General features: G+C 38.8%; 1 protein-coding gene and 2 long non-coding RNA genes across 5 annotated transcripts; 1 reads left to right on the forward strand and 2 right to left on the reverse strand.

The window, feature by feature from the left end:
• Positions 1 to 16,002: 16,002 nt before the first annotated feature.
• On the forward strand, positions 16,003 to 20,899 carry LOC138872482 (uncharacterized). 2 transcript variants are annotated; one of them, XR_011400869.1, is made up of 3 exons: positions 16,055 to 16,975; positions 19,513 to 19,610; positions 20,279 to 20,899. It is a non-coding gene; the product is annotated as an uncharacterized lncRNA (long non-coding RNA). The 2 variants fall into 2 exon arrangements; XR_011400870.1 differs by lacking the exon at positions 19,513 to 19,610 and having other exon boundaries at positions 16,003 to 16,975.
• Positions 20,900 to 24,170: 3,271 nt separating this feature from the next.
• On the reverse strand, positions 24,171 to 26,972 carry LOC104219735 (uncharacterized). The gene is made up of 2 exons (XR_011400923.1): positions 26,866 to 26,972; positions 24,171 to 25,439 (listed from the first exon to the last, which is right to left on the reverse strand). It is a non-coding gene; the product is annotated as an uncharacterized lncRNA (long non-coding RNA).
• Positions 26,973 to 37,086: 10,114 nt separating this feature from the next.
• LOC104219734 (DNA polymerase I B, chloroplastic/mitochondrial-like) lies at positions 37,087 to 46,210 on the reverse strand. 2 transcript variants are annotated; one of them, XM_009770455.2, is made up of 12 exons: positions 45,770 to 46,210; positions 43,736 to 44,786; positions 43,407 to 43,598; positions 42,551 to 43,242; positions 41,265 to 41,721; positions 39,917 to 40,012; positions 39,404 to 39,496; positions 39,128 to 39,322; positions 38,822 to 38,914; positions 38,508 to 38,720; positions 38,298 to 38,387; positions 37,087 to 37,721 (listed from the first exon to the last, which is right to left on the reverse strand). In XM_009770455.2, the coding sequence occupies exons 1-12, from the start codon at positions 45,892 to 45,894 to the stop codon at positions 37,560 to 37,562; spliced, it is 3,459 nt and encodes a 1,152-aa protein (XP_009768757.1). In that variant the 5' UTR covers positions 45,895 to 46,210; the 3' UTR covers positions 37,087 to 37,559. The 2 variants fall into 2 exon arrangements, with proteins under 2 accessions (XP_009768757.1, XP_070006728.1); XM_070150627.1 differs by having other exon boundaries at positions 43,407 to 43,594; positions 43,732 to 44,786.
• Positions 46,211 to 72,089: the final 25,879 nt, after the last annotated feature.

Below are 72,089 nucleotides of genomic sequence, written 5' to 3' on the forward strand. Positions count from 1 at the left end.
CTACAAAGTCTTGGACGTGATCTCTCTTAGTCGGTCTCTGGTGCTCAAGCTCTCTTCTGTACCATGTGAGGTATTTTGGCGATACTTCGCTTTTGGCCCGGTCTTGTACACGAGTATCTACTTTCAGGGTTTGACATTCATTCCAGATTCTCCGAACGACTGCTTCAGGGAACTGCCCACCAGGCCCGATTTCGATTACCTGGCCACTGAGATCCTCTTCCTTTGGGACTATTTGGTATCGCCCCAACTATCTCAACACTCTGTATGGTGCGTAAGGATGGATACTTTGGAGGCCCATCAACAACAAATGAGATTCGGTGGCTGACATGTGTACGACTTCATCTATGGGTAGCCACCCAAATGCCCATTCTATCTGGTTTGCTGAGAGTGAACGCAACAAAGTGACACATTCGGCGACCCCTTCTGGCAGGCTAAACCCATTGACCCTTGTGAAAAACTCTTCTATACAAGTCTTTTGTGACGACTCATATTTCAGGAACTGAGGGCGATGACATAGGTGTTCTATCATCCACATTTGCAGTAGTACATTGCAACCCTCAAAGAAACCTCCTCCGGTTTTGCAAACAGTGAGAGCGCGAAAGATGTCTGCTATAATCATTGGCGCAAGAGTGCTGTTGTTTTGCTTGAGCAAAGTGCTGACGACCCCAGCGACTTGTATGTTAATTTTCGCGTCTTTTCTAGGGAATACCAGAAGGCCCAGAAAGGCTACCATGAAAGCAATACACCTATGTCCTTCCCATTACAGCTGGTTTTCCCCGCTGCAGATCTTTCCCTCGGGATTGTTGAACCCTCCAAAATGACCATATCTGTCGTACAAGAATGCAAAACTACAAAAACCTTTAGATAATTCTGGGTTGTGTATAACTTTGCGGATCATCATGGTGTCTAAAAATTTGTGTATGGTCACGGTCCTTGGTGCGATAAGATACTGCTCTCTCATAGGGACTTTGGGACTCCCGATGTACCCTGCCAGCTCTTCCTCTTCCAGTGTCGGTGTGAGCTCAAAGTCTAAGAAATGAAATACATTGTGTGCTGGGTCCCAGAATGAGATTAGCGCCCTTATAATGTCCCCTCTTGGAACAATGTCCAGTAACCCAACTAAGTTTCCTAAGTACATCTTGACTGTATCTCGCCCTGATTCTTCTAAGTCGTTCCACCACATGCGTAAGCCTAAAGGGATCCCATTTACAATGGCCTCAAATGAATTCCTACTCGTGCTCATTCTGCACATTTATTAAGGTATTTAGACAAACGCAAAAATCTTTATTTGACTCATAAACTAATTTTCCTATTTTTTCCTAATTTTGAGGAAAAGAAAAATTGATTCTTTAAATACGGCCTTCTGACTCTTCAGGGATGAAGATTTTAAGGCTGTAGGGATTTAACCAGCCGAAAGGTAAAAACAAAGGTGGCTGCTTATGCAGAGTCAGCCTTTCAGCGCCCCTTTAGGGAATGTTCGGCTATTTTTGCAACATGGCATAGCCTGACTCTTTATTTATTTTTTGGCATTTTTGTAGATAAATAAAAAAAACATTTAAAAACAAGACCTTTTTTTATTTATTTTTCATGGTAATACAAACTATTGTTTTTTTTCTAAAATAGGCAATTAATTCTCTACACTGTTACTTCGTCCCTTTTTTCACAATTTTCAATATTCCTGATTTTCCAAAGCCGGTCAGCATGCAAGTCTAAAGCAAATAAATGCATAAAGTAAACAGGATGCAGCAGGATGGTCTTTACATTTCAGGTTGCTAGTCCTAGACGGATCCAACCCCTGTGTTGAGTCCCCTAAGTCAGATGCAACGTGATGCAAATAAGTGTTTTCCTACTAGGGATCCGGCATGAAGTCATGTTTTACTAAGTTTCAAACTGGGCTTTGTTCTAGACCTAGCTTACCCGAGCGGACAACTCGAGTCGAGGAGGGGGCTACATACCGGGGACCCGCGGGGTCGTCCAGCTTTGTAACTTATCCGAGCTTCTTTCTTATTTCAGGTATTGACACTAACAGAATAGGGAGTCTCGACCAGCGAGCTTCTCCCCGGAGGCAAGAAGAGAAGGGTTTCGGCATAGTTTATATACAGTTCACATAATATTAAAGCGGTAAGGGTAATCGATTAGCACATTTAAGCCAAAACATGTAATAAAATCAAATAATAGATAAAGCCAAATAATAACAATTATTCTAAGCTCGAATTCTTGAACCATGAACCAGAGATTCTGGGTTCGATTCCCCAGCAGAGTCGCCAGAGCTGTCACACCTCCTTTTCCGCCCCCGCGAGGGGTGAAGGAGTTTTTTCCAATTAAAGGACAATCGAAACGGGATTTGTTTATTTATTTCAGAGTCGCCACTTGGGAGATTTAGGGTGTCCCAAGTCACCAATTTAATCCCGAATCGAGGAAAAGAATGACTCTGTTTAACAGTCTGCGCACCAGAAATCCGGATAAGGAATTCTGTTAACCCGGGAGAAGGTGTTAGGCATTCCCGAGTTCCGTGGTTCTAGCACGGTCGCTCAACTGTCATATTCGGCTTGATTATCTGATTTTATACAAATATGAACTTATGTGCAAATTTTAACTCTTTACCGCTTTTATTATTATATTTTTAAAAGAATGTGAACATCGTTTAAAACATATCCTTGGATTACGTCACATGAAATGCACCCGCAATTCGGAACACATTTTATTCAATGTTTTGGGATTTAGATTTGGGTCGCATGAAATGCGCACCCGAATTTGAGAAGGTAATTTTATTAGAATCGCGTCTAAAGTGTCTAATGTGTCATTATCTTTTGGGAAGGCCGCGAAATTCGCTAAACGGCCCGTCCCAAATTTCTAAGTATTTCGATAACCAATTATTGAGGGCCCCGCATTTTGTGTTTTCCTGAGCGAGGCTCGTCTCATTTTTATTTTAAAGGAATCATTCTGTAGTAACTATTTTTTCTATTTCCGTCTGTCTCTAAAAATAAAAGAATATAATCCTAATTAATTACATACTTGAAAAGGTTACCACTTAATAGTTATTAGCTTGAGACAAATGTTAGTGAGAAAAAATATTTACTAAGATTAAAACCACAAATCAAATACGGAATTGACAACTATTATCAAAAAGGAAACCAATTAATTCACATGGTTAGATGAATTGAACCATTGGAATTATTTGTTTACAAATAACTAAAAAAATCATCCTTGATTACTAATGCTTGCTATAGTTTACTAAATTTAATCATTAACTCAACTTGTTTGAACTCAATTCCTGCCTGTTGGATTAATGATTTTAATGGTTATTATCATGATCTTAACTTCAAATGTAGTGTATCTACAAATTCTATGGAATTACTAACTGTTTTTTTTTAGGTTAGGTAGACCTAATCCAAATAAACCCCTTCTAAACAAATAAACAACCTAAACCAAACCATAATGCCTAATTCGCAAAAAAACTCATGTCTTGGCTAAATATTCAAAAATAATCTATTATTTCATGTTAATACCAGCTCCAACTATGACTACTTAAACTTGTTTAATTCCAACAACTCAATGGAAACTATTAATAGTTTACAACTTATAGTTTATAATCAAAAGAAAACAGTTCTAGTCAAAAATGTAAATTCCATCATCCATGTTCTTAATTTGAATTACAAAGATAGATTATACATCTGCCTATCATTTGACTATTAAACATGCAAATACAAAGTAAACACTTGACTACTTGAGTTTTTGTTTTCACTACCACAGCCACATCACAATGATTCGAAAGTGTACCTGATAGTAGAAACATAAGAAGAAAGTGAAGATCAGTAGATCAGTAGCAGACAACAGCAACAACCAGCACCAAGCAGTACAACAACAACCAGTAAACCCAGCTCAAACGAAACGGAAAAACCCCAGCAATACCAAAATGAAACACAGACGGATGCAAGGAAACAATAGTTTCTGATTTTCAAAATAAGAAAAACAGCCTGCCAACTCTTATTGCAAAAGTTCAAACTCAACACTCTAACTCTTACTGTAAGTTATGATTTTTACTTTCTAAACTTTTTCTTCTCTTTTCCAGTATATCTTTTTCCAGGTCTCTTCTTTCTTTTAGTCCAGTTTTTTTCTCTTTTCTCAAATCTGTTTTTCTGATTTTTCTAAAATCTGTTCTCTCTTTTCTTTTTCTGTTTTCCAGATAATCTCCCTTTTTTTTCCCTCTCTGTAGGTATATATCATAACCAAACAGATTCTCCCCCCTTTGAAAAACTTCACTTACCCGACCAAAATCCCAAAAAATCTGCCCATTTTCACCAAAATCCCACTAAGGAATGGTTTTCCTTATTTTATTCCTTAAATTAAGGCATGATATAAGGGCTTGTCCTCCACTAATATTAAACTAATATATAAGCTCTTGTTTTATTAGTGTTTGACTAACGGACCATTAATTTAGTCAATTCTGCCAATTTTCCATTCCCAAAATACCCCTGTAATTCTACTGTTATTACTGTCCTTAATTCAAAACTTCAGTAACCTGTTATTGAACCTCTATATTTTCAAACCTATCAGCTGATGACTGAATGACTAAGACTGAATGACTAAGGCTGAATTCTTATTGAAACAACTGAACTGAAATTAAATCAAAACCAAACTAACACAACACAAAACTCAACAGAATCATTAAAGCTGATATTGAAACTAGAATCAATATGCACATGAATGAAGGTAATGTGAATGCAGGTTCATTGCCAGCTTAATGACAATGTCCTGAAACTGAAATATGCACATGAATACAAACATCAGGAATGCAAGTTCATTCCTGAAATCAAATGGCCCTGGATCAAATATACACAACAAACGTTTGACAAACTTTCTGTTTTAACAAACGAGAGTGAATTAACTGACAAAACTAATTAATGGACATGCTTATAACAACTGATACCAAACAATCAAACCCCAGACAATTTAGGTAATTCACAGGCAATTTCAGGGGTATTGACAGAAATATAGATTAACTGGAAATTAATCGGCGTAACTCATTAATCGATTATACAAGTTATAGCACATAACAATCATATTGAACTTAACCAAATGACAGAATTGATCCTATTGAATATGAACAAGGTCAATTAACCAAAAATAAATTTAAAAATCAATACAACAGATAAACAGATATGTAGAGAAGCAAATACGAAGGAAAGAAAAAGGAAATACCTCATAATAACAGAATTATACGGACCCAGTCTTCGAAACTCTGATTCGGACACTTTGAAATCGAACAGACCTTAGTCAAAGTATTCTCAACTGAAAATACTTCGATTAAGGTCGATTAGACCCCAACCTTCTATTCAATTTGGGCAGATTCCAAGATTTGGGATTTTAGGGTTCTTGAGGGTCTGATTTAGGGCTCAACCATTTCTGGTCAGATTCGAACCAAACCAAGTTTGGTTTGGTTACGAGTGAGGTTAGGAGAGTGACTGGTGTGAGTTTGGGACTCATTGGGTGATTTAGGGTTTTGGCTCGAATCTTTGATCGAAGATTTGAGAACCCTAGAGATTATTCGAAGTTAAGTGACCAGGGATTCGTGCTCAGGTTGGTTTGTAGGTTCAGTGGTGTAGCTATGGTGACCGGTGGCGTTGTTGTCGCCGGGTTTACGTAGAAGGGGGGCTATGGCAGCTGCTAGGGTTTTGGGGGGGTGTTTGGGATCGTCTCTGAGATAGACGATGAAACAGGAGGGGGTTTGGATAGAGGCGGGGTAACAGGGTTAGGCTTATATACGACTTAGGGGGGTTAGATCCTGGCCATTGGATCAGGTGAGATCGATGGCCAGGATCTATTCACTAAAGGGGGACGACGTCATTTGGGCGTAGTGGTGGGTGAGACCGGGTATAGGAATGGATCGGGTCAGGTCAACGGGTCTAGGGGAGAGCCTGGAGCCGTTGGATCAATGGAGATGGACGGCTCAGATCAACATGCCTGAAACGGCGTCGTTTGAGTAAGTGAATGGCCTGATCTGGGCCGTTCATTTGAATCGATTAATGGCTCAGATTGGAGGCGCCAATACGACGTCGTTTGGAGGCGTCTCTGTAAGACTGGCTTGGGCTGGGTCAGTGCAATGGGTTTGGGCCTGGTTTGTTTAATTCTTGCCTGGCCCAACCGAATTTCCTGGTATTTCATCCCTTTTTCCCTTTTTTTTGATTACCAAAATTAAAAGAAAATCCTAAATAAATTGTAAAAATCATAAATAAAATTACACACACATTTCTGGCACCCATAACAATTAACCCACAAATTAAAAATAAAATCATACAATGAAAGACGCCTATGCCTATTTTTGTGATTTTTTTTTCTTTTAAAATAAAACATGGTTTAATTGACTCCAAAATGCACAATTAAATCTTGAATATGCATGCAACATGTATTTATACATATATATATATATATATATATATATATATATATATATATATATATATATATATATATATATATATATATATATTTATATCAATCACAACAACGGCAAGCATTTACGGACCAAATAATTACCAAAATGTTACGTAAATTCTAAAAATCGTACACAAATGGATTTTGTTTTATTTTTTGATTTCTTTTGGAGTAATTTCCGTGAGGCAAAAATCACGTGCTCACAACAGTTTGTGGGGCTGAAAGCAAAAATCAACAATTGAATGGCTACTCCTCTTCCTATCCGAGGGGAGTCTTGGTAGTGGGCTCTGATTTTCTTTCTTGTTGTCTGGATTATTCCATGGTTGTAATCCAAATTTCTTTTTGTGCTCGCCAAAATGTGAAACCTTGCTATCCCGTATTTTAATAAAGTGAAAGTTTTTTTTCTTCGTTCCTTATTTTGTTTTAATTTTTCTTCTTCTTTTTCTCTTCTGAACAGTTCTCTTTATACTGGTTCTAATGACATGACATGCACGACGGATCTTCAACCTAGTCTAAAAAAATCAATCTGATTTCGAGATTGTGATGATGAGTCAGAATACGATGAGGATGAAGCCTTCGAAGAAATTAACAGAGAGTTGAGCCAAAAAAAAACAAGCCCTACTCAAATGACACGAAAACCGTCAATTTAGGGGATGCGGATGATATCAGGGAAGCTAAGATAAGCGTCCACATTGAACCAAACACCAGGGAAGAACTAATCAAAGCACTTATTGAATTCAAAGACGTTTTGCATGGTCATACGACGATATATCGGGTTTAAGCACCAATCTAGTGGTTCACAAATTGCCCACTGACCCGACATTTCCTCCCGTCAAGCAAAATTGAGGAAGTTCAAAACCGACACGAGTGTGAAGATTAAGGAAAAAGTAACCAAATAGCTGAATGCTAAGGTTATTCGGGTCACTCCATATCCTGATTGGTTGGCTAATGTGGTACCAGTACCAAAAAAGATGGAAAAATCAGGGTGTGTGTTGATTAACGCAATCTGAACAAAGCAAGCCCAATGGCGCTTTATGTTTAACAGATATCGAAGGGAAATGCATCGACATGGCTATCAATTCTGGTGCAGTTAAGAGATATTATGTATGATTTCTTGTAATTGTTGTTTGTTTGTACTTGGTATTTATCGGAGAATGAAATGACAGAGGCAATTCTTTCTTATATCCAAACATTTTATCCTTTGCTTCCCCTTTTGAGCCTTATTTATTCTTTCATATCCTTCTTTTGGAATCAGTAATTGAAATAAAAGAAAAAGAAAAAGAGAAAAATAATGATAATAAAGACAAAAGAAAAGTCACAAGAAAAACAAAGGAATTGGGAACTACGTTTGACCTGATTCCTCAAAGAAGGATACGTAGGCGCCTCACGGCTCGGTCATGGTGTAACAAAAAAAAATCTCCAAGCAAGAAAATTGGGGCAGAAGTTGTGTTTATAATTTTGGGAAGAAAGTTCGATTCCAAGAGTTGTAATGTTTTACCCATCAAAATGATTTTGAACCCTCTTGATACCCCTTTTCTTTTAGCCATACACAAAAACCCATATTGATGTCCAAAAAAGACCTCCCGATCAGTGTCCGAGAAGTGCCAAGTCATGCAAACGGAAGTCGGGAATAACACTCTGATCCCCAGCAGAGAAGAGGATCATAAACTAGAAATGAATTGATAACCGAAAAGAATCCCCAATAGAGAGAGTCATATCGGCAGCACTCCAATCCCCAACTGAAAAATAAAATAAAATGAGAGAGTCTTATCGGTGAAAACCTTCACAGGCACCATAAGGCAACGAAAGATGAGAGAAATAAAATGAGAGAGTCTTATTGGTGAAAACCTTCACAGGCACCATAAGACGACGGGAGTTGAGAGAAACGAGAGAGTCTTATTAGTGAAAACCCCTCGAAGGGCACTATGAGGCGACAAGACAAGATTGGCGGAAAGGATCCGCATTTGGCAAAGAGTTGAGTGCTTGTTTATCCCCAGCAACATGAGGCCGTCCGAAAGGTTGATTGATACAAATAAACTGGGTTGATTAATCCGGAATGCGCGACATGATCGTTGGGATCGGTTATATCATTCAAATAAGTTCTTTCTTTCCTTTTCCCCAGCATTTGTTCAGAAAGACTTCTTCTTTTTCTATTCTTTGAAATCATCACTTTTTCATTTCTTGGTTTAAAGACTTTACCTTCCCAGCAGTTTGTTTTTGAAAAGGATTTTCAGAGCTTACTACCAGTTGCCAAAATGATGCAAAGCAAAATGCGAATAGGACATGCCAAAGATAAGGCGATAAAGCGAAAAGAAGTTGGTCACAAGACCAAATGATGAATGGGTCTAGATCCCAAGAGGACCAAATTTCCAAGGGAAGTTGGAGAAAAACAGGAAAACAACAGTTGAGAAAATTGTGGACCTAATTCCAAGAGGGTCCCCAGCAGATCATCGAGATGTAGGAGCATCCTCGACAGATTTTCAGCCAAGTTCCAAGAGGGTCGGACATCACAGAGTGGAGAAGGAAGAAAAGGAAAATTCATCCCCAACAAAATAATCCCCAGCAAGTTTTGATAGAGTAATGAAACACAGAGCGGGGAAGGGAGAAAGGAAAAAACCATTCCCGGCAGGAGTGGCACGACCACTCACCATGTTTTAAAACTAACAAATTTTCTTTAGTTTGAAGCAGGAAATGAAATCTTATTAATGGCGAAAAAACATGCCACAAGGAAAAGTACCAAAACTGGGGAAGAAAATTATCTGCCATTGTCGAAAATTTTCTCGGAGGAACGAGGAAATCAATTCAAGTTTTAAGAGATAGCAAGACAACACAATTTTAAGAAAAACAGTCGGAGGTAAGACAATTTCAAGTTTTGAAGATGGGTTCATCCGCCCTCGAATAGGATATTTTGGGTTCATCCGCCCTCGAATAGGATATTTTGGGTTCATCCGCCCTCGAATAGGATATTTTTGGGTCCGTCCGCCCTCGAATAGGATATTTTTGGGTCCGTCCGCCCTCGAATAGGATTTTTTGGGTTCGTCCGCCCTCGAATAGGATATTTTGGGTTCGTCCGCCCTCGAATAGGATATTTTGGGTTCGTCCGCCCTCGAATAGGATATTTTGGGTTCGTCCGCCCTCGAATAGGATATTTTGGGTTCGTCCGCCCTCGAATAGGATATTTTGGGTTCGTCCGCCCTCGAATAGGATATTTTGGGTTCGTCCGCCCTCGAATAGGATATTTTGGGTTCGTCCGCCCTCGAATAGGATATTTTGGGTTCCTGCGCCCTCGAATAGGATATTTTTGGGTTCGTCCGCCCTCGAATAGGATATTTTGGGTTCGTCCGCCCTCGAATAGGATATTTTGGGTTCGTCCGCCCTCGAATAGGATATTTTGGGTTCGTCCGCCCTCGAATAGGATATTTTGGGTTCGTCCGCCCTCGAATAGGATATTTTGGGTTCGTCCGCCCTCGAATAGGATATTTTGGGTTCGTCCGCCCTCGAATAGGATATTTTGGGTTCCTCCGCCCTCGAATAGGATATTTTGGGTTCGTCCGCCCTCGAATAGGATATTTTGGGTTCATCCGCCCTCGAATAGGATATTTTTGGGTTCATCCGCCCTCGAATAGGATATTTTGGGTTCATCCGCCCTCGAATAGGATATTTTGGGTTCATCCGCCCTCGAATAGGATATTTTTGGGTTCATCCGCCCTCGAATAGGATATTTTGGGTTCATCCGCCCTCGAATAGGATATTTTGGGTTCATCCGCCCTCGAATAGGATATTTTTGGGTTCATCCGCCCTCGAATAGGATATTTTGGGTTCATCCGCCCTCGAATAGGATATTTTGGGTTCATCCGCCCTCGAATAGGATATTTTTGGGTTCATCCGCCCTCGAATAGGATATTTTGGGTTCATCCGCCCTCGAATAGGATATTTTGGGTTCATCCGCCCTCGAATAGGATATTTTTGGGTTCATCCGCCCTCGAATAGGATATTTTGGGTTCATCCGCCCTCGAATAGGATATTTTGGGTTCATCCGCCCTCGAATAGGATATTTTTGGGTTCATCCGCCCTCGAATAGGATATTTTGGGTTCATCCGCCCTCGAATAGGATATTTTGGGTTCATCCGCCCTCGAATAGGATATTTTTGGGTTCATCCGCCCTCGAATAGGATATTTTGGGTTCATCCGCCCTCGAATAGGATATTTTGGGTTCATCCGCCCTCGAATAGGATATTTTTGGGTTCATCCGCCCTCGAATAGGATATTTTGGGTTCATCCGCCCTCGAATAGGATATTTTGGGTTCATCCGCCCTCGAATAGGATATTTTTGGGTTCATCCGCCCTCGAATAGGATATTTTGGGTTCATCCGCCCTCGAATAGGATATTTTGGGTTCATCCGCCCTCGAATAGGATATTTTTGGGTTCATCCGCCCTCGAATAGGATATTTTGGGTTCATCCGCCCTCGAATAGGATATTTTGGGTTCATCCGCCCTCGAATAGGATATTTTTGGGTTCATCCGCCCTCGAATAGGATATTTTGGGTTCATCCGCCCTCGAATAGGATATTTTGGGTTCATCCGCCCTCGAATAGGATATTTTTGGGTTCATCCGCCCTCGAATAGGATATTTTGGGTTCATCCGCCCTCGAATAGGATATTTTGGGTTCATCCGCCCTCGAATAGGATATTTTTGGGTTCATCCGCCCTCGAATAGGATATTTTGGGTTCATCCGCCCTCGAATAGGATATTTTGGGTTCATCCGCCCTCGAATAGGATATTTTTGGGTTCATCCGCCCTCGAATAGGATATTTTGGGTTCATCCGCCCTCGAATAGGATATTTTGGGTTCATCCGCCCTCGAATAGGATATTTTTGGGTTCATCCGCCCTCGAATAGGATATTTTGGGTTCATCCGCCCTCGAATAGGATATTTTGGGTTCATCCGCCCTCGAATAGGATATTTTTGGGTTCATCCGCCCTCGAATAGGATATTTTGGGTTCATCCGCCCTCGAATAGGATATTTTGGGTTCATCCGCCCTCGAATAGGATATTTTTGGGTTCATCCGCCCTCGAATAGGATATTTTGGGTTCATCCGCCCTCGAATAGGATATTTTGGGTTCATCCGCCCTCGAATAGGATATTTTTGGGTTCATCCGCCCTCGAATAGGATATTTTGGGTTCATCCGCCCTCGAATAGGATATTTTGGGTTCATCCGCCCTCGAATAGGATATTTTTGGGTTCATCCGCCCTCGAATAGGATATTTTGGGTTCATCCGCCCTCGAATAGGATATTTTGGGTTCATCCGCCCTCGAATAGGATATTTTTGGGTTCTATCCGCCCTCGAATAGGATATGATGGGTCTATCCGCCCTCGAATAGGATATTGAATTTAATCCTTCCTCAAAATGACATTTAATTTATATCGACCCGAGTGGTCCTGCTTGTATAAACATTGCCAAAATATATATTTTCATAAATCATTGCCAAATGCATTTTGTTTTCAAAGTTGCTGATGAAAGTGAGGAGCCCGCCTGGAGAATGGAGGGCGTTAAATTCTAAGATTGTTGAAGAAGTCAGGAGCCCGCCTGGAGAATGGAGGTTGTGTCATCTTTCAAAAATCAAGGTGGAGTCAGGAGCCCACTTGCAGAATAGGGGAATACATTGAAGTTTAGAGTCAGTAAAGCAGAGGGTTACAACAAAAATCCCCAGCAAAAATCAGAAGGAAGACCACAAGTCGAGCTAGAAGTAAAGAAATACCAGAGGAAACACAAAGCAACAAAGCAGCAACAATCATATGACCAAGCTCGAGAATAAATCTTTGTAATTCATAGATCATAGCTTAGTATAACTTCTTGTTTTCTTTCTAGCAATTGTGTAATAAGGAGATCGAAAAGCAGTGGTAACAACATGCAACAACAGTAACAGTAACATCGCAATCCCATGATAGTCCCAGCTACCAAAACTTTCTGAACTACACGCGACCTGATTCCCTTATAACCAGGGATATGTATGATGTTCAAAACCAGGACTCGATTGTGCCTTTCCTTTTTTATTTTCTTCCTCTTTTGAATAACGATATGATCAAAAATTAGTCACATTGTTCACTTTATTTTTGCCCGAAAGCTCTTCGTGTTTTCGAGCAAAGAGGGTAGTTGTGAACACCTAATTTTTGGCAACATTTAATTTTTTATCACTTCTTTTATGTAAAAATTTAAGGGGGTTTTAACCTACTATTATTTTAGCTTTATTACACTTTTTATTATAGGATAAAAATACCAAAAAAAAATTAAAAGGTGAATTATCACTATTAATATTTTTTTATTATTTTTTTTTATATAAAAAATCCGAAAATATTTATTTATTAATTTTTTTTAAAAAAAAATAATTTCGGGATTGATTTAAAAAATAAGAAAAAGGGAAGTATTGAATAAAAAAAATATAAAAGTAAAAATAGGTGGAATTCTCTTTTAAAAAAAGTAAAAGAATGTAGAAAATTTAAAAAAATAAAAAGTTTTGTGGAAATTTTAAAAAAATTAAAAAGTAAAAGAAGGTTGGAATTAAAAAATAAATATAAAGGTATCTGAAAATTTAAAAAATTTAAAGTAATTGAAAGTAGCATTTTTAAAAGAAAAGGAAAAGATAGTGGTTTGTTTTTTTAAAGAAAAGTTAAATAAAGTGAGATTCACTTTTAAAAAAATAAAAAGTGGGATTTTAAATAAGATAAAAGTAATTAAAGTTGAAATTTTAAAAATTAAAGTAAATAAAGGTGGGATTTCTTTTTTCTAAAAAAATAAAAGCAATTTGTAAGTGAGATTTCTTTTAATTAAAAAAAAACAAATCTGAAAATTTCAAAAATTTTGCTATAAATAGAAGAGAAAATTTAGGAAGAAGGGGGTTCAAAAAAGAGGAAAAACTAGATAGAGAGAAGAAGAAAAAAGGGGGCGGAGAGAGCGGTATACACTCGATATACACTCTGGATACACTGGATATACAGGGACTGAATTCATTTTGGAGAGAGTAAAAAAGATAGAACCAAATTTTCTGAAATATTGAGTGCGGAATAACACCATAGAGAGTTCAAAGCTATAAAAAAAAAAATAAAGAGAGATTTTCGGACTATTTTTCTTCTCCATTTTTACTAGTTTTCTCCGTGTTGCTGGGATTTCTAGATTGAGGTGTTGAAGCTACTGTGTTGGGCTTTCTGCTGCTGTATTTTGCTGTGTTACTACTGTTGCTGACTGCTCCTTCATCTTCTTGTATTTCTATTATCCAGGTACATGTTCTAAAGCTCTCAAATTTAATGGAAAGGCAGTAAAGAGTTGTTGGAATGGATTTCTGAATGTCTTCTGTTTCTTTGTGTTTAATTTAATGTATAAGCAGTAGTTCACTTGATATCCCATAGCATGTATTAGAATGACTTTGGAATGCATAAACTGGACTGTTGAATCTATTTCTACAAACATGTGAATATCAATTGTAATTAATCTTTGTTTGTGATTACTAGTTATGAAATATAGTGTAGATAATTCTTTTTTTTAGTAGTCGTGTAATAGTTTCAAATAGGTTATGCCACGAAACAGGTTCCAATAGTTCAATTCATCTAATAATGTTAGTTTAAATTAATCAAAAAATAGTTAGTTTGTTTTGATATTACTGGGTGTCAATCTCGTGTTCTATTCATAATCTCAACTTTAGTGTTATTAACTAATAGAATAAGGAACAATACAATCTCCCTTGAGTAAGCTCTGTTGCAATTTTCTGTTTGCATTTGTTTTAATCTAATAAACAATAAGAGGCACGAGCTTATAAACATGTAACTAATTAGGACCTCTTCTCTTTTATTTTAGAGACGAACTTAATAGAAAATGTAGTTACTTTAGGATTGTCCTTTCAAAATAAATGAGATGAGCCTCGCCTAGCGAAACGCACAGATTGCGGGGCCCTCACAAATGTACGTATTAATTACTTAGAACTCGAGATCGGCCGCTTAGCGAACTTCGCGGCCTTTTCCCAAAACAACCGCGCGTTAGTCTCTTTAGGCGCGTACTTTAATAATTTACCTCCTTAAATTCGGGTGCACATTTATGTGATCCAAATCCAAATCTTAACGGAGTCGAAATGTGTCGCTAATCACGGGTACATTGATTGTGACGTGGTTCGAGATGCATGTCCATGACCTTGCAAATTCCTTTTAAAAATAATGAATAAGACGAGCCTCGACAAACAATAATACACAAACTGCGGGGCCTTCAAAGGACAGTTATTTAAAATGCTTAGATTTCGAGACAGGCCGCATAGCGAACTTTACGGCTTTTCTCAAAATAACAACGCGTTAGTATCTTTAGGCGCGTATTTAATAATGTTATCTTCCTAAATTCGGGTGCACATTTATGTGACCCAAATCCAAATCTCAACGAAGTTGGAAAGTAACGAAAATTGCGGGTACATTTATGTGGCGCAATTCGAGATACATTCTCACGATGTTGCAATTCTTTGAATAAATAATAACAAAAGTGGTAAACAGTTAAAATTTGCACATAGGTTATAATTGTATAAAATCAGATAATCAAGCCGAATATGACAGTTGGGCGACCATGCTAGAACCACGGAACTCGGGAATGCCTAACACCTTCTCCCGGGTTAACAAAATTCCTTATCCGGATTTCTGGTGCGCAGACTTTTAAACAGAGTCATTCTTTTCCTCGATTCGGGATTCAACCGGTGACTTGTGACACCACAAATCTCCCAAGTGGCGACTCTGAATATTTAAATAAAATCCCGTTTCGATTGTCCTTTAATTGGAAAAACTCCCTTTACGCCCCTTAGCGGGGGCGCGGGCGAAAAAGGAGGTGTGACAACACCGATTCGGCTCTATGGATAATTTCTTGTGATGATCGAGCTCGATCCTGCTTGGTGCATGGTTCTGATTTTGGAGTTGCAGTATTGCAACTTGTTGAGTCTGCAACATTTCGAATATCATTTGAAGGCTAATCTCTCCTTCTTCACCGCCCTGTACATTCTGATCGGCTATTCGAACATCTCTGCGGACGTTATTTTCAGGATTGATGGCCAAATTCCCATTAATGGCAATATGGGAGCTGACATCGATTGGGTCCACGGGTGGGACTCCATCAGGGTTGACCGGAGGTACTCCATTTCCTGAGGCGACTACGTTGTCGTTCTCGCCATGAAGACCAAGGCCATTGTCTCTGTGTTTGGGTGCTACCTGAGAGTTTAACATGTTGATCCTGGAATCGAAGAAGAAAGCAACGTATGAAAATTTTCTTTCTGTGTATTGAATGATCTGATGTACAGTGTTTGATGTATATATACAAAAAATTGGAATCTAAGGTAAAACAAAAAAGCCAAGTGGCATTATACTATTGACTATGCTATAACTAATTATATTCTTTACAGTAGAATAGTACAATACAGGTGTATCCTAATTATCTAGAAAGGCAGGCCTTCAACTGCTTCAATATTTGAAACCAATGAATATAGGCCTAATATGAAAATAGAGCCCAATTCTTCTTTACAGCACAAGACCCAAGTCTAGTCTTGTTTTCAACAAACCAAATGCCTTAATAGAACATTTCGAACATAACACTTCAAAGTCTCAAACTTAGTCACTTCATCTCTATCTCTTCTCTGAAATTAGGTTATCACCAACACCACCCCCCCCCCAAGTTGGAGGGGGAGGTACGAACCCCCAACTTGCCCAAAAGATTCCAATGAGTAGGACCTGTGAGAGGTTTGGTGAATAGATCGGCAAGCTGAGCATCAGATCGGATAAAGGAAAGAGAGATAAGACCAGCAAGAAATTGTTGTCGCACAAAGTGACAATCGATTTCCACATGCTTGGTTTGCTCATGGAACACGGGGTTTTTGGCGATATGAAGTGCGGCTTGACTATCGGAATGAAGAGGAACAGGTAAAGAGATTGGGATGGACAAATTTTCAAAGAGGCGAACCAACCAAGTAAGTTCAGCCACAACGCGATGCATGGAACGGTATTCTGCCTCTGCTGAACTAAGAGATATAGAGGTTTGCTTCTTTGATTTCCAAGAAATTGGAGAAGAACCCAAGGAGATATAAAAACCACTGACTGAGCGACGGGATTTAGGGCAGGTCCCCCAATCGGAGTCACAAAAGGCAAGAAGCTGAAATGAAGGTGAGGCAGACATAAAAAGACCAAGACTAGGATCTTTTAAAAGATAACGGAGGACTCTATGAGCAGCATCAAGATGTGGTTGGCGAGGGTCTTGCATGTACTGACTAAGATGTTGGACGGTGAAGGAGAGGTCGGGTCTGGTGTGGGTAAGGTAGTTAAGCTTACCCAGAAGATGGCGATATATGGTTGGGTCTTTTACAGGCTCCCCTGTTTTGGCAAACAATTTGATGGAAGAGTCAAGAGGTGAGGAGGCAGGAGATAAATGCAAGGATTCAAATCGTGCAACAAATCGAGGGTGAATTTCCGCTGTGAAAGAATCAATCCTTGAGGTTCTCGAATGACCTCCATGCCAAGAAAAAAATGTAAGAATCCAAGATCCTTAATTCTGAATTCTTGATGGAGAAATTCCTTTAATGCATGTAGTTCTGTATCATCATTTCCAGTTAATAGAATATCATCTACATAGATTGTGACTATAGAGATAGAGGAACCTGTCTTCTTGAAGAATAATGACTAGTCGTTTAGAGAGTGAGTGAAACCTTTAAAACTTAGGGCTGTAGTAAGTTTGGCATAGCATTGACGAGATGCCTGTCGAAGTCCATAGAGGGATTTCTTTAGTTTGCATACATGAATAGGAGAAGGAGGTGTGATACCTACTGGAAATTTCATGTAGACTTCTTCATTTAAGTCTCCATGAAGAAAAGCATTATTGACGTCCAATTGATAGAGACCCCATCCCTTTTTAACAACTGTAGCTAATATGCACCTTATTGTGGTCATATAAACCACAGGGGAATATGTTTCATTAAAATCGATGCCTTCTCTTTGAACATCACCCCTCATCACTAATCTAGCTTTCAATCTCTCCACATAACCATCAGAGTGCTGTTTTACTTTATATACCCATTTACAAGGTAAAACCTTCTTTCCTGGTGGTAATTCCACCACATCCCATGTCTTGTTTAGCTCAAGGGCCTCAATCTCTTTTGCCATAGCTTCCTGCCACCCTGGATGATGAGCTGCCTGTGTAAAACTAACAGGTTCATGTAGATTAGACAGAGTTGGGCATATGTTGGTTAGTAGAAGAAAGACTACTGAAGGAAACAGAAGGAGTTGTTACAGGAGTGAGGAAACAGGATCTGCTCACATTTGTGAGCTGGAGGGCATTGCAAATGTAATCCTTGAGGTAGGCAGGAGTGATATGTGGCCTGGAAGACTTTTTGATAAGATTGTCTAAGATAGGTTGAGTTCCAGGGAAAGGAAATAAAGGGGCGGGACTATGTGAGAGAGGTGAGTAGCTTGAGGTATAGTGAGGGGAAATAGGTGTGATAGAGGTAAGAGATGAAGTAGGTGAGACATTAGGAAGAGTAGAATCTGGTGAGGTGAGTGGTGTACTGGAATCATTTGAAGAGGAAGGAATGGGTGAAGACTCTAGAGGAGGGACATAAAAAGGGTGGGACTTAGCAGTAGGCAAAGAAGGTTCAAAAGAAGAATTAGAGTTGATGGAGGCAAAGGGAAAACATTCCTCGTGAAACACAACATCCATTGAGATGAAAGTTCTCATTGATTTGAGACTGAGCAGTTTATAACCTTTCTTTCCATGTGGATAGCCTAGGAAGACACAAGCAACAGCCCTAGGAGCAAACTTTGTTCTATTATGTGAAGGGGTAGAGGCAAAACATAAGCAACCAAAGCACCTTAGCATTGAGTAGTTTGGGGTAGTTTTGAAGAGCACCTCATAAGGTGTTTTAGAGTGCAGGATCCTTGAAGGAAACCTATTAATTAAATATGTAGCAGTGAGTAAACAATCCCCCCAATATGCAATAGGTAAGTGTGATTGGTATAACAAAGCCCTAGAAGTTTCTAACAAATGCTTATGTTTTCTCTCCACAACTCCATTTTATTGTGGAGTATGCACACAAGTGGTTTGGTGTAGAATTCCTTGGGAAAGAAAAAATTCTGATTGTATTTTATCACTCCCTAACTCAAAAGCATTATCTGTTCTAACCACTTGAACTTTGGTGTGAAATTGCCTTTCTACCATGGCTAAGTAGGATTTTAGAACTGTGAAAGCATTAGATTTGGTACTTAATAAATAAGTCCAAGTACCTCTGGTAAAGTCATCCACAATTGTGAGGAAATAGTTGAAACTATCATAAGTAGGGGTGTTATAAGGTCCTCAGGTATCCACATGTATCATTTTAAAAGCATTCTTGGTTGATATAGAACTTGTGGGGAATGGGAGCTTAGACTGTCTTGCCATAGGACAAATAGCACAGGGACTAGAAAAATTGGAACAAAATGAAACACAATCTGATGAAATCCTTTTCATATTTCTCAATGGTAAATGGCCTAGTCTGTAGTGCCATAACTTTTCTTTACATTAGGATCAGAAAAAACAAAACAGGAATTAAAAACAACATTGGAATGTGTATTCCTTTTTGAAACTGAAAAACTGCTAGACTTAGATAGACTCTTAGAAGCAGCTGCTGAATGGCTAGATCTGAGAATGTAAAACCTTCCCTCTTCTTTACCAATCTCCATAGGGCTCTCCAGTGAAGGCCTTGCAGAAGAAAACAAGAATAAGGAGTGAATAAGACAAATTTCTGGAGTTGCCTGCACAACTTATGGACAGATAACAGATTATATTTGAAAGTTGGTATATACAAAACATTTTGTAAAACCATATTAGGAAATAAAGAAACTGAACCAGAGTGAGTCACCTTAACTCTATAGGAATTTGGAAGTTTAACAATGAGAGGTTTAGGCAAGGCTTTATAGTTAATAAAGAATTCTCTATTAAAACACATATTCTCTGTTGCTCCACTGTCTAAAATCCATGAATTTCTGTTAATTTGAATGAAATAAGCATAAGAATCAAAAAAATTTGTTATACCAGCACAGTTGACATTGGCCGAAGGCTCAGAAATACTTGCACTCTGCTGTCCCATTTTCATTTGTTGAAGAAGCTGTAGCAACTCTGTCACATTCTCTTGGGTAAGTGACTGAACATTTTCTAGTGCATTTCCTGTTTGCATAACCTCTTCATTTGAGTTGAAAACATTGTTTGCTTGCACCTGTCCTTTTCCTTGAAAATTTCTCTGATTTGTGAACTTGAAATCAGTTGGGAAGCCATGAATTCTGTAACATTGATCAATGGTATGACCTGGCTTTTTACAATAAGCACAGATACCAGTAGCCTTCTTTGTGTTGGTAAAACCCTCGTGTCCTTTGTTGTCCTTAAACCTTTTGAAGTTTGCTGCCTGATTGTTAACATTAAAAGAAGCTGAATCCCTACGATAAGCTGGTGTAGCATGAATTTCTCTTTGTTTTTCATCTTGAATGACTAGAGAATAAGCTTATCCTATAGATGGTAAAGGGGAAGATAGGAGTATGTTGCTCCTTACCCAATAAAAGTGTCATTTAGACCCATTAGGAGTTGGAGAAGTCTTTCATCTTGATGTGCTTTGTGTGACTTAGCCTTAGCACCACACTCACAATCACACACAAGCAGAGAATGTATTAAGTGCATCAAGTTCATCCCAAAGGTTTTTCATCTTAGTGAAGTAAGTAGACACACTTGTGTTCCCTTGCACCACATCACTAAGTTCCTTTTGCAATTGAAACAGCTTTGCTCCATTTGTCTGATCAAACCTGTCCTCCAGGTCACTCCACAAGTCTTTTGCACTCTGAGAATAGAGTACGCTTTCAGCTATTTCTTTTGACAAGGATTTCAACAGCCAAGATAGGACCATATCATTGCTACGAGCCCAAGCTTTTTGCAGTCCGGAATCTGCCTCAGGGACAACTAGGGATCCATCAATGAACCCTAGTTTGTTCTTAGTAGAGAGAACAATCACAACAGCTCTCCTCCAACCTCCATAGCCTTTGCCATCAAAGACTGAAGAAACCAAGTTCATCCTGGATAATCTAAGGGATGAAGGTAATAGGGGTGAGCTGAGTCAACAATTCCTGCTGTGAGAGAAGCTGCAGGTGCAGTAACTCGCGTAGCGGAAGAAGAATTATCAGGGGTTTCAATAGAACCCATTGCTGAGTGAATGAAGAAAGGAAAATGATGAAGATTATGTGATAGATTTTACCATGTAGAATTGAAGAAGAAAGCAACGTATGAAAATTTTCTTTCTGTGTATTGAATGATCAGTGTTTGATGTATATATACAAAAATAGGAATCTAAGGTAAAACAGAAAAGCCAAGTGGCATTATACTATTGACTATGCTATAACTAATTATATTCTTTATAGTAGAATAGTACATTACAGCTGTATCCTAATTATCTAGAAAGGCAGGCCTTCAGCTGCTTCAATATTTGAAACCAATGAATATAGGCCCAATATGAAATAGAGCCCAATTCTTCTTTACAGCCCAAGACCCAAGTCTAGTCTTGTTTTCAACAAACCAAATACCTTAATAGAACATTTCGGACATAACACTTCAAAGTTTCAAATTTAGTCACTTCATCTCTATCTCTTTTTTGAAATTAGGTTATCACCAACAGAACAAACGGAAAATAGTGTGTGTTATAAAAATTGTACCAGGCAATCATTATTATCCTTAGCACCACGGTGGGCGTCAAATTGTTTACCCTTGAAATTGGATAACAGGTTTTAAGAATATGTGATTTCACTTGGCACAAACTGATAAATACGAGAATTAATATTAGGAATTAACAGTAAAACAAAGCAAATCAATGTGATGAACAACTGTGGCCCTCGAGCTAATCGCCCTCGAACCAACTGAGTAAGCTATGGAAAGTATGGACTGAACAACAGAGCTCTCAAGAGATAAAAATGTAATATATTGCTTGGTTATGCATGAATATATGATGATTACAAAATGATTAGAACCCCCTTTATATAATAGATGAATTCTACTTATAGTACAATTCTAACTATGGAAGGAAATCTCATGATTGGCTAAAGGACCGATCCTAACTTGATGCGTGCCGAGATTTTCGCCACGATCCTTGCCCTATCACGGATATCTCGGCTTTCCGTTCTCCGACTTAAAAGTCTTCCTTCGATCTCAGTCGATCTCTTTCTTGCTTCAATCTCGATCTTGGTTGGTCTCAATCTCTTTCATGCTTCAATCTCGGTCATGGCTGGTCTCGATCTTGATTGGCCATCGAGTCATGAGCTTAGCAATTTATCCCCGTGTTATGGCCCGTCGTAAATCGGTGCCGATCCTGACTTATCGAACTCCATCCTTGATCAGTCTCTCACAAAGGGCAAAACCCGATTTTGATTGTATACAGTCCCTTTTTGGCAAATTGAGTTGAAGTTTTTAACCTGCTAGTAATAATGTTATGGAAAGTTTATGAGCTAGACTAAATTATTATCACCATAGTAATTCAACGTTACGACTATTAGTTTTAGTAGTCATGTTCTGAAATTTCATACATATTGAAAGAGGATTATAGTAGATGATTTGAGACAATAAATACTTCCTCTCCAATGTGAAAGTTATTTAGGAGGAAGCGTTCATAATTCTGCAACATACCTAGTTACTACAAAATAGTGCTTAAGAATTAAGTAGGTGTTTGGATATAATATTTGAAAAAAAGTAATATTTGGAGTTAAATTGAAAAATAGTATTTGAAATTTAAAAGTAGGTTTGGACATGTATTTCACTTGAATATTTTTTGTAGTTTTATGAGTGAGGAAAAAAGTTATTTTAATTTTATTTTTGTGAAACATTCATTTTCGAATTTTTTTCAAAACTTATAAAATTTCATGAACAAATATATTTTTGAAAAAAATTTAAAAAAATAGTTTTATGGACAAACAAGGCCTAAGTGTACGACACAGAATACGTGTTTTTTCTTTTGATATTCTCCGAGTGGGAGACCTTTTTTTTTTTTTTTTTTTTTTGCTTTTTCTTAGTAACTAACTTTTTATTAATCACCAATATTACAAACTATACAAGGTACCATAGTTATCTAACACTAGCTAACTATCATATTTATAGTATACTCTTTCTCTTCTTAGCTTCCTATTTTAAAAACTGTCTCTGAACTATATCTGCTATTCTAGGAGGAGCTCGCACACAACAAATGCGATCTCTTTGGCTATCCTCTCCCATCCTATACTTGTCTTCTCAAAAATCCTTCTGTTTCTTTCTATCCATATATAATGTACTAATTCTAAATATAACATCTTGAATAGTTGGGGTATCCTTTGACTTGCCTTTAGCTCGTTTGATCACCTCCTGCACATGTTGCTCCCAGCTATCTGCTACTATGCTTTGATTTTGTGTCCAGCTCATTAGCTTATGCATCACTGCTTTCGTATATTCACATTCTGCAAATAGATGGTCTCTAGTTTCCTTTGACTTTTTGTTATTTAAAGGTTGGAGTTGTCTGATTTTTACAGTTAGGGAAATGTAATTGATAGATGAAAAGAAAATGCCAAAGGCAAAATAAAGCATATTATTTACTACCTATAATATAATAACAAATATAATAGACAAGATAAATACTTATTGGGGCACCATCCTTAGCTATATCTATAAGGAAATGAAGCATTTGAAGTGTCAATAATCAGAGTGGCGCAGCGGAAGCGTGGTGGGCCCATAACCCACAGGTCCCAGGATCGAAACCTGGCTCTGATATTGTGTAAATCAGTCGAGCTTCCTATCCACCTTTTTTTGTCCATATCGCCTTTTTCATTTTTCATTTCTTCTTTTATTTAGTCCATTAATATCAAACAATAAATTCTGGAGGGAAAATTTAGACTCGGGATTCAAAATTAAACAAAAGAGTTTTAGCTAAATTTGTTTTATTCATTTAAATAGCTAACTGAAGATAGAGATCTCAAGTATTTCTTAGATAAGAAGAGATATGCACTTCTTTTTATTCTTTTGGGAGAGGTTGGTGGGATGTAATGGAAGAGCACTCACACATTTGGAGCGAGACTCTCAAATGAGTTCAATGCTTGTTGGCGGCGGAGGATTCGTCAATATAGAACCTTACTCGGCTGTCGCAGTTTATGATTGCCTACTTCTTGTTAAATCTCAATATAATTTGAAATACGTGAAAAACACAATCGTCTGCTAATGGAAGATTTTCTGCGTTCAGAATCTAGCCGAATCAGATTTTCAAAGAACATATTGAGAGAGAATTGGATTTTGATTAGACAATGTATGATTGGTAAACAAGGATCAATTTTTTAGGAAGGTACAAAATGTATCATCAAATATTCAAATATTTGATTTCACAAGATGTAGTTTCATTCAAGTATCGGCTTAAAGGGGATTCTAGTGAAGACTTCATTAATAGTTCAAATGATCACGGTAATAAAAACAAGAAACCACCAAGTATCAACCCAAAATCAAATTTCTTTGAAGATTGTACAATTAGAGTGGACCAATTTCTCCAATATCAAAGAAGTAACAGCCGACGTTAACTAAAAAACCATTTTGGCAGCTTTGATTCCTGAACCAAAGCTCAACAACATACAGTTTTTTATCCCAAAAAGGAGGGGGGGGGGGGGGGATTAAGGGAATAAAAACAAAATATCATCACCAATTCTTGGTTGAAATGAGCTTAACTGAATGCACAAGTAGTTAGAAGCTGGCACGAGAGTTGAGCATCTTTATTGTTTTTTTACTACAAACACATGAATAGAGTGATTGCCAGTGCCACCCAATCTTCCATCACCTAAGTTTCCACTTCATTAATAAAGAAGTTACATGAAAGAACTATGAATTAGGCATAACCAAAATGAGCAATACAAGAATCAGAACAGGATCCAAGCTCCTACTGACCTCTCTTCAACTTCAGGCTCAGAGTCATCACCTTGCCTCCTACCAAGCTAAGATCTAGAATAAATGTAATGTCTTAGGCTTCTCTGTTGCACAAAAGATGGAAATGAAAAATTGCCCAGCGGAAATATGGAGCAAAGGCACAATCGGATCCCTCATCTTGCAAGAGATCGAGTACCTCAGTAAGCTGGAAATAGGCCATCAAGATATCAGATATCTCTAGCAAACCTTGGCAACCTGCAGATGTGCCTCCAGCTAGCAGTTACGCCAAAGAAAAGCTTGGTTCATTGACCACAAAACCCAAAAAGAAAAAGAAAGGGAGCAATAAGCTCATAACCAGTGTGTTTTCTGCGGTAGAAGTTGCGGATATAATCGCCCACTAGCAATTTCTGGATTCACTTATAGGAATCTAAAGGCTACATACCTAAGCTGGTTTCTCAGAAAGCTTTGAGAAACCAAGCTTCTTCAGGCGACTCTTCACAGGGGTTGCCCATGTTTTTTCCGCACTGCCACATTTTATGTCCACAATTTCCACCAAGGTCGGTCCCTTTCTGTCAGTTTTCTGCCTAATAGGAGTTCCATCTACTGAAGAATTGTCTGCTTCTAGTATTGGCCTTTGAGGAGTTTTACAATTATAGTGCTTTGCCTTCTTGATTATCTCAGGGCTATTTTTATTGTCTTCAGATGCCCAACTGCTGCTAACTTCATCAATTGATGTTCTTGGCTTCATTCTTTTAGGACTGGTCGCATCACCAGCAGCGAATGAACAAACAGAAGGAGACCTATACCTATGTGATACAGGTGTTGGAGAAGCAGATGTTTTTGAATCTAATTCTCTTGACATGAGGGCACTGATCGTACCAGTTGTTCCCACTTTAATAGAACCTCCACCACCCCGCATGGACTCTAACGTCTGAACCATAACTCTTTCCGGTATTCTGAGATTGCTCTAGACGGTACTTGGATATACCCAACTGCCTCAGGATAAGCTCATAAAAAGTCTGTCTATCTCTTCATAACATCATGGTTGTGATGAATTTCTGTATCTAAATACAAGAGTAAAGACGACTAAGGAAAAGCATAGCAAAAGAGCTACGAGCAGAATGAGAGAATATATTTTCTCTAGACAAATTCCAATATCCTAAATTTATCAGGAACAAACATGTAAAAACAGAAAGATCATTATCATAAACAAGGAAGCTAGAATTAATAACAAAAAGTCATCCCAAGAAAAGCAAGATAACTTAAGAAACTGCAAAATAACGAAACATAAAGCTCACTGCCTGCATATTCCGGTAAATAAATACTCTGTCAGGTTATAACAAGATCAAAAGTCAAAGGAAGTCATAACAGATTGTTTGTTAAGGGGTATACAGCCACGAGAAAACTGTACACGATTAACTAGTTATACTGATGCTTAGATTGGAAATGGAATTATCTCATAAGTACAGCCTAGATATGTCTAAGAGATGAAACATCCAACACGTTACCTAATCAAATTCAAACCCGATATCACAGAGAGAAAACAGATTACTATAGTACAATAGAAGCTTTAGTGGTTAAAGTTACCCGATACTTGTGTTGGTGGGAGGTAGCAAGTGTCAAGTGGAATAATCGAGGTGCATGCGAGCTAGCCTCAACACTATCATCATCATTAATATAAAAATAGAAGCCTAATCTTTTTTCTCCTGACAAACCATTTTTTACTGGAAATGACTGTAGATGGACTTTTTTGTAACCACAATTAATATTTTGACGAAAGTGTAGGGAAAATAACCCCGTGTCAGAATTTTGAAGCACTAGAACTTTCAGCCACAATGCGAAAAAATCTGGTTATCGGTCATAATTTTGTGGCTAATTGCACAAAAATATGGCAACCGTAAGAATTTTGTGACGATCACTATAACTTGCAAATTATAGCAATATTTTGACATATCACCATAAGACTTTCCTAAGAATTTCTTACCAGCGTGCTTCAAATTTATGACTGGAGATTATTTTCCCAAGACTTCTCTTACCGGAATCAAAATTTAAACGGTGGCACCAAATGATCCTATTTGTGTCATTCTCCCTTTTTTTTACGACTGTGGTATGTAGGCGAGATTCACACTTAACAAATTATCAAGAAGGTAAAGAAACAGTAAAATTGGGAGAGTTTTAATCTTGAATGGACTCTTAAGTTTAGGAATTGGGTTACATTACGTCCTTATAATTAGATACTAAACATTAAAAGAGTCCTCCAAGTTTCAATCTATGAATCAACTTGACAGTTGACACGGTTAATAAGACTCATAAATCCTAAAAGTGGAAAGATTGAAGCTTTGGGAAGTCAATAGAACAGATAGATCTAAATTCTAAGCTGAGTGAGTACAGTATTCTGGATTGAAGCTCAATGAGATAACATGAAATCTACAACAACGATAAGGATTTCGATTAGAAGGTTAAAAAATAAGCTAATGATTAGAAATTTACCTTAAAAAGAGCGGCAATTGGAATTCTGAAAAAAGGTGTTATTGTACCAAATTAAGATGAGCAAATCCCCTCTGTTTTAGGGCGAGGTTTGACTGCAGAAATTCTCGAGAAAGGTATCTTGCGCCAAAAATGATGCATCAATCTCTAAATAAATTTTTCCATATTAACGTATATAAGAAAATTTAAAATAGTTGTTGAAAATAAAGAGAGCATCCTATTAAAGGTTAATCCGTGAATCGTTTAATAAATTAAAATAGAATGACGTCAAATATTTTGGAACGACATAAAATAAAATAAAAATATTATACAAATTGGAACAAAGGGAATATTTCACTGGTAAATACTTTTATTTAGTTCAAATTTATTATTATCGTCCAACTCTTACGACACTTAAGTTTTAGAATACTGTTATACAAAATTCATCTACTAATAAATACAAAATTTTACTTAGTCGGATTGTTTTGTCTTAAGTAAGGAGCTAATAAGGAAAGAAATGAGACCGAATCGCATTAGCTGTGCATATTTTGTCTGTTTTCCTGCTTCTTTAATGAATAATCTTTGACTAATAATAATAATAGTTTGGCTTGCAAAAAGAAGGATAAAAGGGTACTAATCATGCCGAATTAGCATATATAAATAAACAATTATGTTCTTCCAACTGTAAGCCGTATTATAATAAATGCTGTCACATATTTGGTATTTGATTAATGATGCACTGTGATTGAAATGAGCGAATTAATGTAAGCTTGTTATATTTGTATGGGTCCAAATTTGGCAATCACGATTATTACCGAGTAGAACGAGGAACGAGGTTATCATGATGCACCGTCTGATGGTCGTCGTGGTGAAATGTAACAACTGAGGGCGGTCAGTCAATGCATAACGTCCACGACAGTGTAATTTTAGTGGGAGACAGTAAGAATATGCTTTTCGAATATTCTCTATGTTGTACTTTTTAGGGTTTTTTGGGAGATTGTCCCTTATAAATAGGAAGGGTGAGTACAGAAGAGGGGGGAGAAAAAAGGGACAAAAGAACACTTTGTAAAATAATCATGTGAGAGTAAATGCAAAAGCAGTCTTGTTCATCTGAGAAGATCCTAAGATTCCCCAATCATCTCATACTTGTTCCCTCCTACACCGATTGCGTCTGTTAAGATTCTGTTATGCATTTAAGTTTTCACATTTATGAGCATTTATTTGATTTGAATATGCTTATTACATCGTTCATCTTGCTTACTCCTTCCATCATTTGATCTAGATTTTATTGTGCTTGACTGAGATTGACCTCATCATTATCATTAGTTATTTTAATTAAAAATGTTTTGATATCTTTTGGTCAAACAATTTGGCGCCGTCTCTGGGGACATCTTTAGTTTAATTTCAGTTTCATCTAAATCATATAAAGGGATAGTCACCTCTTCCTAGCTTTGCACAAACTAACAATGGCAGGAAAAGGAGATGCAAGGCTAAAAGCAATAGCAGATGTCACAACCAATATCTTAAACACCATCAACGAAGACAGCATGGAAGATAACGAATACGTGACATCAAACATCACACCCAGGGGAGACACTTCACCTCCCCCGCACGAAAGTGTAACTGCTTCGCGCGAGAAGGAAGCCTCCACGTTTGCAACAAGAGAGGCACCACCGGCAGTAAGAAGACTACTGGAAAGGGATGAAAGAGACATTGCACACGTAGATGTCACGGTGATCGCTGACGAACAAGACGTCCCCCGCACAGGTAACACTCACAATACTGTTGGTGCAGGTGATGACACGCTCGCAGCCATTCTAAAGAAAATGGAGGAAATAGAAAATGAGAATAAGGCACTCCGTGACCAGATGAAGGAGCACCAAGAAAGGGTTGACAAAATACCAGGTGCCCTAAAGTTGTTACCAAAACGGGACGTTGGTCGATTCATCGAGCAATCATACAATGAGGAAGCATCCCTCCCCCCACGCCATTCGTACCTGAAGATATATGATGGTACTATCGACCCAGAAGATCATATCATCTATTACGTCACAGCCGTAAAAGGTAACAATTTTCGAAAAAACAGGTACCATCGGTGTTACTGAAAAAATTCGACAAAACCCTAACAGGGGGAGCCCTAACCTGGTACTCACAACTACCGACACGTTCAATAGCAACATTCGAAGAAATGGCAGATAAGTTTGTCACCTCTCATGCATGAGCCAAAAGACGGAAGCTAGGGTAAATGACATATTTGCCATCAGACAGATGCATAGCGAGGGACTCAAGGACTTCTTAGCTCGGTTTAACAAGGTGAGAATGAGCTTGCCAAACGTGTCAGAGGGAATGGTGGTAGCGGCCTTCCAGAACAGGTTAATTAGGAATGGGTCGGGAGCGACCAGAAAATTGTTAAGCAAGCTCATGAAATACCCTCCAACCATTTGGGAAGAAATCCACAACGCCTACTACGCTGATGAGGACGACCTCAACGGTCCGATCCAACGGTTGACGTTAGTTCAAGCTGAAGCAAGGAAAGATCATCGCAACGACAGTCGAAGGGTTCAGTTGGGACCCCGTCTCGGCCAAGAAAGGCATCAGCCCTACATCAGGATATCTATCCCACCTCCCCCACGGCACACGGATGCTCCTTCTCGACTTGCAGCACCACACCGACACGACAAAGGCATGCCCCCGCTCTTATCTGCTTACAATTTTTGCGTCTCTCCTTCAGAAATAGTGTACGCATTAGAGAAACTCGGTACGAAGGTACAATGGCCTCAAAAGATGAAGTCTGACCCAAGCACTCGAAAGTTGAATGCTCTCTTTGAATTACACCAGGAAAGGGGTCATAAAATCGAAGATTGCATAGAGCTGCGGCAGGAGGTAGTGAGAATGCTAAATCAGGGACACCTGAAAGAATTGCTGAGCGATCGAGGACTGGCTAATTTTGCCTGCGAACGCGAACAACCCCAGGGACCTCCAAAATTACCCTCTCCCGCTCGCACTATATAGATAATCATCGGCGGAGGCGATGATACAACAATCAACCATGTAAAGTTTACCAACACACATAAACTTAAACGGTCGATCACTCATGAACGGTATGATGACCTCGAAGATAGTATCGTCTTCGATAAATCAGATACTGACGGTTTGTCTTTCCCTTACTACGATGCTCTTATTATCACTTTACGTATAGCAGATACTGATGTAAAAAGAATAAAGGTAGATGACAGAAGCAGCGCGTGTATTATCCATCCTCAAGTCCTCATACAGATGAGACTCAAAGATAAAATAATACCGCATTGCATAACACTAACACATTTTAATAATGCAGTTGAGCGAACTTCTGTAGAGATAGTGCTACCCGTCCTAGCCGGAGGAGTCACCCTAGAAACGACGTTTCACGTCATGGACCAAGATACAACCTACAACGCTATCATAAGGCGCCCGTGGATACACGTCATGTGAGCAGTCCCGTCAAGTCTCTATCAAATAATAAAGTTTCCTACTCCATGGGGGGTATTCAACATCCGGGGCGAACAATGCATCGCCCAGGATTGCGCACACACCCAACAATTAAAAGGAGCAAGTGTAGAAGCATAGCAATCAGTGATGTCGGGAACCAAACTTGACGCACAGACAGACGTTATCAAGGACACTGACATCGTGGAAGCATCCGAGTTGACAATAGAAGATCTCGATCCCGTCCTACTACACGACAACGACAACATAAAAAAGGCTTATATCGGGCACAATCTCTTGTAACCAGGTAAGTTTCATAAATTCTTAACTGATAGTGCCGATCTGTTTGCCTTCTCCCATGCAGATATGCCAGGCATCCCGAAAGACATAGCCACGCATAAACTGAATGTTGACCCCCTTTACCTGTCAGTGCGACAAATAAGGAGGAAGTTCAATGCTGCAATCAACGAAGCCGTCAGCGAAGAAGTCGATAAGCTACTCGCAAATGGCTCCGTCCGATAGTCAAAATATCCCCAGTGGGTCGCTAATGTGGTCATGGTAAAGAAGTAAAATGGAAAGTGGCGGATGTATGTGGATTTCACAGACCTAAACAAGGCATGCCCAAAAGACTCATTTCCATTGCCACATATCGACCAGCTCATCAATGCAACAACAGGGCACGAGTTGCTAAGCTTCTTAGATGCCTACTCGGGTTACAACCAGATCCTCATGGAGGAAGAAGACCAGGAGAAAACAACTTTCATCACTCACCAGGGAACATACTGCTACAGGGTTATGCCGTTCGGACTAAAGAATGCAGGAGTGACTTACCAGAGATTGGTCACCAAGATGTTCAAAGATCAACTTGGCAAAACGATGGAAGTCTATATCGACGACATGCTGGTTAAGTCAAAAAGGAAAAAGACTACATCGATCATCTGAAGGAAGCCTTCGACATATTAAGGCAGTACGACATGAAACTAAACCCCAAAAAATGTGCCTTCAGCGTAACCTCGGGCAAATTCCTCGATTTTCTGGTGTCGCAAAGAGGCATCGAGTTCAATCCAGATCAGATTAAGGCCATCGAGGGAATACCAGAAATATTAACCAGCAAAAATTGATAGGTCAGATAGCCACCCTGTCAAGGTTCATCTCACGATTGTCAGACAGGTGCCATAAATTTTTCAGTGTGTTAAAGAAAGACAACGGGCTCTAGTGGAAGTCGGAGTGTGTCGACGCCCTGAGAAAACTAAAAACCTACTTTTCCTCGCCACCGTTACTCGCCAAGACAGATCCAAGCGAATGCCTCCTTGTCTACCTAGCCGTCTCTGAAGTCACGGTAAGCACGGTTTTGGTTCGCGAAAACAAAGGTACGCAATCTCCGATTTACTATATCAACAAAACCTTAATTGACGCCAAAATGAGGTATCCCCACCTTGAAAAACTGGCTCTGGCGTTGGTCGTAGCTTCACGTAAGCTCAGACCATATTTTCAATATCACCCCATAAAGGTGGTGACAACATTTCACCTCGGGAACATCTTGCACAAACCCGAGCTATCGGGTAAATTGGCTAAATGGGCCATAGAATTAAGCGAGAATGATATAACATATCAACCGCGAACTGCGATAAAATCGCAAGTACTCACCGACTTCGTCACTGACTTCAGTACAGAAATATTGTCTGAGGTCGAGCAAGAAGCGCTTCGTGCCTCCCCTGTGTGACCCGACCTCTGCGTCCTCTATACCAACGGCGCATCCAACGCGTCGGGATCTGGACTGGGACTCGTACTCAAAGTCCTAACGGGCAAAGTGATTCGCCAATCCATATGGTGCCCTAAAATGACTAACAATGAGGCCGAGTATGAGGCCGTAATTGCAGGACTGAAATTGGCCCTCAAATATGGTGCACGACGAGTCATCCTCCGCTATGACTCTCAGCTCATCATAAACCGAGTTACTGGGACTTTCCAGATCAAGGAGCAGAGGCTACAGAAATCCATAAGCTGCTACCAGAATTTGACGAATGCCGACTTGATCAAATACCTCGGGTGCAAAATATTGAAGCAGACGGTCTCGCCAAGCTGGCAACAACAACTAAGAATATCACCAAGGAAAATGTGATCACCCTCCTTGACTCATCAATAGACCAAGTCGAGGTACATTCTATAAATTTAACTTGGGACTGGCGCAGCCACATCATATCATATTTGCAGGAGGGAACACTCCCACAAGATAAAAAAGACGCCAAAAAGCTTCGAATACAAGCGGTCAGGTACAGCCTCATAAATCACGATCTTTACAAAAGGATGTTTGGTGGTCCCTTGGCTAAATGCCTTGGACCGAATCAAATGAGGAGTGTGCTCGAAGAGGTATACGAGGGCCACTGCGGTGCCCATACAGGAAATCGAGCCCTCGTCAGATGTCTTATTCGTGCAGGATACTACTGGCCCACTATGAAAAAAGAGGTCGCGGATTACGTCAAGAAATGCGAGCAATGCCAGAGATATGCCCCTATGGTACACCAAGCGGGCGAACTTCTGCACTCCGTCACTTTTCCAAGGCCGTTTATAAAATGGGGGATGGATATCGTCAGACCCCTCCCAGCAGGGCGAGGTAAGATACGCTTCCTTTTGGTTTTAACTGATTACTTTTCCAAATGGGTGGAAGCAGGTGCGCTTGCTCAAATACGCGAACAAGAAGTCATCGCATTCATCTGGAAAAACATCATATGTCGTTTCGGCATCCCCAAAGAAATCAGTTGTGCCAATGGACCTCAGTTCATCGGGAAAAAGAGGAACGAGTTCTTCGAAAAATGGCACATCAAGCGGATACTCTCCATGCCATATAACCCCGCCGACAATGGTCAAGCAGAATCCTCCAACAAAATAATATTAAATATATTAAAGAAAAAGCTCGAGGACGCTAAAGGGCTATGGCCGGAACTGCTACCAGAGGTGTTATGGGCATACCGTACCACGCCAAAAACTAGCACAGATGCGACGGCCTGGAAAAATTTAGGGACTGGGGCTTTCTTCCTAGAAGCCCTTCGACATGTCATCATAGAGAGTTGTATCAATAAACGACAACAAACAGCCAAAGGTCAAAACAGAGAAACATTTACTAGATGGAACCTTTGGCCCAAAGTGTTTCATGAAAGCGGACCAATCTCGAGTTTCCATCACGTGAGGTAATAAGCGGGCCACCCAGTCCTCGATATTAGCGATGGGATGAGGTGTACGCCTCACAGCTCCATGGGAAAGTTGCAAATAAGTACAAACGACAAGTACATATACCTACGGTTACGATTCCACCGTTCTGGGAATCCAGCGGGGTCCGACACCAGATGCTCGGTTCTAATAAAGAAGTATTTATGCCAAATCTGCAGCTTGCCCGGTCGTCCGTTCCGACCACCAACCCTCTAATCCCATGATGCCTCAAATATATCATAGTTCCCCTGTGAAAACTAGGGGAAAACAAATGTAGAAGGTGATGAAGGCCAACTTCACACCCCACCAACTTCACGTACTTCGTCAATACCAAAAATATCTTGTACGTGTACGGAGAAAGTTGCACCAGGCAGACCTCATAAAACCGACAGAACTCCTCCGTTAATGGAAGAGGGAGGGAGTGGCCGATTACAAAGGGGTACATGTAAAAGGCACAATATCCCGGTCTGTGGACATCTACGAAGTCCCTCCCAGTCAGAACCATCTCAACATGGGAGGGAATGTTATACGCAGATCGAAGGTCATCTATGTAAGCCTGCTCAGTCTCATAATTCACCGGAGTAGGAGAAGGAACATGTTCTTTAAGAAAATCATTCTGAGACATGGGGTTTCTCAGTAGTATCTCCTCCACGGTGGGAAGGCTGCCCCCCTTCCTCTATTGGCGTATCCTCACCACTAGGGGGAGGTGCCATGAAAAGTGGAGTGGCGTCGGAAATCTCTTCATAGGAACGATGTGTTCTAAGCATCTCGATGGCAGAGGGTATATTGATAAAACACAGAACAAAGAACGATGAACAAAGAATATGAGAAGAAAAATCACGAAAATAGAGCTGAAGATACGAGAAGAGATGGCCAAAGAAAATAATACATACACTAGAGAAGAAAAGACCAAAAGTTCTCGAAAGATCCAAACCTTCATCTATTTATAAGGTTGGATGGCGCCAGAATCGAAGCAAAAGGCTGCCAGTGGCACCAAAACCAAAGCGATAAGCCAATCGGTCTCTGCCTCGAGAAGATGCGTAATAATGACACACGTGGGAGTGACGTCATTTCCCGATAGGCTACACTATCTGGGATGTCGCGGAACGCACCGCTCTTTGTTTATTGATCAAACTGTTATGATCTAACCACCAAATTTCTCTGCGGGTATGGATGACGTCCGCTAATCAAGGACGCACAAGGCCGCGACCTCAACAAGCGGAGGGACTAACTGTATGGGTCCAAAGTTGGCAACCACGACCATTACCGAGTAGGACGAGGAATGAGGTTATCATGATGCACCGTCTGATGGTCGTCGTGGTGAAAGGTAACGACTGATGGCAGTCAGTCGATGCATAACATCCACGACAGTGTAATTTTAGTGGGAGACAGTAAGAATATGCTTTTCGAATATTCTCTATGTTGTACTTTTTACGATTTTTTGGGAGATTGTCCCTTATAAATAGGAAGGGTGAGTACAGAAGAGGGGGAGAAAAAAAGGGACAAAAGAACACTTTGTAAAATAATCATGTGAGAGTGAATGCAAAAGCAGTCTTGTTCATCTGAGAAGATCCTAAGATTCCCCAATCATCTCATACTTGTTCCCTCCTACACCGATTGCGTCTGTTAAGATTCTGTTATGCATTTAAGTCTTCACATTTATGAGCATTTATTTGATTTGAATATGCTTATTACATCGTTCATCTTGCTTACTCCTTCCATCATTTGATCTAGATTTTATTGTGCTTGACTGAGATTGACCTCGTCATTATCAATAGTTGTTTTAATCAAAAAGATTTTGACATCTTTTGTTCAAACAATATCTACTAAAACTACTTGCATACAAAGTTCATAGTAATTTCGGCAACGAAATGGAGGAATTTAACGTGTTTCAAGCCTCAAATTTTTGTGTTCTACTCTGAATTTGAGGGCATCTCCAATGGTGCACTATTTTTTGCACCAAATCTAAATTTGGTGTAAATTTTGGTATTTTTTTGCTCCAATGAAACATCAAATTTTGCACCATTTTAGTGTGTGAATAGTGTCACACCAAATTTGGTGTGACACTATTCATCAACATCAAATTATATTATTATTTTATTAATTTTTTTAATTTTTTTGGACTTTTAATTTATCATATATTGTGTATATAATTAATTTTTATATTAAGATCTTTATAATTTTAATTTTATATCCTATTTTTTTGATATACTAATTTTTGTATATATTATATTTATATAAAATTATAAGTTAATTTTATTATTATTATAATTGTATAAAAAGAAATATAACCATTATTTAAAAATGAAAAATGCAAATGTAAGATATCTAATGTTGCTAAAATTGAAAAGTGAAAACCAAAATTTAAAAAAGAAAATTAACAATACATAAAATAAAAATACATTAAAATTAAAAGTACATCAAAGGAAGATACATTAAAATTGAAATTACATTAAAAAACATAAAACATAAGTTTAGTAATCTGGTATGTCATTTCCAGGTGGACCAAAATTACTAAAAAACTAAGAGAACGGGGTAGAAGATTGTTGTACTTGTGGTTGTTAAAATTGTTGACTTCTTTTATCGATTATTCGTTTTTGTTCTTGTTGCAAAAATTCACGAAGATTTGGATCGTCAATGGAATTCAACTTCGTCAATAAAATTTTATTTTCTTCTTTGAATTCTTTTTGTCTCGAAGCTTCATTTCTTGAGTTACTTGACTTTTCCATCGCCTCAACAAGCCGACTATTATCCGATTGGATCATTTTCACGTAATCTTCATCAATTTTTCTCTTCAATTTTGCTTTCTTTACCCTAATAGGTCGTTGTGATAATGTAGCCTCACTTGCAACATCCTCATTTAAATTTAGTGAAAATGATGACAAGTTAGGAGACGATACCAACGGTGAATCAGGAGTAGGAGCCTCAGACTCCGATGATACATAAGTAGGAGAATAAATGATTATATAAGTGGTGAATGTGAATTATATGTGAAATAGAATTTGTTTGAAGAAAATAAAAAATAAAATTTAAATAGAAGATAATAATATAATATAGAAGAGAGAGAAGAATATAAAAAGAAATATTCTTTTTAAAAAATGGTGTAATGATTGGACTAAATTTGTGTTACACCATTTTGGTGTGAAATTTAATGTTAGGGTTGTCAATATCCTCCACCAAATACAATATTATGAACTAATGTCCACTTACAAAAGTTATACATTTGATACTAATATATTATTTTAAAGTGTTTGGTCCACCATTAACTCCTTCCATTCATCTCAATATTGTATTGTATTTGTAGCGCCAAATCTCCTACCACGACGTCATGGTTTTGGCTCATTTTCAATTATTACAGAATTAAAATCTTCTGGTTTTTAATTTAAATAGAGGTGTTAGAAGAAAAGACCATGGAAGAACTTGAACGTTACCGCACTTATACTCTTGATAATATCATTAGGAGGATACATAAGTTTATTTATGTGATTAAGTTTGATTGCTGCTACTTACACATTTGGTTTCTTCAAGTTCAACGGCCACACAGGTAGAATTTTGAAGCATAAGAGAGAAAGATGATAAATAGCCTTTTATATTCTCATACAAAAACAATCTGAAGAAGGGTAATAGTACAAAAGAGAATAAGATGTTGAAAAAACTCACTCTAGGCCAAGAAATATACACCTGCGTAGGGCAAAAGGCTAGGAAGACATCATCAAAAGGGTAAGATGCACTTTTACAAACATTCTGATCTCGAAATCAAGGGCTACATACAACTTACTCAAAAAGAAAAAGAAAAAGAAAAGTTAGTATTTACATATTAAGGTTTTCTACATGCTATCCAAGACCCGTTGAAAAAATGGATTAACAGCACTAGGTTCTGGCAGCTGTGGATCATCTGTTCGCTGACGCGCTGGACTTACCTCATGATTGGGACCATGAGATCGAGTTAGATTAATCTCTATACATTTCAGAGGGACAAAACAAATGCAGGGAATGGAGCCGAGGTGGATAAAAGTCCATGTATATGTCTAGATGAAATCCATCTTCTACTTGGCAGAATACCAGTTTTTGGCACATTTAGAATCAACAGATAGATCAACTCTGAGAATATTCTTTCCACCAAAAGGCTTGGACATGCAGTCAACCACTATTGCCATGGCTTCGTTTTCAGATTCTTCCGGTCCTTCCAAAATAACTTCATCATGAACCTGTTCGAAAACAAACAATAAACTACAATTGTTAGCTAATGACAAACGACGCAAACAATTAACTGGGACTGCAAAAAAAAATTAAGACACATATATAAATAATTCTAAGCTATGCCAAACATAAAAATATAAATGTGCCATTTGCCATTTCTGTTACAGGAAAATGAATCTCTCTCCTAGTAACCGTTCATCTTCCAACATTCCTGAAAATTTTAGTTATAATCTTTTTGTCTGCAGTTACGCACAACAATTGGCAAAACCTTTACCCCAGGTAATGAATATGCATGTCAACTTAGCATGAGATCAAACTTAACAGGTGAGCTCCAAAGTTCTAGGTGAAGAGAGCTCGAGATATTGAGAGATGTACCCACACAGCAAATATGACAGCAGAATACAGTTTTTCTTTTTTATCAATTTCTCAATTTTTCCGTTTCCTCTCTACCTTCACTAGGTGTAAGGTCTACATACGCACTACCCTCCCCATACCCCACTTGTGGGAATATACTGGGTTTGTTGTTGTTGTTGTTCCGTTTCCTAAAATGAGACAAGTCCAGTAAAGGGCAACAGAAGATAAACCTGTAAAAGCAATTTCCATCCAAGCTCCTCTAGCCGTGCATTCTTTGATATCTCTAACATGGCGCACATAGCGACATCTGCAGCACTTCCCTGTCAAAAACTTCAGAAGTCAGCATGGCATACGTGGCATGCAGACAACTTAATAAAGAAAAAAGAAAGGAGAGACGATGGCAACACACAAAGAATAGAGCGAAGTGTATTAAGATGGACCTGCACTGGAGTATTTATAGCAGCTCGTTCTATGTGACCTTTTACAGATCCAGTTGCATTTTTTACTGATGGGAACCAGCGTGCCCGTCCTAGAAGCGTGTGAACACGTCTGAACTCGCGTGCTTCAAATTTGCGTTGTTCCTGCCAATCTGACACTTCTTTTCTATCACTATACCACCGATCAACTGTTTCCTTAGCTTCCTTTACGGATACCTGAGTATGAAATAGTTACTCATTTAGCTCATGCAGACCCAACAAATTCTATAGAAATCAAGGTAATTAAATAGATATTTTGTCTCAAAATGCTGAAGTACCTTCCAATCGCGGGCAAGTCCAATTGTAGTTTTCCCGTAAGCAATTGAAAAATTGAGCATCTTTGCCTTCCTTCTTTCAGAGCCAAAAGCATCCTGAAAAGGAATTTGCATTATACTGTATCAAAATCCCAATAAATAAAACTTCTTGCACTAAAATTCTTGTTCTTTTGAAGAAGCGGAATTTCCCCCCTTGGAATTAGTTCACAAGGTGTAAAATACAACAGTCATTAAATCCAACAACTATCCTGTCTTCTACATATTAAATCTGAAAATTTTCACCATCCACAATAAGTGTTTTGCAGTTACCTTTAGAAGAGGAACTGGAGGTTTTTCTTCACCTGGTTGAGGATGCCACTCAAGAAGTACCTCACCATTTTCAACGGCTTCACGGATGTGAGTATACATGTTCATAGCAGTCCTTGAATGGAAGTCTCCACCAGCTTTGAAAGCATCCAACATGCTCTTACAGTTGGCAAGATGTGCAAGAATCCTAAGTTCCAACTAATTATAAGAAAAAATGTCAATATTTTTGCAACCAATTCAAAAAATATAAACTATTATAACTGGTAAGCAGCTAGATACCTGCCCATAGTCTGCCACAATCAAGGAATTCCCTTGTGCAGCTACAAAAGCTTGACGAATTTTGTACCTATCTTTCTCCAGAGCAGGCTGGTTCTGTATTGCCAAGAAATAACATTTGAAACAACATTCCAGTCAAGCAATGACTGATGAGTAGTTTGGCGCAAAATAATAATAATAATAATAATAATAATAATAATAATAATAATAATAATAATAATAATAATAATAATAATAAATGTGTAAGGTCTAACATAAGTGACGACTGATGACCATTGAAGTTCTTACATGATATCACTTCACTTGAGCCATGAAATACAGCATGAGCCCAATTAGCGATAAAGGAGAAGCACATTTATGACATTTTTGTAAATTTATAGGTTAATATCAAATCTTGAGTTCAAGAAAGAAAATTGTGAGAAGCGACATCTAAAACAAGACAAAAAGTGGCTGATGGCATATCTGTGAAACAAAAATCATGAACAGTTAAGAAGTCAGAGTGAAATATAAATAAACCTGTAAATTTGGTCTCCTCGCAGACAGGCGCCCGGTTTCAGTGTTAATATTCAGGGAACAATGAATTCGTCCATTCTCACCTGATACATCTTGGCCCTGAGATAGAAAGAGCAATGTCATTAAAAAGAAAGCTTCGACTTCAAAATAAAGAAACCTAACCCACACTGCCAATTAACTCAAGAAAAGGTACATCAGACGGTATCTCTTACCCAAAAGTAGAGAGGTGCAATTTGTGACTATTGTGCTGCTAGATCTCTAGAGCATATTATTCAAGACATAATTTTTTGGAAAAAAAACATGACACTTGGGAGATGAATTAACTCAGTTTGCCTCAAAACCATCTTCCATGACGTTATGGCTACTCTAGCCTCAACCTCAACCTCAACCTCAACCAAACACCTTGTCGGTACTTCCGTCTCCACTACATTGCTAACCTATCACAATCAGAGTCCAAAGAAAGCTCGAGTGTCCTATCCTACAGAAAACCCTGATTCATTGATTGTGAACACCTACACACCTTACAACAAAGGTGAGGTAGCAAGAGTAATCCCTACTAAGGCCTGATTAAACAGTGAGCCGTGAATAACTTGGTCACTGCAGTTTTTGTCGCTCAAAAAGACAGCACCCGAGGCAAAAATGTTTCTCAGATATTTATATATGAAAGAGGAAAGCCGATCACTATTTTTAACGTCTCATCATGAAACTTCAGGAAATGTCATTCTCATGCGCTATTACAAAAGCAGATAAATTATTTGAACAATCAGAAAAGGATTAGTATTTTCTTTTCTCCTTTAAGTATCCGTTGAGCGGGTTATCCACAATGAAGACTTCATATTGTAGGAACTTTCCCACATAGACCCATGACATCAGTGCCAAGATAAAACCAAGTCAAATTTTTCATAGATCAGTTCCTCATAGCAAACTTTCGGTTTGTCAACAAGCATGTGGTGTATGGTAACATCAACAGAAATGACTCTTGGCTATCTTCCACTGCATCTCTCCATTTAGTGATAACTGATTAGTGATTACTATCACAGAGGAAAAGGATTCCTTGAATTTTCTAGTTTCTACTCGATATCAATGATTGCTAATCCTTCTGAGTTCTGACCCTTTAATTCACTGTTTTACCAGCAAGTTTTTTCTAGGATATAAGGTGACTAATTCCCAATTCAGCCTAAGATGGAAAATTCATAATCAAGTCCAGAAATTTATAGGAAGAGAACATTTAGTAGCAGATCATTTAACAAACAAATTCTACAGCCAAGTAAAAACTGCCCTGAACTTCTTAGGCACTTCCATGAGGAAAGACTATATACCACATCATGGAAAAGAACACGAAGCAACTTACTTGCAATGGGAGTATAAAGTTGGATATTAAAGAGTCTATGGAGCACATTTCACATAATGCTGCAATGGCATGGCAGGCCTCAATTCCTTTCTGCCCACCTCCAAAGGCATTGTACGCTGATCCATAAATAGAAACTTCTGGTTCTTGACTGGGAATTTCATTATTTGTAGCTAAAGCTTCATCAATTCTTGTTTCAGGATCTTCCTCAGCATTGTCATCCGCTTCATCAAGAATATCAAAGTCCGCAGAAACTTTGCCAGAGAGAGCCTTCAAAGCATCCCCACTAACAGAAGGCCAGCCACTGGCAGTGTACATCTCAGTGTCGATAAGATCACAAATTCTATGTAGTCGGATTTTACGAAATTTGGTGGGAGCCTTCTTTCCTTCTTCAATTACTTTATCGACATTTGGAACTTTGAATTCTTTCTCATATGGTAGACTCTCATCAGAATTCTTTCTGTTCAGAAATTATTTTTGGAAAGAAAAAGAAAATCAAATGTGAGGTATTTTCGGACTGAATAAGCATAAGACAACCTGAAGAAAAAACGAAAGCAAAGACATTATATGCTGCCATAGCTTAATGTGAAATTGTGGTAACACACTCCAACGCAAAACTTCCAGGAGGTTAACTGGATTTTATTGTAGTTGTATAAATGGCATCTGGAAATTAACAAGAACATGGATCCTCGAAAGCTGAATCTCATGCACGAGGATGCCATCACCTCTCGCAGAGGTGAAACTTGAATAGAGGCAGCGCAGAGATTGAAATATAGATGCTTGTACTTGGTCTTTTGGTTTAGTTATTTAGGTACTATACTCCGACTCCTCAATTCCCTCCCTTTTGTGGGAGCTTGAGTTTTTGCAATGTATATATTTTGCACCTCCCGTGTACCTTAGATAAGCAATAAAATCTAACTTTACTCAATAACAAAATAAGATGGGATTTGCAGAGAAGCTTCTGATCGATAACAAATATTAAATCAGCAAAAGCATGATTGCATTACGGCTCATGTTCTTCATGTGCTGATTACACTTTCTGTACATATTTTATTGCCCTGTGTGTCATTGCGGGATTAGCCAAGGACAGCTACTCAACCATAATTGATTGCACACAGCAAAATCAATAATATCTACACTGGTGAAAGAGTACAGAGGGGGATGCTATTTGACTACCGGACACACAGATGAACGAGAAACGTGTGATATGCAAAATGCAAGTTATTCAACACACTAAACATTTAGATTAAGTTTCTTCGCAAGAAAGTAATTTTTGGAAAGCTTTATACCTATTCTGGATGCCACCAAAAAACAGCTGCCGCAACTGTGTATCACTTCCAACATTCATGTACTTTGCATCAGGACAGTACTTAGCTGCCCAGTTACGAAATCTATTAGCAGCAACCTGCTGCTCAGCTTTAGCCACTTTCTCAATCTCGGCAAGATAGGCACGGTCAACCAGCACACCCTCAGTTTCCATTTGAACTAGCAGCTCACCAAATGGACGCCAGTATTTCTCATAAAACTCATACATCGATCCTTTACGAACTCCATCGAATGTCCAGATCCGTTTAGACAGTTTATTCTTCAAACTCTCGTAAAGCATCAATGTGCTTATGGAGTCTAATGCAGAATAACAAATCCATAATTCTCTCTCAGTTTTTTGCAACTCTTCAACAGAAGGAATGACAGTAACTTTACCCTCAGTTCCGTCTTTCTTCAGCTTTTTCCGACCAAAGATCGTTTTCATAGATATTTTACCAAACAGACCTTCACCATGGAACAGCCTTTCAGCATGGACAGGTCTAGCATCACGCATGACAGTGGAATCACCTGTTAGTGCCTCTAGTGAATAACCACCTGAAGTTCGCCTAGAGGAATCCCAAAGTCGTGCCATGTGCATTGTGTCAGCGTGAAAGCCCGATACTTTAAACCCATAGTTCTCGATGACATGGTTGTCAAAGCTATAATTGTGCCAGACCTACAGAAAAACCACTGCACATTATAATTTGTATGTTAATGGTATATGATATGATGCAGTAAATGACACAAGCCATGAACAAAGATCTTAAATAGACAGCCACAAAAGAAGGCATTTGGAGGAACAAATGTAACCAAATAAAGTTACCATCATAAAAGAGCTACCTTTCTAATGGATGGGTCTTGGAAAAATGGAGCAAATTCAACTAAGAGGTTCTTGCCACCTCCATCAAGAACATCTACCCAGATACAAGATTTCCCATCACCAAAATCAGCCTCTGGTCCAGAATAAATACTGAAGCATATAATATCTCCATGATCAACAGGTGTTTGCTGCTTAACATCAATCTTTGCTACCTATGTATGATTGATCAAAAAGGGTAAATAATCTCTAAAGTGGCTGAGAGACAAATTAAATTGCAAATGAAGAATTCTCCATGTGCATGGAAATCTCGAGAAATCAGAAAAACCAAACAAAACTAAGATAGACGTGCCTCTGTATCACACGCATGGACGAGATGCCTGTACTGACTTGTAAGCTTTCTGACAACTTCCTTAGCTGCTGATAAATTGTCAACTATATGAACTTTGTCATACATTGCACCCAACCTCTCACGGAGGGAAACTTGACTTACACCTGTTCCTTCATCACTGACAATCCTAGTCTTGGTTCCATTCACGACATCAGTTTCCATGGATTGAATTGCATTCTTTTCCATTTTATTAGTTGCACGCTCCAGGATAACCCTTTTTGCATTGGTCTCAGCTCCATTCATGACATCAGCTGTCACGGCTTGAATTACATTCTTCTCCATTTTATTCATAGCACGCTCCTGGATAACACCTTTTACTTTGACATTAACTACCTTGGTCTCGGTCCCGTTCACACTGTGTCTTAGTTGATCAGATGCATGACCCTCCCTTAGTTTATTTACCTTCTCCAACTTTGCTTCCATAATTTTGCTTGATAATTGCCCATTAAGATGGGAACCTTTTGATAAGGGTTTGTAATGAGATACATTAGAACCATCAACCTTATTTACTGACCTAGCTCCATTGACTCTTGAATGGTTAAGACCTACAGATAATTGTGGCAAATGGTTTTCATACTCTCTCCAGTTTCCAACTACCTTCTTTTCTCCTCCAGCAGAGTTATAAGGCGGTTTGCTTTTTGAAGATAAGTTGCCTCCTGAAATACAGGTTGTGGCAGAATAGCTAGAGGTGATGCGTTCACGCATCATTCTCGTATTGACTTCAGTTGGAACATCAAAAAATTCATCTTTCACCTTCCAATTTGTAGAGGCACTAACATTGCAATTTGCTGCTGAAATCTTTTTGTAACTGTTATAAGAGCTTTTAGCTTTAGAAGCTTTAAGAGCATTAGTTTCAACGATCCATCCGTAAGTACTGTCTTCCTCAATTTTATGTTGTAGTCCACTAGAAAATAACTTCCTTTCGTGACTTGATATTTGTTTAATGGAATCGCCAAGCACTGCTAAGCTGGACGATGCATTTTCTACACTCTGAGTTTTGCAATCTTCACGCCTGCAAATGATATTCAGCTTTGAATAGAAAAAGAACTGGGACTTGGTAATCTAACATTCAATCGCTGGCGTTGTGCTTTCAATTCTCTCCCTATTCATTAGATCATACATGGTCGAAAACATATTCACAAATATCTTAACTGGCATAAGTATCTGCATTACAGTGGTGAGTGGTGGACAAAGAAGCAAAAATTCCTCTTTGTCAAAGAAAATAAGTGTCATTTTTTACAAAATAATATGATGGGATGATGTTTCAAGATAAGCAATATATTCCAAATTTCCATAATCAGCTCAAAGTTGCCACCCTCCACACACCATAAGTAGAACTTAAGAAACAGCACTAGAATAATTCTCCACTGTGACCTTACATTTCCTAAGAAAACTGATAATTGGTCCACCATCTTCGTCCTAACTGTAATGCCAACCATCTACTAATACTTTTGACTAAGTAATTTTATTAACAACTTCAGAAGCAAGGAGGTATATTATGGGAGTACAAAAGCATCATTGTTTCTAAGTGTCTGGCGAAGCCAGAAAATTCAATAAGGGTGTTCAAATTTTGAACACCTTTTGCCAGTGGGCTATGCAAGGGTGTTCAAAGTCTATTTTCAATCAATAACAAGTAATATTTTATTAAATACAAAGTATGATTTTTCGGCGAAGGGGGTAAGTTGACCACCCTTGGGCCAACATAGCTTCAAGTCAAGTATATTCTCAAAATCGTTTACAGAAACACTTTTGCAAGCATTTAAACTTTACAAAAGACAAGGTTAATAAGTAAATAAAGAAACAAAAAACTCAAATGGTACTCAACCTGCATTCCAAAACAAGGGGGCAGGCAGTAACCAAATAAAACAAACAATAAAAAGTACTTTTTCTTTCATAAACTCTGTAATCAGCCAAACTATGACAAGTATTAATAAGGTTAAAAGGGAAGAAACATTATATATAATAAAATAAAAGGTAGAAAAGGAAGGGGCAAACCTGTGGAGGGCTTTACCAGAAGAAGCCCAAAAGGAGCGAGAAGAGGAGAAGGAATGAGGAGAAAACCAAAGATAAGAGGTGGGTTTGAAAGGGGAAGACTGAACTGAGAACCCCAAGAATGCCATGGCAGCTCTGCTTACTAGCTGCTTATTGCTCAAAAGAGCGGCCGTCTTGATAATAAAGTAGTAGTAATAGTATTTTTTTATTTATTTTTAACCACAAAAGAATAAAAAGAACAACTGGAGGGGGTGAGACTGTAAAAGTAGGAAAATTTTAGGGTTTTACAAGGGTTTATTTGTTGTTTGTCTGAAAGTGGTAGTGGAGAAGCAGAGAACAGAGGCCATATATGTGTACAGTACAGACTCTTCTGTCTATACATACATACACTGTATGTATAGGTAAACAGGGAGAGAGAGAGAGAGAGAGAAGAGGAAAGGAGTATTGTATTATTAGTAGCTGAGGAGTCTTAAAACCCTTTTTGCTTGCTGGCACGGACATTTGACTATGTTGTCGTCTCGTGTTTTTTCTTTTTTCTTACTTCCTCCGTTTCAATAACAATGATTTTTTTTAAAATAATTTAATTTTAATTTTTTTTATTCTTAATAAAATAATTTATAGCTATATAAATATTTATAAATTATTTTAAACTACATATATAAAAGTCATTCTCATTTTTGGGGGAAGTATTTTTTTTCCCATTGCCTCGTGTATTACCCTTGCTTTTATTGTCACTGATATATGGCATTTTTTAATTGAAAAATTGAACTAATAAGAATAATTATTTTGGTTAAGAAAATTTTGGTTTTCCGCAATCAAAACAAAGAAAAATTGAACTAATAAGTATAACTGTTTTGGTTAAAAAAAAATTGGTTTCCGGGAATCAAAACAAAATGTTTTGCTTTATTTCGATTTAGTTGTCCTTTGTTTTATGAGAGAAGTCTTATTGGATAAGTTGTACGTGAGGATTTGGATTTTATTTTATTTTGCTTAACTTTGAAGGAGAACTAGTATTAGTACTCGCGTGATGCGCGGACAAAAATTATATCAAATTGTGATGTAGGTTGTTTGAATCATGTGCGAATAACCTTAAAATATAAATCTCTGAGATAAAAATTATATAACATTGGATATTAATTATGAAGAAGGATATAAAATTATTGTTCAAATCTCGTAGTAGACAACCTATTTTTTTATATATATTTGTATTAGCATAATCCTTAATTGTAGTACTTGCATTTCATTTTGCTGTCAATATTAAAGAATACTAAACATGTCATGTTGTAATCTGTCTTGTTTGAGCACATTAGATAATATTATTTTAACAAAATTCTTACTATCACTTTGTTTTTATTTGAAAGACTGAAAGTCAAATATGTCTTATTTATCACATCATTTTTATGCAAATTCTTTTTTTTTGTTCTTTTCTTATAGTTATTGTATTATTTATTGATTAATATTATTATACTATCATATAAGTTTTTATTAGCTTAATAATTAAATTAATGTCTTGCTTATTATCCTTTAATAGTCCTTAATAAATATAAATGTTTTATTCTTGAAATTTGGTATATTTTTATGCTTGTAACCTCTTATTCGAAATTTTTTAATCATTTAAATTTATAAGTAATATTTTAAAATATATTTTAATTATTTAATTTATTTAATTTAAAGTATAAGTATCCTCACACTACCTCTATTTTTTATACACTCTCTTCTCTACTACAATATTTTAATTAGTTTTTATATAACTATTTCACCTATAACCAAAATAATATCATATTTTATTTTAAATTGTAACTTTGAATTAATTTATTTGATTAATATGTTCCAAATATATTGAGTTTCTCTTATAATTATTTTGTATTAGCTGCAGTTAAATTTTCTTTCTTTTTAGCTTTAAGATGCAAATTTAATTTTTAATTTTTATTAGTAAAATTACCTATATAAAATTTTTAATTTAATCATATTTTATAATTATTTTGAACACATTATATCTGAATGTTGTAGCAATATTTTCACTATCATATTATTTACTTATGTAAATTTTCTTTCTCTTTTAGTTTTAAGATAAAAATTTAATTTTTAATTTTTATTAGTAAAATTGCCAATATAGAAATTTATTTTTTATTTTTAAATTTTTATTTTTTATTTTTAAATTTTTATTTTTTATTTTATTTTTCATAAATAAGACTTCAATTTTATGCTATTATCCATAGTTTGAGCATTCTCATCATAGTTTTAAGAATTCTAATCTTACATTCAAATAGTTTTTCCTTTTCATTTCGAATAGTAATTTTTTAGTAATTTAACGTAATTTTGCTATTTTTTAATCTGATATATAGTCTTACTACGTTTTATGTGGCTTTTCATTAACTTGTAACTTTATTTAATATCATTATCAACTACTATTCTTTAATATAATATAGATAAATATATATTTTTCTACTATTCTTTAATATAATATAGATAAATATATAATTTTTTAATCATAAAATAAATATTTATTTTGATTTAAAAATATTGCTTGAAAATTTTAAATTATTTAAATTTTAATAATATTTTTAAGTATTATATATTTACTTTATTTTATTTTCTAAACTCATGATTTATAAATATCCTCACATTATCTCTAATTTATTTTTATTATTCAATATTTTTAGTTTTTGATTTTGTATATTAGACTTGAGTTACGTGGACTTACCCATATTATGACTTTTCTTATCACAATATAAAAGACTTTCTTATCTCAAATTTAAATTAGTTTTACCCCTTTTATCTATGATAAAAAATCTGAATTTTTATTTTTCTCTATTTAGTCTTTATTTTTGATATTATATTATTCAATTCCTAATATTATTACATTGTCATGTGGATTTTTATTAGCTTGTTTGAATTTAATATATATTTCTATCACACTCATTATAATATAATATAGATAAAAATTAAATAACTTTCTCATCTCAAATTCAAATATTTTTTTATCATTCTATTTCCTAAGTTGGACTGCATTTTCAAAAATTTATGTTCTCAATTCAAATATTAATCATACAAAAGTATTTTCTTAATTGTTTGAACACATTATATCTAAATATTGTAGTAATATTTACGTATAAGATAATTGTTTGCCCGATTTATCAATATTGATATGACTTCATTATTGTTGTTATTAAAATATTTTTTACTGATTCTTTAATTTTTTTCTTACCTTATAAATAATTTGTATACTTTAATAAGATCTTATTCTGCTGCTTGAATTTATTAAATTTTTAAACTCAATAAATCTTTAATATCTTAAGTAAATTTTCGTTTTATGTATATTTTAACTTACTCCAAAATATAAATAGTCATATGTTATCTCAATTTACGTATCTCTATATTTTTATTTTTTTTTATTATAGTTTTTTAATTAATTTTTTACCTCCATATTTCTAGCTAATATAGAAGAATATCTATGAGTTGATCAATATATAAATACAAAAAAAATTATAAATATAAATATAGATATATAGATTAGATTTGTCTAAGATCTATTTAGATTATGTATAAGATTTATTAAACTATTTCCATTGATTATGTTTCCATTTATAATTTTTAGTTATTAATGTTGTCCTAAAATTACCAAGTGGCTTCATTTTAGCTTGCCACTTGGCTTAACCACAATGCATACTACTCTCCTTTTAATATAATATATGGATCTATATTATATTAAAAGGAGAGCAGTTTTCAATGTGGTTAAGCCAAGTGGCAAGCTAAAATGAAGTCACATGGCAATTTTAAGACAACAATAATAATTTGAAATTATAAATAGAAACATAATTAATTAAAGCTTTTTCATTCCATATAAGGCTACGTAGAATTTCAAATTTGAAATTAATTTGAAAAATTAGTGTGAGCACGTGATTTTTGTTTCGCGCGACAATCGCTCCAAAAGAAATAAAAAAATAACAATTGGTCCTGCTGTACAATTTTTGGATTTTTACATGGCACTTTGTTAATTATTTATGATTTTTGCCCATTTTTATTTTTATTAAAACAAAATACAAAAAATGTATGTGTCATGCATAATTTGAACCGTAACCCGGTTGTTAAATAGAAAATCATAAATAGGCATCTTTGTCCGTGATTTTGTTTTGTTTGATTTTACCTGTTTTAAAATATTTTTATGCGTGTGCAAATAATTGTATTAAGTGTTTATGAAATTTTATTTTTATTTACTTAGGTTTTGTTTTAAAAATAAAAAAAAAATAAAAAAAAATAATAAAAAAAAAGGAGATGCAGAATTGGGTTTAAAAATCGGTTGGGTTTACTTTTATTGTTAATTCAAAGCCCAAAACAACCCAACCCAAAACCCCATGTAAACCCGGTCCAAACCAGCTGGCCTCAAGGGGGGTTCCAAACGACACCGTTCTGATCTGGGCCGTTGATCTCAGATTGATCAACGGCCAAGATCTCTCACCCCGAACCCACTAACAGACCCGACCCCGTCTCACCCGGACCGACCCCAACCCTTTACCCTTGAAACGACGCTGTTCCCTGTTAGTCGAAGGATCCTGGCCCTTCATCACATCTCATCCAACGGCCAGGATCCACCTACCCACTAACTATATAAACTCATAACCTTACCCTGCCCCCCTATCCGAACCCCAGCCTTCATCGTCTTCACAAGAACCCCAAACCCTAGAGCCGCCTCTGTACACCTTCACCATGAAAGCCGGCGGCATGAACGTCGGTGGCCTTCACCTTAACACCATAGAACCCCCTCACCGCCCTGAACATTGATCTGTTGGCCGTTTAGTTCGAATCCCTTCCCACCTTCTCGAATCTTCATTTGAAGATTCGAGTCGGAACCCGATTTACACCAATCGACCTCAACTTCACACCAGACAGTCCCCAGACCCCCCTCGTGACCAAACCATGCTTGGTTTGGTCCGAATCTAACCAGGGAAACACGAATCCCAGATCTAATTTTTTGAACCCTAGTTTTCTCCGTGCATGTTCCGTATCTGTTCAAGCCGAAGAGATTAAGGTCTAATGGACCTTAATCGAAAGTGTTTCTTGAGAAACACTTTGATTAAAGTCCGTTCAGCCTTAAGAAAGGTCTGTCCGAATCCAAATTAAGGCTTTTGATTTTTCGAGTTTTAAGGTGAGTTTTGCTTTTCTTTTCTTATTTCTGTTAGTCCATGTTCGTTTTCAAGATCTGTTCATATTTTGTGTAATTCATTTCGAATTTTATCAACTGTGTCCTGTCCACTTTGCCGGAACCTCGGTGTTTTGAGTCCTTCTTCTGTTTTGTTCTGATAATGTGTATGTATGTATTTGTTGTGCAATTAACTGAATCTCAAATTTGAACCGATTAACTGACTCCTCAAGTACAATTCTGTTTGGTCAGTACAATTCAAATCATGTGTCGATACTGTTAAATGTCTGATTTTTGGCTACGATTGTATGTGTTATAACTAATATAGTCGAGTCGACATGTGTCGTCAATTAGTTTCAGATGTTGAACAATAACAAATTGATCTGCTTCTGTTAAGCATTGTATGAATCAGTTAGGAATTGAATTTAGCTACTTATAGTTGTTAATCTGAATCAGAAATATAAAAAAGGATTGGTTTTGTTTAGTTGCAGTCAGAATTGGAGGGCATGTGCACTTGTGCACAACATGGGCATAAAGGCCTTTGTTACATTTAAAATAGTTTGACAGCATATGCTGTCAGATTATACCATGCTGCCCAATACCCTGCTTTAGTTTAAGAAGTATTAAACCTCTTTCAAAAGAGTAAGTCTGCCAGGGAATGTGATGGGGTTCTAATACTTAAAAGTTTGAGTGGAAACTGAAAAGGAGGGAGCACATGGGAGGGTGTTTTGAGATTGATGAACAGGCTGTTAAAGGGCTAAGTTTTAGGTTTATAAAAGGGGGGAAGAGGGAGACATACAGAGACAGAAGAGAGAACTGGGAGGGAATTAAGAAGAGGGAGATAGAGATACAGACACAAAGGGAAATTGTTAACACATAGAGAGAGGGGATTGGGATTGAACATTTGAGAGCTGAAGTTCTGGGAAAGAGATACACACATACAGAAAGAGAGATACACATAAAACACTGAGATTGAATATTGAGAGTTTTGAGTTCTGAAAAACAGAAAACTGGAAAAGATTTCTTTTGATAACTCAAGTATAGTTTCAAAACTGAAGATTGACATTTGGATTTTGGAAAGAAAGGAGATAGGGAGAGGGATATACAGAAAGCAGAAACTGTTTTCTTCTTCCTGCTGTTTGTTCGATTCCCAGCTTGTTCAACCTGTTCAGTCAGTTCTGTTTTTCTTTCAAGTGTCAGCTGAGTTTATGGTTTGGTTTGCATTGGTTGATTCTCTTGGAATTGGTTTGTCTGAATTCTGATTCTACTCCCCTGGCTTTGTTGCTGTCATTTTGCTGCCTCTTTCTTCGTCTATAATTGCATCTTGCATTGGAATTTGTCCTGCTGTTGTTCATCTGTTACTGCTGGTGTTTCGTTTACATTGCTGCTCAATTGACTCCCCTGCTTATTTCATTGTGAGCATCTCCTCAGGTACACATTTCGAATTTGTCTGATGTAACTGATGTCGCAGTGAAAGATTGAATCGAAAGATCTGAAGGGATTATAATCATCTGTTGCTTCGCTTACAAATTTTATAACTACTGTCAAGCTGTGTAAATTTTAGTGTGTTAGTCTAGTAGAGAACACATTAGTAAGTTTGTACTTAATTAAAGTTTATGTTGATCTGAAACTGCGGTATTTGATTCGTTTAGTAGCATACAGGACGTAAATACAACTCATGGAATGTGAAACTATTTAGTACGATTGTTAAAATTAAACTCACCCTTTCAGCATGCTTTGAATAGATAGGGGCAAATGGCTGTTAAATCTAGCCAAATATAATACAGTTTTGAATCACCCAGTTTCTATTTCTTGAGGCAGTTTATAGGACTAGTTTTGAACATCATCGGTAACATCCTTTAATAAGGAATTCTATCAGTCCTATTTAAATAAGTTAATTTAGATCCAACTTAAGGATGTTTGTTCGGATTAAGTGTTGTATTTCGTTAGCTCATATGTGATTTTTGTCAAATTAAAGCATTCTTTCATGAAATATAATATTTACTCCACTTTGTAAGTAATTAATCAGAAATTGATAGGAGTCCGGTTTAGGCCAAAGCATATACTTCGATTAGCATACATCTTTCTTTCTTCTATTTCTGGAAACAAAATAATAGAAATGTAGTCACTTTAGGATATCCTCTTCTAAAATAATGAGACGAGCCTCGCTAAATAAAAAATGCAAATTGCGGGGCCCTCAACAACTAATCATAATATTTAGAATTCAGGCTAGGCCGTTTAGTGAATCTCATGGCCTTCTCAAAAAATAATAACGCGTTAGACTCTTTAGGCGCGGCTTAATTAAATCATATTCTTAAATTCGGGTGCACATTGATGTGACCCAAATCCAAATCTCAACGAAGTCAAAATGTGTTGACGATCACGGGCGCATTGATTGTGACGTGGTTCGAGATGCATTTTCACGACGTTGCAATTCTATAAAAATAAGTGATAATGATAAAAGCGGTTTAAACTTAATAAAAGCACGTAAGTCATAACATGTATTTAAATCAGATATTTAGCCATTATAACAATTTAAGCGACCGTGCTAGAACCACGGGATTCGAGGGTGCCTAACACCTTCCCTCGGGTCAACAGAATTCCTTACTTAGAATTTCTGGTTCGCAGACTTCATTTGGATAGTCGAATATTTTTCCTCGATTTGGGATTCAAGATAAACCGGTGACTTGGGACACCAAAAGCCAAACCTTTCCCAAGTGGCGACTCTGAATTAAATAAATAATCCCATTTCGAATATTGTCACTTAAATTGGAAAAACTCCACCCGCGCATTTAACCCTTCGGGGCCGGGCGCGCAAAAAGGAGGTGTGACAGCTCTGGCGACTCTGCTGGGGAATATGTGACCCAGAACCACTGGTTCAGGGTTCAAGAATTCGAGCTTAGAATAATTGTTATATTTGGCTTTATTATCTGATCTTTATTACATGTTTTGCATAACGTGCTAAATGTTGTCTTTTACCGCTTTGATATTATCTGAACTGTATATAAACTGTGCCGAAACCCTTCTCTTCTTACCTCCGGGGAGAAGCTCGCTGGTCGAGACTCCCTATTCTGTTAGTGTCAATACCTGAAATAAGAAAGAGGCCGGACAAGTTACAAAGCCGGACGATCTCGCGGGTCCCCGGTACGTAGCCCCCTCCTCGACTCGAGTTGTCCGCTCGGGTACACAGTCTAGAACAAATGCTCAGGTTATAAACCTAGTATAACGAAACTTCATGCCGGATCCCTAGTAGGAACGCTTATTTGCATCATGTTGCATTTGACTTAGGGGACTCAACACAGGGGTTGGGTCCGTCTAGGACAGGCAACCTGAAATGAAAAGACCATCCTGCTGCATCCTATTTGTTTTGCGCATTTATTTGCTTCAGTTCCGCATGCTGACCGGTTTTTAAAAAAATAAAAGGAAAAAATAGCAGCGTAGGGAGATAATTACTTCTTTTGGAAAAACCAATGTCCGAGTAGTGTCGAAACCTCGCCGGAATTCCTTCTAAAATATATATAAAAAAAAGAGATTGTCTTCTAGTTTGATTTTTTTTTTTAAAATAATAATAATAATAATAATATAAAAATTTTCTTTTTATCATTTTCAAAATCAAAAAAAGAGAAGGTATTTATTTAAAAGTAAAAAAAAACGGAAAATTCATAATTCAAAAAATGTTGTTTCTTTCGTAGTACCCTTTTATAAAATCAGACTAATAGTCCAAATATTTCCTAAAAAAATATATTTTTTCTTTAGTCTTTATCTCTATTCAAAAATATAATAAAAAAAAAATATTCTTGTTTTCTAGGTTTATTTGATTTTCTCTATTCACGATAGCCCGAACTACGCCGGTTTGATTCTCACCGGATGTGAGATACGTAGGCAACCCTCGTCGGGTTCAACCCCATTTTGCTAAAATAGCCAAAATCAATAAAAAAAAGGAAATATGTCAAATTTTAAAAAAGAGTCATAAATAAGTCAGGTGATGTTGTTTTATCATAAATAGCCGAATGTTCTCGAAAAGGGACGCCAGAAGGCTGACTTTGCATGAACAGCCACCTTTGGGTCTTGTTTAGCATTTTTATCCAGTTGACCCACACAGCCTTAAAATCTTCGTCCCCAAAGTGTTTAAAGGCCGTGTTCAAAACTTGATCCCCTTTGTAAAATATTTTGGAGTCAAGTCATTTTTGTTAAAATCACCTTAATAAATGTGCAGGATGAGCACGATGCAAAATGAACATTTTTCAATAATGACCAAAATCCCTGTCAAGTTACGGCTATGGTGGAATGATCTAGGTGTTGAAGGACAAAATGAGGTCAAGAAATATCTGAAAGGTCTCGTGGGTTTGTTGGAAATCCAGCCTCGGGGAGATATCATAAGAGCTTTGGTTACCTATTGGGACCCGGCGCACAATGTTTTCCATTTCTCTGATTTTGAACTCACCCCGACTTTGGAAGAAATGGCCGGATACATCAGGAATACTGAACTTCCCTTGAGGCAAAAATACTTGGTCGCCCCAAGAGTTGTCACGGTACATAGGTTCCTAGATTCATTGAAGATACCTAGAACAGTCCACAACCCGGATCTGGCAGCCGGATTTTGTACTCCATGCTTCATATATGATAGGTACGGTCATGAGGGGGGATTCAATAATCCAATCAACAAACTGTGCAGCAAAGGAGTTCGTCAGAAGTGGGACAAGCACAGACGGGTAGCGTTCATGATGATGTTCCTGGGCCTTCTGGTATTTCCAAGGAAAGACGGAAACATTGATTTGAAGATATCCGGGGTCGTCAGCACTTTACTCACGCAAAGTGACAGTACTCTCGCGCCTATGGTGGTATCTGACATCTTTCGAGCTCTTACAGTTTGTAAAGCTGGGGGAAATTTCTTCGAAGGTTGTAACTTGCTCCTACAGATATGGATGACCGAGCACCTCTGCCATCATTCCGAGATTTTGAGCCATGGTTCCCCGGCAAAGACCTGCATAGAAGAATCTTACACGAGAACCAAAGAGATCAGTTTGCCCAAAGGAGTCCTGGCATGGACCTCGTTCTTTCAAGCTCTTACTGCCAGCCAAATACAATGGACGTTAGGATGGTTGCCTGTTGATGAGATCCTATATATGTCTGCAGCTAAAACTCATTTCTTACTGATGGGGCTTAAGAGCATTCAACCTTACGCACCCTTCCGAGTTTTGAGACAGTTCGGAAGATGCCAGACAATACCTCATGAGGAAGATCTTAGCACTCAAGCAGTTGAGATAAGTCCTAGCGGACAATTCCCAGAAGCGAAAATTCGCCAAATCTGGAGTGAGTGTCAATATTTGAAATCAGATACTTGCGTGCGGGATCAAGCCAAAGGAGAGACAGCGCCAGGTTACCTTGCATGGTATAGAAGGGAATTTGAGCATGAAAGGCCGGCTAAGAGACCCCACATCCGGAATTTCATCGAATCATCGCAAAGGCAGTGAGATTGGTTAGCAAAGGAAAGAGGCTATTGCGCCGAAATCAGCAGGTTAAAGCAACAAGTAGAAGGCTTGAAATATGAGCACAACGTGCAAGCTGCTACTAATCTGGGAGAGCGGAACAGGTTAATTCAGGAAAACGAAATGCTCAGAGCCCAGATCAAACAGATAAGGGTGGATGCAGATAAACAACCAAGGCGTCGATCAGACGAGCAGCTGATAAAAAGGTTAAAAAGTGAAATTAGGGAATGGCAAGATGGTTTGGAGAAATCTGAAAACGTCATAGCCGAGCTCAGGGCACAGTGGGATACAAGAGTAGATAAGCATCGCCGATACCTGAATCAATTGGAAGGCGACCACGAGAAAACTGTTACTAAAATAAAGAGAGAAATGGCTGCACTTGAGATCAAAGCAGTTAATTAGGCCAAGGATTTCCAAATTGAGGGCAGATACTGGTACGACTCAATAGCCCAGATGAAGTTGGAAGTACGGCGACTGAAGCATCAGCATGTACAGGATGCTCAAGTCTTCAAGATATGCAGCGATCAGATAAAACGCCTACTCGTAGAGAAGAAGCAAACCAGAGATAGGATCAAGGCCATTGCCCATGCCATCACCAGACGATATCTACAATGTGAGAACATGTCCAGCGTTACCGTCCTCTCGGCAGTGATGGGTTATGTCAAGCAGACTATGCACGAGCTGGAGCAACTTGAGAGGGATCTCACGCCTAGGACCGCGGCGAGGCCGAACGATGCCCCGCAGACACCAATTTTCAAAACCATAATGCATTCATAGGTCAAATCTGTATCTTAGCATCTTCTGCCTGTTTTTCCATCAGGGTGATTTTCAGTCTATTTTGAGTCTAGGTTTATTTTCAAAGTTTGCTCTTTCTTTTGCAAAATGTAGCTTGTAATAGAACGTTTCAACAATAAAGAGGTTGTTTCTTTTACGCTCATTTGTGTTTTTCGAACTACGTAATGATCTGATTCACGTAGGCATCGTGATACGTAGGCAATCCTCATCGGATCCGGTCGCATTTCTTTTACTGCAAAATAAAAAAAAGAAAAAAAAAAGAAAAACAAAAAAAAAATATAATAAAAAAGGGGAAAACTAATAAGAAGAAAATGCCGGAATGACGCATGCTCTCGTAGCAAACATGATGTAATCCACTTAACTGTATAGGTGCATCATGCCCAACGTGAGATTGACTATATGTTATTTGCTGCAAATTAACAGTGCGTTTGTCGTTGAGTATTCCCAGGGTTTTGAAAAGACGGTTGGTTTGGTGAAAGTCTGGCCTCGCACTCATACTTCACGAGGTCAAGGAGAAGTGTTCAACTACCTGTTGTTAGGACCAGAAGCAGTACTCACACTTACTTCACCAGGTCAAAAGGAAGTGTGGAAATGTCTTCAGAAATTCCATTGCAAACAATCCCTGTTTCTGAGGAGAGCTCAATCTCAGCCGTCCTCACACCTGAATCCGCAACTGCGGAGGAAAATAGAATCCTACGGCTCCGCATGTTGGAAATGTTGGACGACTGGAATAATGGGAAAGAACCGCCAAGTGTCGTCCCCGGATTCCCTGAATTATTCTCCAGGTCAAGTGGGACTTCTAATGTCCCCATAAATTATCCTGCTACCCCATTCGGGTACCCAGCCACCTCAGCCTTCTCTGCTGGATCGCCTTCTGAGCCTCATCCCCGAATGTCATCCACTGATGCAAGCATGAACATCTTTACTGCATCGCCTTGCCCGATTACGGCACAGCCTACCACGTACAAGCCAAGCTTTGACTCATCCTCTTTTACATTCCAAGCACCATCGTTCTCAATGGAACCAACTAGGTTCGCTACCAGCACTAATCCTCTACCGCCTCAGTGCGAGCTTGCACCCGGGCAGGATCAGAACCCCAGAATTGCAGAACAAAATGAGATTGCCAAGAGAATGAGAAGCCTTGAACAAAGTTTGAAGAATATGCAAGGATTGAGCGGACAGAAGAGCGTCTCTTACGCCGACCTGTGCATGTTCCCTCACGTGCACCTGCCAACGGGTTTCAAGACCCCAAAGTTCGAGAAATACGATGGGCACGGTGACCCCATTGCACATCTTAAGAAATACTGCAACCAATTGCGGGGAGCCGGCGGAAAAGAAGAACTGCTAATGGCATATTTTGGGGAAAGTCTAGTAGGGATAGCCTCGGAATGGTATATGGACCAGGAAATGTCCCGATGGCATATATGGGATGATCTCGCCAGAGATTTTGTGAAACAATTCCAGTATAACATCGACATTGCGCCAGACCGAAATTCTCTGTCGAATTTGAAGAAGAAACCTTCAGAAAGCTTCAGAGAATATGCTATTAAGTGGCGCGAACAGGCGTCAAGAGTAAAGTCTCCCATGGATGAAGTGGAAATGGTCACTACCTTTCTCCAGGCTCAAGAGTCTGACTATTTCCAAAACATGATGTCAGCCATGGGTAAGCCATTCGCGGAAGCGATTAAGATTGAAGAGATGGTAGAAAATGGTCTGAAAACAGGTAGGATTCTGAGTCAAGCAGCCATAAGGGCAACCTCCCAGGCCGTCCAAAGCGGGTCCGGAGGAATGACAAGAGGGAAAAAGAAAGAAGAGACGACTATGGCAGCCTCGGAAGCAAGGGAGTATCGTCATCCCAGGCCCCGTTTTCCGGAAAGAACCCCACAACACTACTACCCCCACTCCAATTTGGCATATGCTCATCAACCTTATATGGTCATGAATGCCCAACCTTATGCCCATCCACCACAACAAGCCAACCGAGGCCCAGCTCCATCTCCCAGAAATCAGCCTCCTTACCGCAACCACTATAACCCACAACCCCCGCAGAATAACCCCTCAAGAGCCACCTCGACGGCGTACTTTCACGCCCATCGGTGAACAATACTCTACTTTGTTCCCGAAGCTAGTCCAATTGGGTTTCTTGCAACCAATCCCTCAAACAAGGCAAAACCCGACGTCACCTTCTTACAAAGCTGGAGTCAGATGCGCCTATCATTCAGGGGCCGAGGGACATGATACAAATGACTGCTGGTCGTTGAAAAGAGTGGTCGAGAATTTGATAGAGCAAGGGAAAATAGTGCTAAGGGACGAAGAGATCCCAAATGTGACTAACAATCCATTGCCTGCTCACAATAATGGGCCGCTGATCGGAATGATTTGCGAAGACAAAGAATTCGACCCTGCTTTGAAAGCCATAATTGCCATTGTCGACACGGGGAAGAGGCCCGAAACAGACCAGAAACCAGGAAAGGGGGAGGAGGCCAAGGCTATAAAGAAAGAGCTTGAAAAGAAGGTGGAGAAGAAAGTGGTACCGGTAGAGGATGGAGTTCTTTACATACCACGAGGTCGAACTGAGAAGACGCAGAACTTCGCAATCAAAAAGACAAAACCTATGTACGTGCCGAAAGGGGCCTATGTGGTCCGGGGGACGATTCAACCACCTCGGCTGAATGAGCCAGTGGTTATCGGACGCGTGCCACAAAAGCCAATGACCAACCCGTCCACAGTGCCGTGGAATTATCAAAAGACTTTGGTAATGTACAAAGGTAAAGAGGTCATGGGAGAACTTCCAGAAAATACTTTCATTGGAAGGTATTCAAATACCCAAGAACTGAACAACGCCACACAAAGGCGCTTCCCGCCAAAGAAGCCCGTAAGTGTTGAAGAAGCGGAAGTGTTCTTCCAACAAATGAAAATGCCGGATTACGAAGTGATAGATCAACTGCGCAAGTACCCCGAGCAAGTGTCCATGCTGTCATTGTTAATGAGGTCGACCGAGCATCAAAAGATCTTACTGAAGACTCTGAATGAAGCATATGTGCCAGTTGAAACCTCGGTAGAACAATTAGAGCGGATGACAGAAAGATTCTTCGCCGTCAACCAAATCTCTTTCAGCAAGAACGATCTACCCCCGGAAGGAGCGGCACACAACAAGGCTTTGCATCTAACAGTTAAATGCGAAGACTATTATGTCAAGCGGGTAATGTTGGATGGGGGCTCAGGCGTTGACATTTGCCCGTTCTCCACACTACAAAGAATGGAAATTGGGACCGGAAGAATCCGACCCAACAATGTCTGCGTAAGGGCTTTCGACGGCATCAAGAGAGATACCATGGGAGAAATAGACCTGTTGTTGGTCATAGGACCAGTCGAATTTCAAGTAACCTTCCAGGTGCTCGACATGGATACATCCTACAATTTTCTCCTTGGCAGACCTTGGATCCATGCGGCAGGAGCCGTGCCTTCCACTCTTCACCAGATGGTGAAGTTCGAGTACGAAGACAGAGAGATCGTGGTCCATGGGGAAGATGAGCATGCTATTTATCGGGACCCATCCACCCCATATCTGGAACCGAGAGAAGGGAGCGAACATACGGTCTATCAAGCTTTTGAGATTGTACTGGCAGAGCAGCACGAAGAGGGAATACCCTGCCCCCAGCCTTTCTTGTCTAACGCCTCGGTTATGGTGGCCAAAGAGATGATCCGGCACGGATTTAGGCCAGGGAAGGGGCTTGGACGAACCCTTCAGGGAATAACAGAACCCATTACCTTGCCAGTCACCAAGAAACCTTTTGGACTAGGTTTCAAACCTACTCCAGCAGACGAAGAGTGGGCAAAGAAAAGGAAAAATGAGGGTTGGAAGTTACCTCGACCACTGCCGGATTTATATGCAACTTTCATCAGGCCAAGGTACGCTGAAGAAGAAGATGATGAGGTCTTCACAGCTGAGGAAATCGAGGAGATATGTGGGGCGATGAGAAAGATGCTCTACGAGGTCCACATGGTTCAACCAGGTGAAGGCACAAGCATTGCTGAGATGATGTACATGGGGCCGAACGCCAAACTTCAAAACTGGGAGGCTAAGCCATTCCCGACTAGACGGAAGTCCGGGTAGACCTGTCCTGCCACCTTTCCTGTGTCACAAGTTATCTCCAGGACATAACTTGAACGTTTTCTTCTTTTCAATTGTTGTTTTGAATTCCTAAGTTGTAAACATTGTTGTCTTCCAACTTTCCAAAGAAAAATAAAAAAAATCATCATTGCTTTCCCATTCTTTCTTTTGTTCTGATTTTTGTCATTTTTCCTTTTATCTTTCTTTTTAGTCATAATAATGCGGCTTTAAATATGACATGCTTGCGGACTTCACGCCCAGATCACAATGAGCTATTTAACTGCGAATTAATGAACCCAGAACCAGAATATGATGCGGAAGAAGCTTTTAGGGAGATAAACCGAGAGTTGGAATATTTCGAGAATAAACCTAAGCCAAATCTGAATGACACTGAACCGGTAAATTTAGGAACCCCGGAAGAAATCCGGGAGACCAAGATAAGCATTCACACGGACAAGAAAACGCGAGAGGCGATAATTCAACTTCTTTTTGAATTTAAAGACGTGTTTGCTTGGTCATATGATGACATGCCGGGACTAGGTGTTGATCTAGTGGTTCATAAATTGCCGATTCATCCTGATTGTCCTCCAGTTCAACAAAAGCAACGAAAGTTCAAAACTGAGGTCAGTGACAAGATTAAAGAGGAGATCACCAAACAACTGAAAACGGGAGTGATTCGGGTAGTCCAATATACAACATGGTTGGCGAATGTGGTTCCAGTACCAAAAAAGGACGGGAAAACTCGGGTATGTGTAGATTACCGAGATCTGAACAGATCAAGTCCTAAAGATAATTTCCCGCTGCCCAACATCCACATCCTCGTTGATAATTGCGCCAAACACGAGATACAGTCTTTCGTAGATTGTTACGCTGGGTATCATCAGGTATTGATGGATGAAGAGGACGCCGAGAAAACTGCCTTCACCACGCCTTGGGGCACCTACTGTTACCGGGTCATGCCATTTGGTTTGAAGAATGCTGGGGCTACTTACATGAGGGCCATGACTGCCATTTTCCATGACATGATGCATCAGGAAATAGAGGTGTACGTGGACGACGTGATAGTCAAGTCCAGGACGCAGGATAATCACATCCAAGACTTGAGGAAATTCTTCGAGAGATTAAGGAAGTATGACTTGAAGCTGAACCCAGCCAAATGCGCTTTCGGAGTTCCGTCGGGCAAACTTTTGGGCTTCATCGTAAGCAGGAGAGGTATCGAGCTAGATCCAACTAAGATAAAATCCATCAGAGATCTGCCTCCCCCGAGAACAAAGAAAGACGTGATGAGTCTGTTGGGCAGGTTGAACTACATCAGTCGGTTTATTGCCCAGCTGACAAGCACGTGTGAGCCCATATTCAAGCTGTTAAGGAAAGATGCGGCGATTAAATGGACAACTGAGTGTCAAGAAGCCTTTGATAAAGTCAAAGAATACCTTTCGAATCCCCCAGTCTTGGTCCCTCCAGAACCAGGGAGGCCACTTTTCTTGTATCTGACAGTCTTGGAGAACTCTTTCGGTTGCGTCCTCGGGCAACACGACATAACCGGAAAGAAGGAACAAGCAATCTACTACTTGAGCAAGAAATTCACCGGCTACGAGGCCAAATACACTCTGCTGGAAAGGACATGTTGCGCTCTCACGTGGGTTGCTCAAAAGCTGAGACATTATCTCCAAGCCCACACTACGTTCCTCATAAGCAGGTTGGATCCTTTGAAGTATATATTTCAGAAACCAATGCCTACTGGGAGACTGGCTAAATGGCAAATCTTGCTTACGGAATTCGACATAGTCTATGTCACTCGCACGGCAATGAAAGCCCAGGCGCTAGCAGATCATTTGGCCGAAAATCCGGTCGATGAGGAATACCAGCCATTGGATACCTACTTTCCAGATGAAGAAGTAAACACCGTAGAAGTGGTCTCGGAGGAAGCTCATGTTTGGAAGATGTTCTTTGATGGAGCCGTGAACGCCAAGGGTGTAGGGATTGGGGCAATTTTGATCTCGCCTTCTGGTCAGCATTATCCCGCCACAGCTAGACTTCGTTTCTTTTGCACAAATAATACAGCTGAGTATGAAGCCTGCATCATGGGCATGCATATGGCAATCGATCAGGATGTCAAAGACTTATTGATTATGGGAGATTCTGACCTGATTATCCGGCAAGCCCAAGGCGAATGGGAAACTCGGGATGTCAAACTTATCCCTTACCGACAGCATGTGGAGGACCTCGGCAAGCGCTTTACATCAATAGAGTTCAGGTATATCCCGAGGTGTCACAATGAACTGGCAGACGCACTCGCTACTCTGGCTTCAATGCTACCCTACCCGGGCAACGCCCACGTCGATCCTTTGGAAATCCAAATCAGGGAACGACACGGTTACTGCAATGTAATCGAGGCGGGATCAAATACGCAGCCTTGGTACCATGACATCAAGAGGTTCTTGAAAACGCAAGAATACCCCGAGCATGCTACTGGAGATCAAAAGAGGACCATTAGGCGACATGCAAGTGGTTTCTTTCTGAGCGGTGAATTATTGTATAAGAGGACCCCGGACCTCAATCTTCTAAGATGTGTCGATATCGAGGAGGCAAGAAAGATCATGCACGAAGTACACGCAGGTGTGTGCGGACCTCACATGAACGGGTATGTCTTAGCAAAGAAAATCCTTCGAGCAGGTTATTACTGGATGACCATGGAAAAGGATTGCTTTAGCTTCGTTCGGAAGTGTCATCAGTGTCAGGTGCACGGTGATTTGATTCATGCACCTCCCACGGAGCTGCATCCCATGTCTGCACCTTGGCCATTTGTCGCCTGGGGCATGGACGTCATTGGACCAATCGAACCAAAGGCTTCGAATGGACACAGGTTTATATTGGTTGCCATCGATTACTTCACGAAATGGGTAGAGGCTGTCACTCTCAAGTCGGTCACTAAAAAAGCTGTAGTGGATTTTGTACACTCAAATCTTATCTGTCGTTTCGGTATTCCTGCGACTATCATTACAGATAACGCAGCAAACTTGAACAGTCACTTGATGGGAGATGTATGCGAGCAATTCAAGATAACGCATAGGAATTCTACTCCTTATCGGCCGAAAGCCAATGGTGCTGTGGAAGCGGCGAACAAAAACATCAAGAAGATTTTGAGGAAAACGATCCAAAGTTCCCGACAGTGGCATGAGCAGTTACCATTTGCATTGTTGGGGTATCGCACTACGGTACGCACATCAGTAGGAGCGACTCCTTATCTTTTGGTTTATGGGACCGAGGCTGTAATACCGGCAGAGGTAGAAATTCCTTCGCTTCGAATCATTGTCGAAGCAGAAATCGAAGACAGCGAGTGGGTCAAGACTCGGTTAGAGCAATTGACGTTGATTGATGAAAAGCGAATGGCCGCGGTTTGTCACGGACAGTTGTACCAACGAAGAATGGCCCGTGCTTACAACAAGAAAGTCCGACCCAGGAATTTCGAAGTAGGTCAGCTGGTACTGAGGCGTATTCTGCCGCATCATGAGGAAGCAAAAGGGAAGTTTGCTCCAAATTGGAAAGGCCCATACATCATAAGGAAGATATTGCCGAGATGAGCATTGTATTTAGGTGATATCGAAGGAAATGACCCCGACACAACAGTAAATGCGGATGCAGTCAAGAGATACTACATCTGAATTATACTCCAGTAGTCTTGACACATTTGAAATGATGAAGGTTTTATTCCCACTACTCCCCAAACACTGCCCAATTCTCTCTACAAACCTTTGAGCCGCTTATAAAAAAAAAAAACAAAGAAAACAAAAAAAAAATTGATTGAGGCCTGAACTACGTTTGACTTGATTTCGAAAGGATACGTAGGCAGCCTCTCCCTGAGGTTCAGTCACACCAACAATAAAATCCCATTCGCCCTGAAATGGAAACCGGGGCACGTCGAGCAGTTGAGAAGTTAGTATTATCTACCTCTCTTTACCAAGCACAAGCCTTCAAATCAATTACTAAAGATGGTGGGGAACCAATAAGCGTCACAAATGGAGACCGACACACTCTGAATTGAGAGAGATAAAATGAGAGAGTCTCGTCGGTGAAAACCTTCGGGCACCACGAGGCGACGGGAGTAGAGAAACCAAAATGAGAGAGCTTGTTTAGTAAAAACTCACAAAGAGTGCTATCAAGCGATGACAGGAAGAGAAATGAGAGAGGTCAGCCGGCGAAAACCCGCAAAGGGCGCTGTTGGCCGAAAAGAATGACTCCACCCCAAAGGAGGTCTCGGCAAAGTTCCACCGGTTTGGAATCACAGATCCGTTCTGGTTCAGGGAAACGCAAGTTCATGGAAGGTCAGGCGTCCAGTCCAAAGAGCATGTCATGTCATTTAAAGCCAGCGTTATCTTCCTCAGATAAGTCTTTCTCGTCCCAAAAGGGACACTCCCTTCCTGAAATTTGTTTTCTCCTTTCTTTGTTTCTTTTCGAATCCCTTTTATGTTTTAACCCCAAGTTCAGGATACACCGGAGAGGGCATGTGGCAGGTTTGTTTTCACGGAGTTCCGTTTCATGAAGGAAAACACCCCATTTCGTTGGTACGTCTGTCCAAACTTGATGAATCATGACGTTTGATGGCGTTCGAAGTAAAGAGGAAAAAGAGAAATTTCCCCCAGCAAGTCCGCCTTCGGACGAATCCCCACAGAGTCTCTCCTTGTACAATCCTCCCACAGAGTCTCCCCAATATAAAATTAAAAAAAGAGAAAAAAAAAATCCTGTTGGAATTTCCCCAGCACATCCCCAGCGAGTCCCTTTGTAAAAATTCCCCAACAAACTTACCCCAACAAATCCTAGAAAGCCCGCTTTGAAACAAATACCCAGCATGCCCCATTGTACAAAATCCGCACAAAGAATCCACTTTGTAAATATTCCCCCTCATAGCTTCCTTTTGTACAAATCCCCACCGAATACCTCCAATAAAACCCCCGTTGAGAACCTCCAAGCAAAACGGGACAAAAAAAGAGAAAGAGAGAAAAGAAAAAGAGCCTTGTGAGGCGAATCATCACGAAATCTGGAAATACAAGCCTGAGCAGTCTAAAAGGTTCCGACATATGAATCAAATCAATGACGGGACTTCGCAACAGAAATGAAGACGCAACAAAGCAACCGGGAACGATCGAGGTCACCAAACCGACCGTCATTTCCGAACTAACAATTGTTCTTTGTCTGAAAAGTTCAAACAGGTTTAACCCAAGACAACCGTGCAAGAAGCAGGTGTCGCCCAAAGAAGAAGGGACACGGGTGCAAGAAACATTTTGGGCAATAAGGAATTCACTCGAAAGGTAAGTTTCCACGAAACTCCCTTTTATCTTTTACTAAAACAAGAAAATTCAAAAAAAAAAGAAGTCAATTGTTGTCCTCGAATTTTGTTCCTAGCCATCAGCATTAGGGTTTTAAACCCTAAACTGAACTTTTTTCCTTTAGTCAGCATTAGGGTTTTAAACCTTAAACTGAACTTTTTCCATTCAGCCAGCATTAGGGTTTTAAAACCCTAAACTGAGCTTTTCCATGCAATCAGCATTAGGGTTTTAAACCCTAAACTGAATTTTTCCTTTAGTCAGCATTAGGGTTTTAAACCCTAAACTGAACTTTTTCCATTCAGCCAGCATTAGGGTTTTAAAACCCTAAACTGAGCTTTTCCATGCAATCAGCATTAGGGTTTTAAACCCTAAACTGAACTTTTTTCCTTTAGTCAGCATTAGGGTTTTAAACCTTAAACTGAACTTTTTCCATTCAGCCAGCATTAGGGTTTTAAAACCCTAAACTGAGCTTTTCCATGCAATCAGCATTAGGGTTTTAAACCCTAAACTGAATTTTTCCTTTAGTCAGCATTAGGGTTTTAAACCCTAAACTGAACTTTTTCCATTCAGCCAGCATTAGGGTTTTAAAACCCTAAACTGAGCTTTTCCATGCAATCAGCATTAGGGTTTTAAACCCTAAACTGAACTTTTTTCCTTTAGTCAGCATTAGGGTTTTAAACCCTAAACTGAACTTTTTCCATTCAGCCAGCATTAGGGTTTTAAAACCCTAAACTGAGCTTTTCCATGCAATCAGCATTAGGGTTTTAAACCCTAAACTGAATTTTTCCTTTAGTCAGCATTAGGGTTTTAAAACCCTAAACTGAGCTTTTCCATTCAGCCAGCATTAGGGTTTTAAACCCTAAACTGAGCTTTTCCATGCAATCAGCATTAGGGTTTTAAACCCTAAACTGAATTTTTCCTTTTAGTCAGCATTAGGGTTTTAAACCCTAAACTGAACTCTTTTCCCTTCAGCCAGCATTAGGGTTTTAAACCCTAAACTGAGCTTTTCCATGCAATCAGCATTAGGGTTTTAAACCCTAAACTGAACTTTTTTCCTTTAGCCAGCATTAGGGTTTTAAACCCTAAACTGAGCTTTTCCATGCAATCAGCATTAGGGTTTTAAACCCTAAACTGAACTTTTTTCCTTTAGTCAGCATTAAAGTTTTAAACCCTAAACTGAACTTTTTCCATTCAGCCAGCATTAGGGTTTTAAACCCTAAACTGAGCTTTTTCATGCAATCAACATTAGGGTTTTAAACCCTAAACTGAATTTTTTCTTTTAGTCAGCATTAGGGTTTTAAACCCTAAACTGAACTCTTTTCCCTTCAGCCAACATTAGGGTTTTAAACCCTAAACTGAGCTTTTCCATACAATCAGCATTAGGGTTTTAAACCCTAAACTGAACTTTTTTCCTTCAGCCAGTATTAGGGTTTTAAACCCTAAACTGAGCTTTTCCATGCAATCAGCATTAGGTTTTAAACCCTAAACTGAACTTTTTTCCTCTAGCCAGCATTAGGGTTTTAAACCCTAAACTGAGCTTTTCCATGCAATCAGCATTAGGGTTTTAAACCCTAAACTGAACTTTTTTCCTTTAGTCAGCATTAGGGTTTTAAACCCTAAACTGAACTTTTTCCATTCAGCCAGCATTAGGGTTTTAAAACCCTAAACTGAGCTTTTCCATGCAATCAGCATTAGGGTTTTAAACCCTAAACTGAATTTTTCCTTTTAGTCAGCATTAGGGTTTTAAACCCTAAACTGAACTCTTTTCCCTTCAGCCAGCATTAGGGTTTTAAACCCTAAACTGAGCTTTTCCATGCAATCAGCATTAGGGTTTTAAACCCTAAACTGAATTTTTCCTTTTAGTCAGCATTAGGGTTTTAAACCCTAAACTAAACTCTTTTCCCTTCAGCCAGCATTAGGGTTTTAAACCCTAAACTGAGCTTTTCCATGCAATCAGCATTAGGGTTTTAAACCCTAAACTGAACTTTTTTCCTTTAGCCAGCATTAGGGTTTTAAACCCTAAACTGAGCTTTTCCATGTAATTCAGCATTAGGGTTTTAAACCCTAAACTGAATTTTTCCTTTTAATCAGCATTAGGGTTTTAAACCCTAAACTGAACTTTTTCATTTCAGCCAGCATTAGGGTTTTAAACCCTAAACTGAGTTTTTCCATGCAATCAGCATTAGGGTTTTAAACCCTAAAACTGAATTTTTCCTTTAGGCAGCATTAGGGTTTTAAACCCTAAACTGAACTTATCCCCAGCTAGTCGGTATTAGGGCTCCAACCCTGAACTGAGCATTTTTTTATCTTCCTTCATCAATTTTATGAACTTCCTGGCAAATAATTCACGAAATTCTCCTAGTGAAACTGGGGCAGAAAATTTCGTTCGTTTGTTTTGTTTTCTCCCGCAGGTCTAACCTCGAGCCACACGGATCGAAATGACCCACGAGATGAGTCTCAACTCAGAATCAAAGAAGAAAAAGACAAAAAGAAGATGTCCCGAGATATCAGAGTAAATGGAAGGCGGATCGACTCCAACATTTGATTAAGGTCCTGAACTCTGCCAGTCGCGTTTCACTTAGTATCCCAAAGATTGAACAAGCCGCCGCAACTCGCAAGCATCAAGATTCGGATCAAAGTCTCCAAGCACAATCAGCTAAGACCCAAGATCAAGTCGTAAAAGAATCATAGATAGGAATCTTGTAACTAGCAGTTGACATGCATATAAGTAGTTAGTTCAGTTTCCAATTTTCGTTTGGTTGTAATAAGGCGGTCAGTGACGCAGCAGTGACAACAGCAACAGCAGTAGCAGCAAGCATTGCAATCCCATGGTAGTCCCAGCTACCAAAACTTCCCGAACTACATTGACCTGATTCCTGTTTAGCCCAGGATATGTAGGAAATCTTTGAAGCAAGATTCGGTCAGATCTTTCAAAAACATGCTTCATACGGAGTAGTCCATAGGCAAAAATCGCTCATACACGCTCACTTTATCTTTGCACGAAAACTCTTCGTGTTTCCGAACAAAGAGGGGCAGCTGTGAGCACGTGATTTTTGTTTCGCGCGACAATCGCTCCAAAAGAAATAAAAAAATAACAATTGGTCCTGCTGTACAATTTTTGGATTTTTACATGGCACTTTGTTAATTATTTATGATTTTTGCCCATTTTTATTTTTATTAAAACAAAATACAAAAAATGTATGTGTCATGCATAATTTGAACCGTAACCCGGTTGTTAAATAGAAAATCATAAATAGGCATCTTTGTCCGTGATTTTGTTTTGTTTGATTTTACCTGTTTTAAAATATTTTTATGCGTGTGCAAATAATTGTATTAAGTGTTTATGAAATTTTATTTTTATTTACTTAGGTTTTGTTTTAAAAATAAAAAAAAATAAAAATAATAATAAAAAAAAGGAGATGCAGAATTGGGTTTAAAAATCGGCTGGGTTTACTTTTATTGTTAATTCAAAGCCCAAAACAACCCAACCCAAAACCCCATGTAAACCCGGTCCAGACCAGCTGGCCTCAGGGGGTTCCAAATGACACCGTTCTGATCTGGTCTGATCCGGGCCGTTGATCTCAGATTGATCAACGGCCAAGATCTCTCACCCCGAACCCACTAACAGACCCGGCCCATCTCACCCTGACCGACCCCAACCCTTTAGCCTTGAAACGACGCCGTTCCCTATTAGTCGAAGGATCCTGGCCCTTCATCACATCTCATCCAATGGCCAGGATCCACCTACCCACTAACTATATAAACTCATAACCTTACCCTGCCCCCCCTATTCGAACCCCAGCCTTCATCGTCTTCACAAGAACCCCAAACCCTAGAGCCGCCTCTGTACACCTTCACCATGAAAGCTGGCGGCATGAACGCCGGTGGCCTTCACCTTAACACCATAGAACCCCCTCACCGCCCTGAACATTGATCTGTTGGCCGTTTAGTTCGAATCCCTTCCCACCTTCTCGAATCTTCATTTGAAGATTCGAGTCGGAACCCGATTTACACCAATCGACCTCAACTTCACACCAGACAGTCCCCAGACCCCTCGTGACCAAACCATGCTTGGTTTGGTCCGAATCTAACCAGGGAAACACGAATCCCAGATCTAATTTTTTGAACCCTAGTTTTCTCCGTGCATGTTCCGTATCTGTTCAAGCCGAAGAGATTAAGGTCTAATGGACCTTAATCGAAGTGTTTCTCATTTGAGAAACACTTCGATTAAAGTCCGTTCAGCCTTAAGAAAGGTCTGTCCGAATCCAAATTAAGGCTTTTGATTTTTCGAGTTTTAAGGTGAGTTTTGCTTTTCTTTTCTTATTTCTGTTAGTCCATGTTCGTTTTCAAGATCTGTTCATATTTTGTGTAATTCATTTCGAATTTTATCAACTGTGTCCTGTCCACTTTGCCGGAACCTCGGTGTTTTGAGTCCTTCTTCTGTTTTGTTCTGATAATGTGTATGTATGTATTTGTTGTGCAATTAACTGAATCTCAAATTTGAACCGATTAACTGACTCCTCAAGTACAATTCTGTTTGGTCAGTACAATTCAAATCATGTGTCGATACTGTTAAATGTCTGATTTTTGGCTACGATTGTATGTGTTATAACTAATATAGTCGAGTCGACATGTGTCGTCAATTAGTTTCAGATGTTGAACAATAACAAATTGATCTGCTTCTGTTAAGCATTGTATGAATCAGTTAGGAATTGAATTTAGCTACTTATAGTTGTTAATCTGAATCAGAAATATAAAAAAGGATTGGTTTTGTTTAGTTGCAGTCAGAATTGGAGGGCATGTGCACTTGTGCACAACATGGGCATAAAGGCCTTTGTTACATTTAAAATAGTTTGACAGCATATGCTGTCAGATTATACCATGCTGCCCAATACCCTGCTTTAGTTTAAGAAGTATTAAACCTCTTTCAAAAGAGTAAGTCTGCCAGGGAATGTGATGGGGTTCTAATACTTAAAAGTTTGAGTGGAAACTGAAAAGGAGGGAGCACATGGGAGGGTGTTTTGAGATTGATGAACAGGCTGTTAAAGGGCTAAGTTTTAGGTTTATAAAAGGGGGGAAGAGGGAGACATACAGAGACAGAAGAGAGAACTGGGAGGGAATTAAGAAGAGGGAGATAGAGATACAGACACAGAGGGAAATTGTTAACACATAGAGAGAGGGGATTGGGATTGAACATTTGAGAGCTGAAGTTCTGGGAAAGAGATACACACATACAGAAAGAGAGATACACATAAAACACTGAGATTGAATATTGAGAGTTTTGAGTTCTGAAAAACAGAAAACTGGAAAAGATTTCTTTTGATAACTCAAGTATAGTTTCAAAACTGAAGATTGACATTTGGATTTTGGAAAGAAAGGAGATAGGGAGAGGGATATACAGAAAGCAGAAACTGTTTTCTTCTTCCTGCTGTTTGTTCGATTCCCAGCTTGTTCAACC

This window comes from Nicotiana sylvestris, chromosome 7 (assembly GCF_000393655.2).
Source record: "Nicotiana sylvestris chromosome 7, ASM39365v2, whole genome shotgun sequence".
In the NCBI taxonomy this organism is placed as follows: Eukaryota; Viridiplantae; Streptophyta; class Magnoliopsida; order Solanales; family Solanaceae; genus Nicotiana; species Nicotiana sylvestris.

What these genes read in the sequence shown, in the direction of transcription:
- LOC104219734 (XM_009770455.2), bottom strand. Translation starts at nt 45,894, where the DNA reads ATGGCATTCTTGGGGTTCTCAGTTCAGTCTTCCCCTTTCAAACCCACC. An exon ending in TCCATGCGTGTGATACAGAG is followed by an intron (nt 43,599 to 43,735) that starts GCACGTCTATCT and finishes AATCATACATAG; the next exon opens with GTAGCAAAGATTGATGTTAA. An exon ending in CTCCAGTTCCTCTTCTAAAG is followed by an intron (nt 38,915 to 39,127) that starts GTAACTGCAAAA and finishes ATTCCTTTTCAG; the next exon opens with GATGCTTTTGGCTCTGAAAG.